The 61181-nt window shown below is 26.1% G+C and overlaps 3 protein-coding genes, 1 long non-coding RNA gene and 1 pseudogene across 6 annotated transcripts; 3 read left to right on the top strand and 2 right to left on the bottom strand.

Moving 5' to 3' along the window:
* The first annotated feature begins 1122 nt into the window (after positions 1–1122).
* LOC112602428 lies at positions 1123–3272 on the top strand. Of its 2 annotated transcripts, XM_025350502.1 has the most exons (3): positions 1123–1148; positions 2378–3011; positions 3096–3272. In XM_025350502.1, the coding sequence occupies exons 2-3, from the start codon at positions 2888–2890 to the stop codon at positions 3260–3262; spliced, it is 291 nt and encodes a 96-aa protein (XP_025206287.1). In that variant the 5' UTR covers positions 1123–1148; positions 2378–2887; the 3' UTR covers positions 3263–3272. The 2 variants fall into 2 exon arrangements, with proteins under 2 accessions (XP_025206287.1, XP_025206286.1); XM_025350501.1 differs by having other exon boundaries at positions 2378–3272.
* On the bottom strand, positions 1391–4367 carry LOC112602426 (annotated as a pseudogene).
* A 4208-nt stretch (positions 4368–8575) lies between these two features.
* Positions 8576–16244, bottom strand: LOC112602414 (glycerol-3-phosphate dehydrogenase, mitochondrial). The gene is made up of 13 exons (XM_025350478.1): positions 16042–16244; positions 11700–11803; positions 11400–11565; positions 11054–11276; positions 10831–10994; positions 10477–10771; positions 10201–10394; positions 9924–10118; positions 9597–9853; positions 9369–9527; positions 9115–9303; positions 8951–9049; positions 8576–8800 (listed from the first exon to the last, which is right to left on the bottom strand). The coding sequence occupies exons 2-13, from the start codon at positions 11793–11795 to the stop codon at positions 8675–8677; spliced, it is 2163 nt and encodes a 720-aa protein (XP_025206263.1). The 5' UTR covers positions 11796–11803; positions 16042–16244; the 3' UTR covers positions 8576–8674.
* An 11581-nt stretch (positions 16245–27825) lies between these two features.
* LOC112602415 lies at positions 27826–30408 on the top strand. The gene is made up of 3 exons (XR_003115107.1): positions 27826–27921; positions 28093–28176; positions 30062–30408. It is a non-coding gene; the product is annotated as an uncharacterized LOC112602415 (long non-coding RNA).
* Positions 30409–36436: 6028 nt separating this feature from the next.
* LOC112602411 (beta-lactamase-like protein 2 homolog) lies at positions 36437–42273 on the top strand. Of its 2 annotated transcripts, XR_003115106.1 has the most exons (8): positions 36437–36667; positions 36749–37028; positions 38729–38898; positions 40078–40189; positions 40292–40490; positions 41067–41195; positions 41277–41459; positions 41702–42273. XR_003115106.1 is itself a non-coding variant. In XM_025350475.1 (7 exons), exons 2-7 carry the CDS (start codon positions 36769–36771, stop codon positions 41394–41396), a joined length of 990 nt encoding a protein of 329 aa, XP_025206260.1. In that variant the 5' UTR covers positions 36437–36667; positions 36749–36768; the 3' UTR covers positions 41397–42273. The 2 variants fall into 2 exon arrangements, 1 of the variants encoding a protein (XP_025206260.1); XM_025350475.1 differs by having other exon boundaries at positions 41277–42273.
* The last annotated feature ends 18908 nt before the right edge of the window (positions 42274–61181 follow it).

The raw sequence follows: 61181 nt of genomic DNA, 5'->3' as shown, positions 1-61181 counted from the left end.
AACATAAACTAATTTTTCGTGCTACTTATTTGGTTCATATGTGAGTGTAAAAAAGTGATTGTTGAATAACTCGCTCAATATTCATTGGATAATATTGAAACCACCACCAAAATACTTGTCATCAATTTTTACATTAGGATTGTCTGTTCAATTTTCATAATATGTATTTTTCCAACGTTTCAAACATAATCTAATTTTTCGTGCTGTATATCTGGTTCATATGTGAGTGTAAAAAAGTGATTGTTGAATAACTCACTCAATATTCATTGGATCATCTTGAAACCATCACCAAAATACTTGTCATCATTTCTTACAATAGGATTGTCTACTTCATATTCATGTTATCTATTTTTCCAGTGTTTGAAACAATAACCAATTTATCGTGCTCTATAACTGGTTCATATGTGAGTGTAAAAAACAGATTGTTGAATAACTCACTCAATATTCATTGGATCATGTTGATACCATCACCAAAAAACTTTTTATCATTTCTTACTATAGGATTGTCTCTTAATATTCATATTTTGTATTTTTCCAGTGTTTGAATCATAATCCAACTTTTCATGCAACATAAATGGCTCATATTTGAATGGGAATAAACGATTGCTAAATGATTCTCTCAATATTCATTGGATCATCTTGAAACCTACACCAAAATATTTGTCATCAATTTTTACTTCTAGAAAAGATTACCTAAGGCCGCGTGCACATTGGAAAGCGTTGTGCGGTGAGCGATGGGCGGTGAGCGACGAGCGTTGAGCGGTGAGCGATGAAGTGTGTACACTAAACAGCACGCGATCAGCGTTGTCTATAATATTTTAGTCACCTGCAGTCATCACCATGGTACTGTGCTCAAAAAGTCGACGTATTTTACTTACCGATAATACATTTTTACGAAATCGCTTTCGAAGTAAAAAACATAGAAGGATTTCAGTTCATGAAATAAACAAAAAACGTAATGTATTTGGCGAGTTTCATCATATTTATAATGAATTAAGAAGAGATAATGAAAGGTTTTTTAAGTTTTTACGTATGTCAAGAGAGACTTTTGACTTTATTTTGTCCAAAGTAAAATTTAAATTAACCAAAAAAACGACAAATTTTAAAAAACCAATTTCTGCAACCGAAAGACTTTATGTGACATTTAGGTAAGTCATAACTCATAATGTATTACGAATGAATGTTTTATTACATTGATAACAACATAGTTTTACAATAGCTTTTTCTCAAACATGGAAATAGAAATTAAAACATAGGAAATTAAAATAGCTGAAGTAAAAAATTAAATAAAAATAAATTTCACAACTCCTTTGGTACTTGAAAAAACGTACTATTATAACTTAAGCATACGCCTTAAAAATAAATAATACAAATTGATTATTTTAATTTTATTAAATTAATTGTAAATATTTTGAGTATAAATATTTGGAGTACTTAAATCTTGCCCTGTGTTTTGTGGAAACTGGTGGTAAGTTTCTTTCTGAGAACTTTCTTGAGACGAAATCGTTTGTGGTGGAATGTACATCATTGCCCTTTCTTTTTCGATTTCTTTATGTTGTAATGTTTGGAAAACTACATTTTGAATATTTGTTCTTAGTTGTAATTTTTCCAAAGCATTTAATTTGTCAAAATAAGGCAACAGACTCATTAAAAAGTGGTACTCGGGATTATTCGTCATAGTTGAGTCCCTTTTTTGCTCTTCCCTAATGAGATCTAGTTTTTGTTGCTCTATTTGCAAAAAAGGATCATAGTCCATGTCTTCAACACGTCGTTTCTTACACCTTTTTTTTCAGAGCGGGTGTTGAAAATTCATTTGAAGAAAAAGAGGCAGGTGTTTCTGGAAGAAGCCCGTCAGTAGTATTTTCTTCGTAATTTCCAATTTCGATAGACTCATCTTCTGAGTCATTTATTTCTGAACAAGTCTCAGAAGTCATAGTAGTAGGAAGATTTCCACTTGTTACACTTGGAATTAGTGTGTCTTTCACAAATAACATTAATTCGAAATATGGCCATTTTGGCTTGTAACTTCTGCCTCCTGCCCCAGACCTTACAACAGGAATTTTTTGAAGCTCTACTCTAAATTTGTCTTTAAGATTCTTCCACTTTGCTTTTACAATTGCACCTAAATTAAAATAACTATTTAAATTAATTGTATATTATTTAATTCAATGACTCAGTTCATAAATTTTTCAATAAACTTTCACGTTGAATACATTTAAGAAGAACAAAATTAAATCTATTTTAATATAATCAATATAGGGTGAAAAGACAGTGATTGAACAGTTTAAAATTTGTGTGCTATTAAAATGTATTATAAATTGGAGATGTACATTTTTTATTTAATTTAATTTAATGCAATTATCTATTTGTTCATTAGATATTTATCTACTGGCCTTTCTTTTCGAAATTTGGCAGTTACACTAAGAATGGGAGCTTCGACAGTAGGTAAAATTGTACACGAGACTTGTAAAATAATCTGGGAAGAATTAGTTGAAGACTTTATGCCTGTTCCGAATCAAGACCAGTTAGTAAAAATTTCAGATGATTTCTATAGACGATGGAAATTTCCTAACTGTATAGGATGTATAGATGGCAAGCATTGTCAAATCAAATGTCCCATAAATAGTGGGGTTCAAGCTATTTCAATTATTTGAAGTATTTTTCATTAGTTCTTCAAGGTGTAGCAGATGCGGATAAAAAATTTATATTTATCGAAGTTGGTTCTAGAGGTAAGAAGAGTGATGGAGGGACGTTCGCAGCATCGACACTTTTTCAACATATACAATCCAATACCTTTTTACCACCCGATAAGGAATTACCCGGAACTACAATTAAATTACCTTACGTGTTCATTGGCGATGAAGCATATCCTTTAAAAACGTTTCTCATGAGACCATTTCCAAGTCGCAATTTGAATGCCTTTAGAGAAAATTATAATAAACGTTTGTTTGCTGCTAGAAAATGCATTGAATGTGCATTTGGTATACTGCGTGCCAAATGGCGAATACTAGGTAAAGATATTGAAGTTAGTTCTGACAAAGCTGTACACATTATTAAGTGCGCTTGTATTTTACATAATGTGGTGCGTGAAAAAGACGGAGATAGTGATCTCGATTATTGTCAAGAAATGTTATACAGTAATGCTCAGGAAAACCAAATTAATAATCTACATGAAACAGGAAATCACGGTGGTGCACGCAGAGGGTCAACAAGAGCACAAGAAATTCGAAATGAATTTGCAAAATTTTTTTTGGACCATTAAACTTAGAAAGCTGGCCACTACATAATAATTTTTACTTTAATTAATTAGTTTATCAGTAAGTAATTCTGTATGAAAATAATGATATGTATACAAATGTTATCATGATATAATGTACACATTTTTAAAGAAAACTTGTTTAGAAATAAAAAACAGATTATTAACCTAACCAAAATTGATCTCCGTAGTTAGTTACACTACAAACAGTTTTAATTTTTCCAAAATATTAAATTACAATGATAATTTGGTTTTTTAATATTCAGGGCTCGGGACTTAATGTACTTAAAAACTTGAAAATATGCATTTACATATGCACGTAAAAATGTCGAAATACCTATGCATTATCGATAAAATATGCAGTATAAACCTATACATCTTAATAATATGCGTTTTCAGAAAAAAATACCAAAATATCCAAGTATAATATGTGTATTTTCCGAACAAATATGCAAAATGCATCAAGTCCCGAGCCCTGTTACTAATCAATAATTGGAATATATTATTATTTTTTTTTTTTTATTAATAGCTTTTAGTATTATACTATAATAGCTCAACAATTATGTTGTTATACATATATAAACATACAGAAAAATATATTATTTTATGTACATATAAACGCAGTATGAGCACGTGCATGATAGTTGGTGTTTGTGTGTAGGATAAAAAACATATAATTATTGAATTTACAACAACAACAATAATATCAGTATACCAAATTCCCATTTAGTTTTAACACACAATAAAAATTTAATCTTAAAATCCATTAACTATATATGTAAATTATCTTGTAAAAAAAGGTTTCGTTGTTTGGATTTGATAAACAAACATCTAAATTTAAGAATATGATCCATCAAAAATATGACCTATCTATTTGGACGGTAAAAATGCAAACTCCTCTATTAAAAACTGACATTACGCTACTGTAGTAATATTAATATATTATTTTACCTGAAAATCCAACTACTTTCCCAATTTCTTCCCACATTTTCTTTGTTATATCCGTTTTTTTATAATCTGGATGCCGATCATTCCACAAAATAGGTTTTGATTGAACTTCGGAAATTAATAGTTCTCGTTGCTCATTTGTAAACTTATTTTTTGAACACATGGTGCTTTTTAAATTAATAATTTTATGCAATTATAAACAGTTGACAACGCTCATAATTCAAGACGTCTTGAAAAATAAACAACGCAACGCGCACAGCGCAGCGCTAAACGCTCAACGCCCAAGGTCAGTGTACACAGATCCGATAAAATTACAGTGTTTGATTTATTTTCGTCAACGCTCATCGCTCACCGCCCATCGCTCACCGCGCAACGCTTTCCAATGTGCACGCGGCCTAAGGCTCAATTTGTTTATTTTTTTTAATGTATTAAATTCATAATAACATTGTTTCTGCTAAATGTACTAGTGTAATAGATATATTCAAATGTAAAATTGTGTATTTTGAATAACGCCCTTAATATACATTGGATCAGTTCGAAACGTACACCAATAGATTTGTCATAAACTCATAACTTATTAACCTAGAATGTTTTACTTAATGTTATTTTTTTTTTTTTTTTAATCGTAAAAACATTTATCATTCTAAATGTACTGGTATACAAATGTTAAATTGTGTTTTCTTAATTACACACTCAATATTCATTGGACTGTCTCAAAACCTACACCAATAGATTTGTCATCCCTTCCTTCTCTAGAATAGTCTACTTAACGTTAATTTTGGTTTTTTCATAGTGTTATTAATTCTTAAAGTTGTCAAGGTACGCAACCGTCACCGGTTCAAAGTACACGCACTGCAGCGACCTGTGTACACTATCACCACCACCAAGTGTAGAGTAGCTATATTGACAGCCCTCTCACCCTCCAACGCTATAAAGGCCTAGGCGTGACAGCAAGACAAATCGCACTGGACGAGTACCGGACCCCGACTCCACGACACTTTTTACACAGATAGGCAACGCGACATTGTCGTCCGTCTCTATGACATATATTTTTTTTCCTCGCTGAAAATAAATATCAATCTTGTTTTTCTTTCTTGAAAACCGTATTTTTTTTTTTAACCAAACGCATTTGGTCGCTCGTCTACCGTCAAATCACCAATAAGACGTGAACGGCTATCCACGGGTTCACACTCTTTTATTAATTCGACACCACAGCAACTGTCGAAGCCGTGTCAAAGTTATATTATATCATTTCAAATGAACGAATATAATTGTCATAAGCAAATGTTAAATTCTGTTTTTTATATAACGCACTCAATGCTCATTGGATCATCTTGAAACGCACACCAAATGATTGTTCGTGTTTTTTCAAACACTGCAAGTATGTTTTCTCTGTTAATTTTGTGTTTTTAAACAGTTTTTTGAAGTCATTAAATAATTTATCTTGCTAAAAATAATCCACAATATACGTCTACAAAACTGAGAGCTGAATACCACACTAAATATTATTCATTAGATCGTTTTGGAAAAAAACCCAATTTTCGTCAATGTTCTTACTCTAGATGTTTACTCTTTTGAATTTTTTTTTTCTTCTATTTGTAGGTTTTTCAATATTTTAATCGGCGTTATCAAAATTGACGTAGCTCTCTTATCTATAATAATTTAAATGATTCATTTGTTATTCATCAGATTGATAGGAAGAAGAAATATTAGTTATATATTTTTTTTCATTTTGTTTTTAGCACTGCGTCGTTGATTATTGTGTTTATATTTCTACAACAATACCTTTTTATAGTATTTTAATCTGCACTCTTGTAATGATATCAAACATTAGTTGTTATTACACAGTTTGAATACTTTTGTTTTTTTTTTGGTGTGTTCAATGTTAAATGTAGGTAATTGTAAATGCTTTTGAAATTAATCCTCTTTACTATAATATGTTTTATGTCGTTGATTTTGTGAATACTTTGTTATTAATTTCGTGAATGTTTGATTGCTCTTATTCAACTGTACAATAAATTCTTGTTTTGTTGTTGCTTAATGTCTTATTAACAAATTTTTTTCATATTTTTTTTTGTTTTAGCAGTGGAATCAAAATGCTTGTTATTTTTACGAATTTTAAACTTGCTATGAATCCATCTTTTTTTCGAGACACGCGATTTTGTTGTGTTCAATTTAATATTGAAAAGGTTCTATGACCGAGATTGAAAGTAAGTTCTTCATTTATTCATGTATGTGTCGTATATGATATTTTAATTGTTAATGAAATAAAAGGTTGTTGAAATTTATTCTTTTCAAATAGTCATAAAGTATATAAAAATTAGGATAGTGTAAAAAATTGATTGACAGAAAGTAGTAAATGCAATAAATTTCAAATTTGATGTAAGGTAATCTGTTTTTGTGTTTAGTTAAAAAAAATGTAAGGATTCTGTATGGCGTAAAATTGGTATAAATTACATCTATGAACTGTATTTGATTTGCATCTAACTGCATATGTGTTTCGGTCATGGTCAATTGAATCTGTATTTTAAGATTTTTATCTTGTGCCAATAGATAGCATTGAGGCGTTCATTGACCATTTCAGCTAATAATTTAATGTCAAGAAACGTGATTTTTGTTAATTTTACTGTATGTTTTCTTTGATAAAATTTATTTTTGTTTATTATTTCAATTTTTTTTAATTTTAGAACTGTTGACTGTATACTGAGGGTTGTCTGTTTAACATATATAATGGTGGAAATACTATTGCTTATATTGATGTTTTTTCGGCCATTAGATATTGTTTTCGAAAAGAACAACAGATTTTATTTATTTATTAAATCTAGTTTCATAAGTGTTAAGAAATTTTTTTACAACAAAGTTTCTATTTATGTGTTAAAGTTTGCATTAGATTAGTTATAGAGCATTCAATGTTCATTGGATCATCTTGAAACCAAAAACAGAAGATTTGCCATCACTTTTCATTCTATGAAAGTTTATTTGATGTTCATTTTGTTTTTTTTTTTAGTGTTTTTAAATAAAATCAATTTTTCATGCTGAATATACTAATATGCTAGTCACTTATAAATGTAAAAATCTGATTGTTGAATAAGTTAGTCAATATTCAACGGATCATCTTGAAACCAATACCCAAAAAATTTGTCTCGTCTTTCTATATACAGAAAAATTAATATCGAGCTCACTATATTTCTTTCAGATTTTATTATAGTTAAAAACCATTTTTATGCTAAATACATTACCAAATATACATTTATAAAACTGAAAACCTAATCATTTACTCTATATTCATTGAATTATCTTAAAACCAAAACCAAAAGACTCATCTTGTCCCTTTATTTAAATATTAATATACATCATGCTCACTTTGTTTTGTTCAATTTTTTAAAATCAAAAAATCTTTTCATGCCAAATATATTGGTCATGTTTAAATGTATAAAACTGATTGTTGAATAACTCACTCAATATTCATCCGATCTTCTTGAAATCAAAACTAAAAGGTTTTTCATCACTTTTTTACTCTAGATGATTACATTTATTGTTAATTTGTTTTCTACAGTTTTCAATACCTCAAACTGTTTTCATAGTAGACATACTGCTGTTATCTAAATAACTGGAATAAATCATTTAATATCCATCATATTATTTTGTAGATACATAACTTGTTTTATATGGTTTTTCAGTGTGCTATTTAGCATAATGACAATGATTATTATGTTTATTGAGTTTTCCATTGTCAAGTAAAAATTGTTTTATCTTATTTTGAAGAGTATTCATAAAGTACTGTCAGTTAAGTGTATTTTTATTTCTATTATAAAATGATATTTTTACATACAAAAAACTTATGAACAAACATAATAGATAATATGTAAACATTTTTCGTTTTAGATAATGGTGAAGATTTTTTGATTTTGGTTTTTAGATGATGCTATGAATATTGAATGTTTTATTAGCAAATTTAAGTAGTTTTATAAGATAAGTGTAGTATTGTTTTTATTATAAAATGTCTTTTTTACATTAAAAACCCCTCTGGAACAAAAGTTTTGAAATTTATGTTAACTTATTAAGATTAAGATAATTACTTGTAGTTTTTTTTGTTTCAAAATTATTAGAAAACATACACATTTCAATAATATCAATATTTTATTATGTGAAGTTGAAAGATCCATTACTTTTATAACTGTTCGCTATAGTTGCATTATTTTTTTCGATCTTGACGAGGTTGACTTATTATTTATGTAGGAAATAGATTTTTTTTTGTAGATTTTTCTATATATTTTATTTAACATTGCGGTCATAGCAGTAATTTTTATTTTTATAAATAGTAACATTTTGTAACAAAACAAAAAATTAAAATTAAAGAAATACTTTGGTTATGGTATAATTCATTATATCTAAAAATTTGTTTGCTGATACTAAAATGAAACCAAAAATAAATTAATAATTTGTGATTTAATTCAATAGAATTTTCATCTAAAATCCACCACCACTTCTTTCCACGCTGATTTTGCTTTGAACTTTATTATGGACTTCTTCTAATTCAGCCATTCTGGCAAAACGAGAATGAGATATATGGCCAGATTTAAGTGCTGACATCATCTAAAATACAATATATATATAATATTATGTAATCACTACTAAAATTTTGTAAAAATCATAGTAAACTTAAAAAAAATATTTATATAAAAGAAGTTAATATTACTAAATTTTAAGTAGTGTTTCAAGGGATTAATATAATAACATGCATACCTGTAAGTATTCATCAAGCTCAACTTGGCCATTCATATTAGTGTCTATTTCTCTTAAAATTTCATGAAGCTCGTCTCCAGTTACATTTTCACCAGTATTCTGTTAAAATGTAAAACATTATTATTTTTATCACAAGAGATAAAATAATTGACACGAATAAATACCTTCATACTCCTACGGATATCATTGATGGAAACATATCCTTTGTGATCATGATCGAGAATCTGGAATCTTTTAACATACATTTTTATTTCTTCCTGTGATAGAGTAATTGGAATTTTGTCTCGAGATGCTCTGTTCACACTCATACCCATTTCAGTGGCCAAAAAATTGTGGGCCATTTCCAATTGTTTCTAAGTAATGTAAAATAATATATCAAGTAATAAATTATAAATTTGTATACCTATAAATATCTAACTTTTTTTTCTTCATCATTCCAATTTAATTCTTCAGCCATAATGTTTACAATAGTTGGGAGTGCTTCTTGAGCAGCTTGCACATTCAGGAATGCCAATCGTAAACGTCTAGCAATCATATCAACAGCTGTAACAGCGTATTCTCTCACTCCATAACGAATCTTTAAAATAAAAATATGTTTATAAAATGATTTTTAAAAAATTGTAGTATAAGTTTAATGTTTTATTACCTCGGCATCAATATACGGAAATTCAGGGTGAATTTTATTACCGATTACTGGCCAGCGTTTGCCAGTGAGGTTAGCTAATTTAGCTACAGCAAATGCTCTGTCACCATATGATGTAGCTAAATGTTGAGCGACTTCACATTCCAAACCAAAATCTTGTACTAATCTGATGTACATTGTTGGTGTCCATCCATGTGATCCTTCTAATTGGAGGCCATCTGTTTGACATTGAGGTTTTGTTGGTTTTAATTCTGGAACAGCTGCAAAAACAAAACAATCATAAATTACATAAGGATAATAATAATTTATGGGTAGAAAAATCTAATCAACCTTTTATTGCAGCATCAATAGTTTCCTGAGCCATAGATCTGTATGTAGTCCATTTTCCTCCAGCAATTGTTACTAAATTAGATTTGCTAACATGCACAATATGATTACGAGCTAATGACTGAGTGTCACCTTTGTTTGGATCAGATACTAATGGGCGAATACCACCCCACGCACTTAAAACATCACCTCGGCGTACTAAAACCAGTTTATAAACATTTAACATAATATAAAAAAATAATTTAAGTTTTAATTTTAAAAACTTAATTTAATAACATACCTTCAACATCAGAGTTGAGATAATTTTTTATTTCGTTCAATATGAATGAAATTTCTTCTTCTGTAGGTGTAGGATGATAAGTTACATCACATGGGCTGTCTGTGGTACCTGATAATGTATGTTTTTGCCATGGTAAAAAGAATATAACACGGCCATCAGACGTTTCAGGATCCAAAAGTCCCATTTGTTCAGGACTATTAATATGAGAATAATGAAAATTCATAAAATTAATTAATTATTTAATCAAAATTATACATCAGAATTAATAAAAACAACCTGTAATAACCAGGTAATACAATGTGTACACCTTTACTAGGAGTACATATTTCTTTGGTATTGCTATCATCCATTTTTCGTACAGAATCAGTGAAAGGTCCAGCAGCATTTATAATACACTTAGCTTTAACATCCCATTCATTTCCAGTTAGTTCATCTCGGAGGTGTGCACCACAAATTTTTCCATTCTCATCTTTAAGGATCTTTATTGCTTTTACATGATTTGCTACTGTTGCACCATAACGAGTTGCAGTTAGCGCTAAAGCAAGGCACATTCTAGCATCGTCTTGTTGACCTAAGATATAACAAGTTAATAAAACAACTAAAAAAATTAAATAATTTCATTTTCATTACCATCGTGATATACAATAGCTCCAACCAATTTATTTTTTTTAAGCATAGGAAATATTTCTAATGCTTCATTTTTGGATAAATAATAAGAACTTTTAACTGTTTTTGAACCTGCTACAAGATCATATGCTTTAATACCAATCCAGTAGTAAGGAACTTTCCACCACCTATATTAACATAAAAAATAGAGAAAACATATGTATTAAATATAAGAATTAGAACATACTCATAAACAGGTAACATGATTGGTATGGCATGGGTTAAATGAGGAGCCGTCTTAAGCATTGATGAACGTTCATGCAATGCTTCTTTGACCATTTTATATTGTTCCAAATCTAAATTAAGTATTGCTTTTTGCAAATAACGTACACCACCATGAATAAGTTTTGTACTGCGACTTGATGTACCAGATGCAAAATCGTCTAACTCGACCAGTGCAGTTTTTAAACCTTAAAATCATTATTTAAAGATTTAACAATTTAATTAGAATACAAAATTATTTACTACATTAAAATTTAAACAAGATAACTAATATTAAAATGGGTCTAATATTTTTACATTAAATAGTTTACCTCGTGTAACTGAGTCTATAGCACAGCCAGCCCCAGTAGCACCACCTCCAATGATTAGGACATCAAATTCTTCTGAATGTAGAGATTGAATTTGAGTGCTTCTTGGAGGTAATGTTCGTAGTCTTCCAGTTTTTTTACCCCCTTCTGCTTGCACTGTTTGTAATTGCTTCAATCAAAAATGAATAAATTTCATTATATGTATCATAAATAATGACATAACAATAATTTAAAATTATATACATAATATGGATGCTTTATTAAACAACTAAAACAATAATAGTATAAAAAAGTAATACATACTGTTGGATTTTCTCCAGTCAATAACCATGTAGTGAAATATGCTCCAGCACTAACTGAAGCACCACCAACGATTAAATTATAGAGTTTCGACGTCATTATGTAACCTAAGACATAATAAAAAATTTAATTTAAATTATATAATATAAGTAATTATTTTAAGCTATTTGGTAATTGAAGTAAAGATTAAAACATTGAGTAGGGAATAACAGACTATAAAATAAATTCAGTCGAGGAAAACTATTTGATTAGCCCTCAACCAAATAACTAATATTTTGCATTAAAATAAAACATGATATGATATTAAATTCAAAAATAATATATATATATATATTTATACATACACATAATTTTTCATCTCATAAATAACTTTTATTTTTAATTATAACAATAATGTCTTCAACATCAATAATAACCAATATATTTTTCTCTATAGTTAAAAACAAAAATGCCTTTTACCAGGAAAAGTTCCAATATTCTGATGATACATTCTACTATTATGGATAAGTAACTAACAACAATTTCACTAATTTCAGTATAATTGCAAAGATTTTTTTACCTAATTTGAATTCCCTACAGTGAACAGATTTTAGGATAAAACATTGAATGTGATACCTAAAGTAAAGGTTAACACATGATTAAAATAAATAAATACTTATTTAAATAATGTTATAGTTGATTTAACTTATGAAATATTAATTTGATATCAATCAATTTAAAATAAACTTGTTAGAAAATAGTGAATATTCATTAGGTATTACACAAATAATAGTATATTAAAAACTACATAATCTTTATAAGATTAAATTTTTATTAGTATTTTGAAAATTTAATTTAAACAAATAAATGGTTTTAATCAAATTTTCAAATTAAATAAACAAAAACAAAAATTGTTATTTAAAATTCTGAAGCAGATTTACTAATTGGAATTAGGCCAGAGACTTTTTTAGCAGACCTTTAGATTAACTGCCAAAAGTCAAATCATGTTATGTATAATATACTAATACTTATACATATATATATTTAATAAATTTTAAATATAAAACTTCTTACATAAATAATATCAGGAACCTAATATATTTATTGTGTCAATGTGACATTGAATGATATTGAACTTGTTTTTAAATTTCAAATATTTTAAAAATCACAAAAGAAACAAAATTATTACATTTAATATTTAAAGATATAATTGAAGATTAACATAAATAATTTACATTTTTAAAACCTAATTAAATAAATTGTGACTTCTGGTTAAATAAATTAAAATACACTATTCATAAGTATTTAGTTAGATGACATTCTTAGTTAATATCTTTCATTAAATAATTTGTTTGTTTTATAATTCTGCTTAATGACCCAATAAGTTAATGTTCATTTGTTTATTAGTTAACTATGGATCAATTTCTTATTTATTTAAATACTCCAGAAGTGTTTGAAATTATTTTAACATATTTAATAATAATCTGAAAGATTATCATTTTAATATTGCAATAAGGAATCAATATAAAACCATTTAAGAAGATAAATTATAATTTAACAATTATTACAAGAAGATAACAAATTTATTTATAATAATAGGTATACATAAATTAAAAATAAGTATTTATATTTAACTAGTACCTAATTATCAGAGTAATTATGCTCATTTATAAATGAAATAATATTATCACATAATTTAACCACAAACTGTAATTAAAACAATTTGTCAATCACTAAAAAAAATAGAATAAATTAATATTGATGTAATGAAATTATATAACTCGTTATTTGTTTTAAGTGTGTTGAACACATATTTTTAATATCTATAAAACAATGTTATATACCTAGATAATTAATGTAAATTAGAAATTAAAATGTAAGAGCACATTATTTGTAACATTATTTTAATGTTTTTGATGTCACATATAACATTTACTACTGACTAGACTTACCTATTACTAAATATACAACAACAATATTTAATCAAAATTAAGTATGGTCAGTGTGGATTAGTAAATTAGTTGAACTAAAAGCCAGAATAAACTATTTTAAAGTATTCTTTTTTAAATATCAATAAAGTTATATTATTTTATTTTACTAAAATAATACCTATTTATTATTTATCTATTAATTGTGTTCTTATTACTTTTTTCCATATAATTATTAATGATTTTTATTATTTAAAAACAATATTTTCCAGTATTTAAAATTTAGACTATTCTTAATGTATTAATTGTGTGACATGTACTGAATTTAATTAAAATATAAATTAATATTAAGCCTGAAACAATATATAATTTTATTGGAATGTCTTTTGTCATTCTAAGAACATAGTAATTAGCTACATGAACATGCTATAGAATATCTACTTATGTAAAAATAATATTTTTCTAACAACCTACAAAAAAAAAAAAGCATTGTTCAAATTTAAAATATTTGTACCATATTAGTATTTAAATAAATTAACACTAATTACTTATGTGTAATTTTTATATTATTGGGTATAATTAGATATGTTACAAGTAGATTTAGTCACAGGTTTTAGAGGTGTATAATATAATATATTAAAGTTCTTTTAAAAGTTAGAAAATCCTCTATAATGTACACTTATTATATATTTTATCTGTATACAAAATTTTTAATTCAACAATTAAATATTGCTGCTATAAAAATAGTTATAATTACAGTTAAATATTTTATAAGAAAGTAACAAGATATTTGCTGTGTTATCAAAATTAATTTTAGATTTTTTATGGAATGTGTTAAGTTTCGATATTGCAATAATAAATGTAGCTATTCTCATACAAAGGAAATAATTCCAAAATAACTATGCCTATAGATTAAATATTAATTAAACATTAATAGAAAATAATTTTCAAAAATTGAAATACATTATATTGTACAATTTAATGATAATGATTTGGAATTAAATAGAACAATATTAGAGGTATACAAAAACGAGTAGGTTATTAATTAATGTTACATAATTAAGTATCTATAATATTTTTTTACTTGACAACTATTATCCTCTTTGATGTTAATAGCAAATAAGTTATAAGAGTATAATAAAATATAATGCATATACCTATATAATATGTAGTTATATAAGTACATACATTTTTAAATAAATATTTCGTTCTATATTTATTATAACAGATAATTAATGTCCCTGTATGTAGTAGGTGCCTACTTGTCGATTTAATTAAATCAATACAAGTATTTTGAGTGGTGTATACAAAAAGGACAGGTACCTGGAGATAATGGCTGATTTTGTGAGATTATGCAACCAAGGTCGTTTTTAAGCAACAACTAGGATAAAAACATGGAAAACAAAACAGGTATGCAGGCAGTAGGTATTACCTCGTCGTGCGGTCTGCAGTAAATATAGAAAAATAACGAAATTTGATCAGACTGGTCGGACTCGCGTCCTTTACGGATATGAATTGTTTTATAGATAATATTATTACAACGGACAAAAATCTGACGAAAACTGTATACACTCGTATTGATCAATTGTTATTTGTTCATCTACAGTCTCGACATCGTGATATTTTAGAAACGATAGTAAATATTATTTATTTAAGCAATCAGTATTAGGAGGTATAGGTACCTAACGATCACTGCGCGGCAGCGGCGATGGTAATTACAACGCGACGAACAAGAGAACACGACTAGTGAAACGACGACGGCTGTAAGTCACGCGAAACACTCAAAGAGGCGCCTGCAGTAACCGCTATCACTGACCACCGCGGGCCGGATAAACGCGACCCGGTGACTATGAAAAGAAAAAAGTCGAGATATGGTAATCCGCGTAAATAATGGTTTATCGTTCGTTATCTCGGTCGGTCCGAGATAACAAACGACGACGGCATTTTTGGAGGGGAACGGACGCGTCGTCGCGTCACGCGCCACACACGAGTGCGCGCGGCGGCGGCCCGTGATCGACGTTATCATTGCCCGCGCTCGTGCGATGACGACCGACAGGGCGGACGGGTTATCAAATTTTATTCGAAATCACCGAAACGAGCGTTAATAATTATTGCCATCGCCTCGAGATGATGGCAATATTATTATTGTTCGATAATGTAGTCTACATATTATTATATTTTTACATAATATTTATGTCGTCGAGCGCTCTCGTCCGATATCGATCGTCGCGAGGTCAATGTCGGCGGAGGTCGCGGCGTGGGCGTTTGCAGGGCGGGCGGGGAGGACCCAGATTCGTACGCGAAAACGTCGCACGCAAAACGTATAATATCAGGTAATAATAATGACGAAAAGTGATATTGTTATATTATTATTTTACGATATTAGTATACTACGTTCGGCCGTTCGGCGGCAGCGGCGATGTGAGGTAGGTACTCACCCCGTTGGTGCCAGTGTCGCTCATTCAGCGAGGAATAGTCAGACGGTGATCGGTGGTGGTCGGCACTCGACTGGCGGCGGTGGCCGAGTTTTTAAAAATAAACGACCGACGGGAAGCGACGGCGCGACGATTGTGTCCGCGGTCGGCGGTAGAACGCGAAAAAAAAAAATTGTTAAAATGATTTTATATTTTTTTCGTCGCTCGTTCCCCACCGCTCGCATTCGTGACCGATGTCCTCTGCTGTGGCGGCAGCTTTAACGTGACATTGGGGACTCCCCACGCCCGCGGATTGTAGGCGAAAAAATTTACATCAGACTCGCGGCAGCGGCAGCGGCGCAAGCGCGCTAATACCTGGGCACTGAGTCGATGTATTATTATTATTATTATTATTATTGTTGTATGTGGTTTATTTTTTGTGTGATTTTATTATTAGGTATATAACGTTTGCAAGCTCGGCCGACTGCCAGCAGTAGTCTTGCATGATGTAAGTATAGGTACTCGAGTAAAAGTATTCAAATACTTTTTGAGTAGGTACTCTGCAAACATATACGTGTTTTAAATGCTTTTGAAAAAAAAATAGGTAATTAGCTAGTAAAGTATTTTAAATAATTTCTATAAATATCTCTTTGCCAATTAAAATTACACAATAAGTCATTTTCAAATTGTTTTTCTTTTTAGTTGATACGTTTTATATTTGTAATTAAATCGTGTAAAATGAAGAAAAAAGAGAGAAAGTTATCGCTCTGCTGTAATACAGTTAGTATAGGTGTCAATAATTACTAGTAGATATAGTGTACATATCGTCATTAAGTATGTCACTGTGATGTATGTTGTGTTAAACTTGAATTCAATTATATGATTCACCATCGCATACTTTTACGAAAAATGATTCTGATCGGAAATGGTTCGTCAGCTTTTATTATTAAAAGTTTATTTTGTGATATATCTATAGGCTAGTTGACACTCACTGTGTTCGGTCACATTGAAAAAATGTATAGTGTGGGTAGTTTATGTAGTGTTTTAGCGATAATAATAAAATTGAATATGAAAGTTTGCGCTATTTCAGATAGAAAAAAATGCTATGAATATTATAAATGTATGAATTTCTAACTACAAAATTAGTAAATTTCTACAATTTTTTCGAAATTCCTTAAAATTCTAACAATAGATGCTCATAAAAAATATTGTGATTATATATGTTTAATTGATGTTTATCGTTTGAACTTTATCGTATAAATTTACAAATTAAATCCTAAAGAATATTATTTATTACACTCAAGTAGGTACTAAATTCAGTAAACTGTCGATATATAAGAAATAAGAATGATAGTTTTATGCATATTAGAATAAAATAATATGATTTTAATAATAATAATAATAATTATTATTATTAATGCATTTCTAGATCCTGCGCTGTGGAATGCGTGTAATGCGTTTGCGATACTTAACTCGTTTATATAAATTATACTTAATGAAAAACTCAAATACTTGAAAAAGTAAACAGGTGAGTAGGTAGTCATTTTTAGTTACACAAAATTATACGATGCTTAATGCTCTAAAAAATTAATAAAAATCCGGTAAAGTTAATTTAATTAAAATAAATACTTATGTAAAAAAAATTGAATGTATTTATACATTTATTTTTAATGTATCTGCAGGATTCAAATTTAAATACTTTTAATAAAATTATTTGTATCTGTGATTGAATGCTCATTTTTTAAAAGTAATTTTTACAAGATTGACGTCAATATAGTATAAATTATATGTATTTTTAAAAAGTTTATGTGTGTAATTACTGTATTATAATATTAAAATAAGTAGTATAATACCTAATAGGTACTATCGGAGACGTAGATAGGATATCGGCACCTTATAAAGGCATTTACAAATTTTTCTCCATCTATCATCCATTTACACAATATTATATCAAGAAAATAATAATATAAATCACACAGTATTTTTTTATAATTAGGTATAGTATCGATATACGAATGTTTATTTCTGTTACATACTTTTATTTGCATAGTTTCGATAGTGTACCTCATCATTGAGTTGGTTACTAATCACTATAATAAACGAGTTAAATTTTAGTTCAATGACAAATCATTGTAGGTATACGTAAAACTAATTCTGAGCAAAAAAGACCGACGTGGATCGGTTCTAATTATAATTTACATTCTATATTCTATATTTGCCTATCTAATTTATGTTAATTAAAATGCATTAATTGAAGTACCATTTATAATGGTGTGTGAATAGGTTCAAGATATAAATCATAGAATTATAATAAATATATTATTAAATAGTTAATAAAGTTGCATATTGGTTTAATTATTTTAAAAATAACGGTGTGTATAAAAAAATCATTTTATAGGATTTATATTTTTTTAAGTAACAATAATGAGAAATTAATAAATAAGTAATTTCAGCATTTGGAGAAAAATATGGTGATGACAGAATTTGATACTAGAAAGGGTATTTAATATGCTAGAGTATCAGATTTTGACAAAACGTGTAAAATACTGAAATAAGAAAACTGTTAATAACATATTAACATATACCTGGGGCCGGACTGGGCAGGTGGGATACCGGGAGTTTCCCAGTGGGCCGCTTATACTCATAGGGATTTTTTTTTAGGTTTATCGGTTAAGGCATAATCGACACGGTTTGAAGAGCTCAAACCTTAGCAAATTGCTTAGTATGTATTAATGTGTATTCTGGAGTCTAAAAATATGTAGGTATTTTAAATAAAAATGATAACATTTCTTTGTAGTAGTTTCTACTAACCAATTTTTAATTTTTTTAATTTTTAATAATAATTTTAAGTGCTTTAATTCTCGAAATAATATACTATCATTTTATATAAAAATATATGTTTTTTTAAGGTTTTTTTTATAGGTACTCCTAATTGGGTCGATTTTTTTTTATTTTGCCGGTAGACATTTTTGACCCAGTCTTGCCCTGCATATATCTAACGTTTATTGGTAAAATGTCACCTTGTAAGGCGAAAAAAAACTACGTTACAGGTATCTGTTATAAATCATAATAATCATAGCAAAGCTTATATTTTTATAATAATAATATAATATTACTGTTTCATAATATCTTAAGATATTGTATCTGTGGCCGATGCCCCCTACTGTCGTTAGCACCCCCTAAATTTTAGGGCCTAAAAACATCTTCTGGAACTATACTCAAATTACTAATTTTAACAATTTAAAGATATATATTTAAATTATATTTTTTCATAAAGTATTTTTAATAGGTACTTTTGAGTATAACATATTAAATAAATGAAAAATTATCAATGATTGATTATTTTACCAAATGGTATAATATGTAAGTATATAGCTTCTTATAATATAATCTACCGTGTGATTGTAATAATTATTGGTGATAATTTATATATAATTTCATAAAATACATAATATTTAATTATAGAAATGATAATTGTATCTGTATGTATTATTATAACGTAAATAGGATAAAAAATAAAATAAATACGATTCAATACCAAAACAAATATTGTAATAGGTACTTCATTGAATATTTTAAATAAAAGTAGGTACTTAATTTAGTATTATAAAACAGTGTTATTTAAATACTCCAGTAAGTAATGATGGCTGAGACAATGAAAATTAATCCAATAAAAATATTTTTTACATTTGATATTTTAAGTAGGTATAATTAAATTCCCATAAGAGAGATTCCATGGATTATATTATTACTTATTAGCATTATAAATGTAAGTTATATAATGCGATAAAAATAAGAATTGTGGCTTGGCGTGGCGCGTTGGCTGCTTCCAGTTGCGGAATGCCACTGGGAGCAAGTAACGGCCACAGCTACTGGCTCTCGGATGGGTGACCATTCGGGATCACAGTGGTTAAAAACCTTGCCACACATACACGTGTTTGCTATCAACCGTATCAATCGTAAAAAAAAAAAAAAATACAACCTACCGAACCAACCTTACTTAAAAAACCCAATGGCCTTAGAAGCCGCGGGTCAACTAAATAAAAAAAAAAAAAAAAAAAAATAAGAATTATATAATTATTTTATTTAGATGTCTATTATCTGATATAATATTTTATGATTAAATTGTATTATTTCGTTTGTATAGTGTTTATAATTCGAATACCTATACAATTTCTATATTTTTAATTCGTTGGTAACTTTAAATACCTAAAGATACTTAAATATTTTATGAGCTTACTTAATGCCATATATGGCAAAACTAAGATTATTATTTTGGGCGAGGTTAGGCAATCAAGAAATATATTTTTATTATAAAATTGTAAATTATGAGCTGAGCGATGGATGTTTTGTTTTTACGATGATGTGTATGGTTTTTGTTTATCAGTAATTTTGTTATATCTAACATACAATAAGTAGACAATTGCTTGAAATTTGAATCTTGTGGTGGAAAATTGTACATAGACTGGTACGTTAAACAAAATTTACTCCAGAAAAATAAAAAAAAGTATATTTATTATTTATGCAAGACCTGAAATTTTTAACAAATATTTGCTTTTGCGTTTTATATAGTTAGTAAAATCCTTAAGTGCTATAGATATTTAAAATTGTTCACTTCATCTAATTAATTTGATTTGGGTATATAAATAACTAAACTTTGTAAACTAAAATGTTTGTAATTCAAAAATTTGAAAAATTGAATACATCATCGTTTCTCATAAGTTAATTCTTATCGAATTGAAAAAACATCAAAAATACAGACACGATTGTTTTATATGTGTTATTAGTTCTAATACATTAAAATCACGATTATTTGCAAATTATTTTATAGTTGAAAATTTATAACAATCATAACAATTATAATTTAAATACTTAATTTTTTTAGTTGTAATTCAACAAGCGATAACAAGCAATTAAATTAGCTTTTATTAACAGGCAAAAACTCGCGAAATTTTGTTTCATTTTGTATCAAATGACTACTTATTTTTATTAAAATTTTAAAGTATCCTTCAGCTTTTCTATTTAGAAAAAATTCATAAACATTTTCTCTCTTTTTTTATTGTACATTGATTAATACTTCATTAATAATTCATCGTCATCTTGCTCTGTGTAATGGAGTTAGATTATTTTATTGAAATTCATAATAAATATCAAATTTAACGTAATAAAACATAAGCTCTCATTGCACGAAAACTACTATGATATTGGATAACTGGATACTGAATGTGACGGTTTTTTAGGCGTTACGGAGATTGGTCTCGGCGACTAGTCGCGCCTGAGAAACCTACACACATCAATAATAGTCGTTGAGACCAAACGCCGCAACATGTCACGCCTTGGAAATCGTACGTTTAGTTATGGACTTATATATATATATTTTTTGAGTATTCAAAGTTCGAATGGCAATGACATTGGGTATTCAAACGTATAATAACGATTTATTCTCAAACATTTTTTATTTTATTAACATCTATTCAAAAAATACTTTTTACGATTATGTGTAATATTATTATTTTCCGTATACAATAAAATATTCAAAATATTTAACTAATTTCAATCTGTTCTTCTATACGTAATATTTATTTATAATTTTTATGTTATATATATTTATATATATTATTTATTAGGTATAAAGTAAAAATCATGAAAATATGCAAGGAATTTTTTTTATTTATTTAAAATTCACTTTGTAAACAACTTATACCTAGTATTTAATTACTTAAATACTTGAAAATTTTTTTTTTTAATATGCAATACATTTAGAATTTCGTAAAAATATACAAAAATATGTAATAACTATAAAATATGCAAAAATAAATTAAACAAATTTTCACCATTAGATTCAAATTATTCTGATTCGTAAAGATAACTGACAAAAATCCAAAAAAGAAAAAATATGCGATTGCATAGAGATACGCGCTCTAAACTTATAAGTTAATAACAAGCAACAGCTTTAGTAATATTATAATTTAAAATAATATAATAATAAAATAATTTAGTAGTATACTAATATATAATAATATATTGGATTTATTACTTATATATTACTTGAAATCGTAACAATAAAGAGTAAAATTTTATGTACTCTATTTGATATTGTTATTCCTTCCATTGATCTATAATTCTATACGATTATTGATAAAAGAAATAAAATAATGATATTTTTTCGTTAAGATAACTTATGTTGTAACTTATTCTGTTAAGTACGTAATATAATTTATATTATGTACTTAACATTATAATTTTAATTGTAAGTTTGTATTTCGACTTATTGCTTATGCAATATTAGGTGATAATGGTATTTTAATGCGATGAATTTCATATGTTTTTCATATATGCAGCGATAAATTAATGATACATTTTTAAATAGGTAGCATACATAAAAATATGAACGTTTTGAATGACAATTAATTTCATCAAGTTTTCTTTTAGGATGGGTCGTTGGCTCTATGTAGCGACGCAAGGTACAAAACTATTTATTTTTTTTTTTAATAAACAATTAAATTGCTTTTTTTTAAATATAAGTAATTACAATATGATGATTAAAATATAGTATGAAGGTTATACCTGCGTTTAATTGTAACACCCTGAATGTCATATTGTCGTCTGTAATAATAATTAATAATATATCTATCTACATTATTGTTATATTTTACTATGTATAAGTATTATAGTACTATATACACAGCAGATAAAACATTATTGACAATGAGTATATCATTTTCATTATATAATCGCGTATGATAATTATTATTGACGATCTACCGCCGTATACTTATCTTTGATATTAATGTATTATTTCAAAATCATATTCATTGGTCGTCTGCTGGACGATGCGATTATCATAATATTAATATATCATAAAAACATAAGTAATAGGTAACCAAAGCTGCTTAAACTGCATGTATACACTATACGTTATAAGCGATATATATACAGTCATACGTACAGATATATTCGTATAATTAATAAATAAAATGTAAAATATATGCATGGACAGGTTTTCTATTCATTCACTAGAACGGGCCTCACGCGGCGGCGGTTTCCTCCCGTCATTCTCGAATTTCTCGATCGTCAGCGTGCACGCGGTGGTTCGATGTAGTATCTGTTGTTTCACGTGTCTGACGCGTGGTGTAGTCGTCGAGTGGGAAAGGTAGTGAACAATTAGAAAAAAATATGAAAAAAAAAATAAATACCATAATTGGCGAATCCGATGGCCGTGGCCTTGAGCCTATACAACGTTAAAATAATTATTGTCAGGTCGTGCCATGCCGCCGCCGTCAATAATATATTATTTTAATAAACTCATTACTTGTTCATAATCCGTTCGTTTATCGTATATTATTTTATTTACGTGCGATTCACATAACACGTGCACAGAACACGGAATAAACGTTATGTTTATATTATTATATTTTTACAATTTCTATTTTTTTTGATTTCGTATGCATATTTTTTACGATCACCTATCACCTCGTCCCTAGAGAGATATGTAAACACTTTTTTTGCGATTTTTCCCCATTTAAAGTTCAATTCCAATCATTAAAATTAGTTATGCAAAATACAGTTAATATATGTATAACTATGTAAATATTACTAGGATATATAGTAGAATATTAATTCTTATTATAACGACTTACATTCGAATAATAATTTAAATCCTAATTTAAAGTAATGAAATTTTAGATTTTGAGTATATCTATCTATAAGCAATGCATGTATTGATTTTACAATGATGTACTGTATTTTTCTACACTCAGAATCATTTTTAATCGTATAAGTTGATTTATCGTTGAATTCAAATTTAACAATTTCATTATAGTAACCTATAATCAAGGTACATATGACGCTTGACGCATAAACAAATACAATAAAACGTTTACCTACTAGTAATAATATATTAATCTTTGAAATTATAACATAATATTTTTTATATAAGTGCCAAATCTATAAATACAAACATCCATGAATCAACTTATCATAAAACTATATAATTTTATCCTGAAAAATAGGACATTTTATCTTACCTTATTGGCTTATTGATTAACTTGAAATTTCATAATATATTGGATTAAATTAAGTAATACATTATTTGTAATACAATAATAGAAGCTCCACATTAATTGTTTTCGCCGACCGCACTGCACCAAAACTAACCACTGTTAATATACTTATGAACTACATGTCTACATGCAGAGTACAGGACATGCTTATAAACATGTTCGCAACTAAGTGGGAGCTTGGTGGGGATAACTACTAATCCCTCCCTCCCAAACATTGTTTTACCACCCTCGAATTAATATTAAATACTGTTTTTCACGAAAAATTGTTTCTTTAATCTTAAATTAAGAAAAAAATTAACATTGAAAAAGTAAATACTACGTAATAAAACTTTTCCTTGTTATTTTCAATATTGAAAGATATGTTATTAATTTATAAAATGACGTAATATAAATGTTTAAGTAAAAAATTCTAGTAAAATGTGATGGTTGCTAATCGTGAAAGCTGTTATCATGATTCATGATACGAGAGTGTCATATTATATCATTGTCATACGCCTATCAAGTATCAACTAGTACAAAACTAGTTTATTGTTGTATTATGAGTTATAATATTTAACACGATGTTGATTATATTGTAACCTAATTTGCCACAGCAAAATATCGTTTTTTATTGAAATAAAAAGTAAATTATTAGAAATCATAGGACCTGACAAAGAATCAAACTTAAAAGTAATACATTTTTTTAAAAATGTCCAAATTATTTAATTTAATTTTACACAATAATATTTTAGTATATATATATAAAAAAAAAATGTAAAATATAATCTACACGCTAATAATATTTGTTGTTGATGCTTTATTTTGTTTAATAAATAAATTACCTAAGGTTGTTATGCCAATATGCCAATAACTGTTGTTAGAGAGTGAAGGCTTTAGCTCCAAATATTTTATTTTAATTAATAAATGAATAGAGAAATATTTAAGTCCCTTCTTAAAAAAAAAGAATTGGTCAATTTGTCCTAATTCACTATAAATATTTGTCGATGTATAGGTAAATCATGTTTTCTTAAAAGTTTTAATCACGTATAGGTAATTGTTACTAAAACGTTGAATTTATGTGTAAATATTGTGAACAGTAAATATCAAAATGTTTTAAACAGTGAAAACAATAATATAAAATGTTTAATTTTTTAAAATAATATTTATTTATCTTATGATTAAAGTTCAGAATTGAAAATTCGAATATGAAAAACAATATAAATAATATAATCAAATATATTTATATTTATGTATATAAACTACTACAATATTTAAAAATAATTTTTTTCTTTGAACCTTGAATGGTTTTCATTTAAATTTTTTTTAAGTCCTATAATGAAAACTTATGAGAAATCTTGTATTAAAAAATTGTTTTGGATAATTAGGTATAAATGAATAACATTTTTGAAATTTCTAAATACAAAATAATTTGTAAAGGTGTAACGATATACATGTTACTGACGCCTCATTTATGCTGCACTCTGGGATTTTTGCTTAGGTCAGAAGAACACAGGAACGTAGAATACGAGTATATGCAAATCATTGAAATAGCTAGTCAGACGAGTTTGGTTTGTGAGATAGAGACAATAGTCATCTCTGTATTTTTAAGTGATATTTTTAATTTGATTTACTATAGGTAAAATAACCTATATACCTATTACTTTATAGATAAATCGTAATTTATTCAATTGCTTCAACTCGTACTCCGCTACACCTGTGATCTTCAAATACTACCCTCAAGAACAGGGTTACTTAGGTGATAGTGTATTATGTAATTATATTAATATTGAGTCATTTAAATAAACCTTGTAATACGTTGCTAAACATTGTTTCTATTGTGTTACTTATGAGCGCAGGTCATAAGTTTCTAGGACCTGTAAAATATAACTTAGAAAACTTTATTTGTATCAGTTCAACAACCCGGTCCTTAAGACCGGTTCGTGTAGTGGGAATAGCTAACCAACTACTCTTTAACTGGATAGAATTAGATATAAATATCGACAGCCACTTTGTTTTATTAAACGGGTAGGTGTGTTACAAAGGTTAGTACTCGTAATTTGGACGAATTTTTCCAAAATTTAAACATTAAACACTTACAATATGAAAATCGTGCATATGTATTTTAAATACTTTTTAATTTCTTTAAGGTAAACTTTTATGGGATCCTATATTAAATTATGAAACTTTATAACCAAATATAAAACTTTTTATCAACATTTAAAAAAAATTAAAAAATTAAAAATACTTATGAATTGATTTAAGTTTGTTTACATTTGTTGACATTTTCATTGAGTATTTATAAAAAATGATAATTTAAGTAATAATGAAAAATTTCTACGATAAATATTTTTTGAAAAATATTAAGTAATAAATAATACATAATAATTATATTTGAAAATTTCGGCTTTATATGGTTATTTATTTTTGGGTTATACAAGGGCATCTAGATTTATGTATCGATAGTAATAATATTATAATTGTACTTGTATGAAATTATTATTTAATCAAACGAATATCACATTCTTATTCATTTCGCACAAAATTTGGGTTCTATATTTCTACAATCCAAACACATTTTAAATATTTTAAATTTCCAGTCTTACGCTCTGTGACTATACGGTAAAAATATATATAGTTTTTTTTTTTTTTATATGGTATACTTATACCATATAAAGAAGTATACATATAGTCGAAGATTAAATAATATTCAATATGAGAATTTTATATATTACTTATCTCCGAAACATTTATTATTTTTTTACCGTGTAATACTGAATAGATTTATAATCAAAAAGTACATAATATGACATGTGTAATTATGTTCAGATTTTTTTTAAATTTTAGGTGTTTACGATTTGTGAGATAGGGATCATACAAAAAGTTCTCCTTAATACGACGATCTTGGATCATTTGATATTCGACAGAATATGGATAAAATATTACAATTTATTCATTTATAAATTTGGCCCGAAAATTACATTCGAAACCCTATAGTCGCGTAGGTCTGTTTGATATTTTTCAAAGTCGTTTAGGTGTAGATACGTGCATACTCGTACATCATGCTGCGTTAACGTGTTGACATAGGTCACAAAAGTATTGCACAAAATATATAGCTACCTGCCTGTCTAGAATAATATTAATTATAAAAAAATCATTAAGTCATAGGAATTATAACAGAAATATAACAGAACAGATATGAATTCGATTAAATTATAATGAATAAATATATAACTGCTATGAGCACGCCATGTTTCACGTGATGGCCATCATGGTAAAAATTGGTGAAGTAATTAATCATTTTTGTAACACTGAATTACATTGTTAGTATATTAATTAATAGTGGTCTAATTAGTATTATATAATACTTAAAATTCGGCCTTACGAGTTTATCAAAACGTTCGGTACCTACATGTTATGAACATCGATAAACGTTTTGATTTTTTTATCAACACTGTTGGACGAATAGAAATTATCATATTATCATTTATTATTTACTAGGCATATATCAAGAAATATGATTACTACACTATTATTATTGATTAACATCTATTATGGACTGCGATCTGTGTTAAAGGGCAAAAAAATAAATACTATAAATATAGATAACATAGAAAATTAAATTAAAGGAATATGCGCCTATTTCTACAGTGTTTTGTTCATTTTCAATATAAAAAATATATATTTATCACATAAAATTAAAAACTATATGACCTTCCGTTGGCGTTCTTGTCTTAGTGGAGAAGAGGTATTGAGAAAAAATATTTTTCATGTTTTTTTTTTATAACTGATACTTTATTTGTTTTGGAAATATTTTTCATGCGCTTTATGCCTTTATCTATAAGTGGCAAATCATGATTATAAAGTATGTATTTTTTAATGGTTGATAATTTTTGATTCATTATATTTTTCCCTATTTTAGATTTTGATAACGCTACGTTATTATTTTATAATTATGTACAAAATTGTAGGATTATAATTTGTAGTGTAGAAATATATTATACTGCATAACACGTTTTATTGATGGTTATTTCAGATGTCACCGTTGTTGTTTGTGACGGTTTGGAGTGCCAGCTAAAAAAAGGAAATGGTTTGACAGAGAAAATAGTAATTGTGGAAAGTAAGACATTTTTTTCTTAGAAATATAATAACAATACTATTATTGTAAGAAAATAACGTGCGTATTATACCTAAATTGAATAATTACAATTTCATCATTCCATTTTGTACTTTTGAGACTCGAATTACATAATAAAGATAAGTGGTTAATCCAATATTGAATCTGTAGTCGTCCATAGTCTGGGTTGTATAATCAGTGCTTAAGATATACCTAATACGTATATAGTACCTGTCATATCCAAGTGGTTATATTATTACATATTTACATAGTGTATTAATTTTTTTTTTATTATTGGGTAATTCCAAAAATATTGTCTAGGAGCGTCTTAAATTAAAATTATCCGGAATTGAATTGGTATATTCACGCCGAAAATAACGGTAAGTTATCAATATTGGATAAAAATCCCTAACGGATAGGCGTATTTATGCTTACCAAGCTTTCTTAAAAAAACTTATTGATGGCTCAATTGATTGTCGAAAATTATTAAGTCAAATAAATTTTAAGATTCCAAGCTTTTAATCATGTTTAGGATGATACCCGGCCACTTTTGAATATTAGTTAGAATTGTACCTATTAATGTTTTCCTTTTGACATATTTTTTTCTTAAATATCTATGTATTATTATATCTTGATATGTTTTTGTCTGTATAATTATCTGTACTTCGACTACGGCCCGTTCTGCAATAAAATAAAATAAAAATAATATTACAATATAATATTAATTGTTATAAATTATATATTTATATATACTATTAATTATTATAATAGTTAAATTTAATATTAGTCATTTAATAAATGTAATGTTGTTTGCAAAAATTAATTCAAACAGATAATTTTTTTTTTGTTTTGAGGTTTTTATCAATTTCCACTAAGCTTTCATATCTATCTCGGTCTAGAGAGTTTACCAATTCTATTAATTCGTCAAAATATATTTTACTTCACTCTATTAATCCATCACTGTCTAAGTATTTTACAAGGTCATTTCCGGGTGATTTATAACCTAGCCAAACATAATCATTGAATTCAAATTTAACAAATATATTATTATGACACTCAATACTTTCTGTACAGCAAAGCAGTTACCTATTTGCCCCCTTTTTATAAACTGCTTTAAACAATTAAAATGTATTTGAATAACTATTTAAACATATTTTTTTTGTATATATAAAATAATAGCCATAATAATGTAATACAAAATTAATTATAAACTAGTAAAGTTAGCTAGAGATTTTAACAACGACCTTGCAAGTGCTTACTGTAAGTTCAGAGTTTAGACTTAATCTAGTAAACGAGTCTTAATCTTAGTAACGATTAACGACGAAAAGAATGAATATGTGTGAAAATTATATGTATTCAAATTTTACTATACGACTTGTACCACAAAGGCTCCTGCGGGGGGTGGCGGTTGGCCTTAAATGGTGATGACAAAAGAAAATATATACTCGGGAAGATAATACCCAAAGATTTATCTCGATAACAACTATAATAATATGGTGACCTGTAAAAGGGACGGGTGACCAAAAATAATAAATATAATAATACGAACAAGAACTTGTTTTTTTCGCACCGTCGTGCTACAATAGTATATAATATAAATATTAAGATAATAAATTAGTAATAATAATAATAATAGTAACAAATTAGGGCGCCCAATTAATATGACAAAAATCGATATACAAAAAAACAAAACAAATGATAATAATAACAATAATAATAATTATGGATATCACCTATATCGACGACTTGGATCTTGAGCAACGTGATCGCATGAATTCTCCGCTGCAAGGAACACCGGTATGGATTATAGTGATTATACTGTACACTACCAACTCACGAACTTTACGCCCAAATAATAATAGGTGGCTATATATATATTATATTTTAGTGTCTGCACGGCAAGAGCGGCGGATACAACGACGGCATACACGTTATAAAAGAATAAGGGTGCAATGATACAAAATTTAACGACACACACGGGCCGAGAGTTTACGGCAACGTCTCGACGATGTCGTACGAGACCAGCGAACGAGAGTAAGTTAACAGCGGTGGTCAAAGTCAAAGGCGCCGATGCCACATATACAAGAGAGGAGGAGGGCGACGATAAAGTCAGCGAGCTTATCGCACACAAACAGTAATTATTTAGTATATCTTGAACACGACTAATATTTAATATTAAAAAATGACCATAGATTCCTTCTAGTTAAGTTTGGTTTCAGAATATTTAGCTATTTCTCTGACAACGATATGTACCGTTATTTTTACCATTCTCCATATTATATTTAAATAAATAGGCATTTATTTCTGTTATGATCTATATCAAAATTAGTAGTAGAATTAGTTTGACAATTATTGAACTTAATTTGTTTATGGTAGTTTAAAATTGTTCACACCAAATACTAAATAGAGGAATTGTGTAAAAAACACAACTGCAATCTCAAATATCATATATAACTGTTAAGCTATTAAATTTATTGTTATTCAAAAATATATTTGTGTATAGTTTTTTAAATCAAATAATATAAAAAGTAAATCTTATCTTTTTTTTTTATTATTACAATAACACGTCAATAATTATATTATGTTACACAATATTATAAAATTTACTTATGATTTAAGGAAATATATAATTTGTAATTTATGTCTTAAGTTATTACATCAGTTGATTAATTTTTATCTTAAATAATTTAGTAATCGATTTGTGGTGGCCAATGTTACGATTAATTACGTATTTATTTTATTTTAATTATACGGACTGAGCCTTTTAAGACATACAAAACTTGAAATAACAAATAATATACAATTATAATAACTTATAGGCAATTTAGAAATTATACACAATTAGATTAATAAAAATCTTTAAAGATAGAATTAACTCGATGATCTGATCGTAGTTTTGTACTTGCAGCTATTGCAGGCCGTCGATATATTAGACACCTAAAAGGTTTGTTAGCCATATATTTCGTGTTGACATGGAATGGCAATGCATAGAAGAGGCAGTGAAACGAGATGGAATTTATTAATAGATTAGAGAGACTCAAGAGAGTAAGGCTCATAAATTAATGTTATTTTTGATAACCTTGCAAGGAATTTAATGCTAGTGATATAATGACACTCAATTGAGGAAGACAAACCAAGATATTTCACTGGTCTTTTTTATATAAGCATGCCTTCACACAAATTTCGCTGAATAGGATATTAAAACATAAATTATAAAATATTAATTAATAATCGACTAATAATTGATATAGGTATCTAACCGAAAAAATATTTAAACTTTTTAATAACTTTTTACTATTATTATTTACTATTAATTAAAAAAAAAATAATAACTATCTTTGTCACATGACGTCTACATCACATAAATCATATATCGTATAATACGATATAGTATGACATTATTGACATTAAAATACAAAAAATACGATGCACGAAAATTCAATAGAAATTAGAAGCTTTAAATAATTGCAATGAAAACGTTTTTCCAAATATATTTACAGAGTTTTAATCATATTTGCTATTTTACCGATAACAACACCTACCGGCTACCAATGATAGGTCCTTTTTAACTTTTCGATGTATGAAATCATATTTACGTGTATCCTATGATTAGGCAATGATCAATATGCATAATAGTGTCAACATGAAATATAGATAATACGTGAACTAAAATATGTTAAAAGTTGTCGTAGGTATCTTAATAATATTAATGTAAAAAATAAGTTTAGGTATTACTTCCTTTTATAAATATATTTTTTTATTATATAGGAGGTGCCTATTTTAATATAAATTAGTTTTGAAAATATAAATATTAGTGTTGACAAATAAAATAGTTTATTTTATTTTATTATTTTTCATCATATTTATTTTCCCTTGGAAATTTCTGGCAACACTTTTTTATATAATTGTGGCAAATACTGTCCGACCATCCAAGAATCGGAACCATATACATTTCACGAACTTGGTTTTTCGTATGGAACTGGTATACGGTATAAAGATTTGATATACGTTATACGTATAATATTAAAATTATGTAAAGGCTCTTCCGGAAAATATACTTATGTTTATTGCAAAATTTGTGTAATAATATTTAATCATAGAGTAATACGTTCTGTAGCAATTTGCGGCTCTATGCGGTTAGAATAAACACTAAAGTACATAGATTTCTATATTTTATTAGTTATTTCAATAAATAAAGAGTTCTTAACTATATGGGTAACGCTAATGTTTGTGTCTATGAATTTTGTTTTCATCATATTCTCAGTTGATAAGGTAATACGGATTTGTAAATAATATAATTTTCCAATTATATTATAATTTAAAATTTGAACATTTTATTTTATTTATACTACATTCTACAAAATTACGGTTATAAAATATGACTATTCTGTAAATAATATATTTCGTAAATGTTAATCCTCTAAAAGTCACTTTTCTAAACTTGCATATTTACATCAATACCCATTTTGATCTGATAATCTGTAATCATTAACTATAAATAATCGTGTTTTTACGAAGGTGCCAACAGCAAACAGCTTATTAAAAATCATTTTAGCAATAATTTGATGTCAAAACTATTAAGTTTTTATTAAAATATTTGCCTCTATCACTAAATTAATTTTTTATTGGCTTAGTGTTTCCGGTTCTTCTGATAATACATTTTTAATACAAATCTTTTTTCGGATCGTTTTTATGATGAACAAACGTCTTATGTATTGTATCAATAAATAGTCGTAAACAGTTTGCTCTCGATAAAAATATTAAAAATATTAATAATAATATATATTTATAATAAAAATATATGTCTCTGTTATTTTGGTACCTACCTAGATTACCTAAATAGTAAAATTAATAAACACTAAAACTAAGACAATCTAAATATTGATCATGGGTAATGGGTATTTATAAAATTAATTACGTCAGTAGTGCATTATAACTTAAATATTGTTATAAAACCAATAAATTAGTTTGATGATATGAAAGACAAAGATTTGTTTTTTAAATACAAGTCGGTAAGTAATAATATTTTTTTAATAGTTTTAAACACATTAAAACTTTTAAATATGTTTTAATATAAAACTTTAAACATTTTAAAGTTAAAAACTTAAAACAAATGATCATCAAACAACGAAAAAAATCAAAATTTTCTTATGCGAATAATTAATAAAACAATCTCAAAAGTCCCCGTCGAACGTGACGTTTAGGCAATTAAATGAACAGTGAATAATAATCAGGTAAAAAAGTCAGGAGAAAAAAGGTCAGTTTTTATTTATTTAAAAAAGTTAAAATATTAACTGTCGTCATGAAAAAATTGTATTTAGATTATTTAAAATAAAAATCAATTATTACAGTTTTTATTTAGATCTTGTTCTAATATTGTAACCATTTTTTTTCCCTAAAAATTGTTCAAATATTATTGAATTATATTGCAAGTTTTGACTTCTGTAAAAATGTGCAAGCTGTCAGTTGTTTCAAAAATTATAATTCTTTTGGCAGTTGTTGATTTATTATCTACCAATAAAAGTTGTTGTCCTTTAACTATAGCCCAGTCACTTGAATGAAACATAGAGTTTAAAACATTTTCAGCTTTTTTACTTGGTCCACGATATAAAATATTAAAAAAATATTGGTTAAAGTATTTGTTTTCTATAAAAAATGTAAGATTATTATTAGTTCTTTGATTTCTAATTTATCGTTCTTTAACACTATCTTTGAATTGAAACAATAGAGTATCGGATGGTAATTTTACCGGTAGCTTGCGCAAATATTTGACTAGGTTTGTCATAGCTAAGTTAAAATTAATTTTTTTAAAGTGTTCAATAATTAGTATTTTAGTTTATTGTTTTAAGCATGGTGTGTACAATTTGAACTACATAATTTGTTAACTCCAACGATGAAGACAGTATTCCTGGGGAATTATATTTGGTTTTCTACTACACTTTTACCATTTTGTTTTTTTTTTTTTTGTACTTTGATATACAAAGAATATAAATAATCGTCCACAATTATTTTTGTGCTCTTTTCATTAAGCTGTTGAAACTTGATATTAGTACCATTTTTTTTTTTTTTTGACGTTAAACAAGCTAAAACGTAAATTATAAAGGTATTAATTAACTAACAAAATGTTGAACTATACTGAAAAAATAACAACTATTTAGTCTCATATATCTATAATTTAAAATATTAATTTTTATTAATTACATCGGATATATGTACGACTATACGAGTGAAACTCAACAAGCTAGACAATAAGGATAAAAATAATAGTATTTGATTAGAAAAATCGAGCTATATTCTAAGTCCAAAAAATATTTGTGACATGTAACAATAACGGATAACCTTGAGTTTGATTGAAATAAAAAAATAAACATCGTTTCTGTTAGTAGTTATGTTCATTGTGCTTAAAGAACTGTGTGTTTCTTGCGTGCTTTTAGGTATATTTGAATAGAGTTCTCTACAAGCACGATAAATGTTGTCTTTACATCTCTCTATTCTAAAATGATTAGTAATTAAAAAAAAAAACACACATATTTCGAAAACACTTCCAACGTTGAACATTATTTATTCATCTCGAAACATTTTGTGGAAATGAAATTTAAATCCATGCTTAATAATAATTTTTTCCCTTTTTCGCTTGATATATGTATTCCATACTTAAATTATTTTATTTGAAATTATATTTAAATGTAATACATTCTAACACAACAAAATACTTAAAATAAAATTATTAAAAACGGACACTATTTTAGTCTTGACACGTGCCGGTCTACACCAAGGCATCTATATTCTAAAATTGTAAGCAAGTTATGACAGCAGACGGTTATATCTAAAATATATTGTCTCAAAACAATTTTAAACGTCATTTAAATTTAAATTAAAATTTTTTTTTTATTTCGAATGTTGAATACCATGTCAAATAATAATAAAATATAAAATTAATACATTAAACCTTTAAAAATATTATCCTTTGTTTATAATTTTTGTAATAATATGTGTTTTTGCTCTAATATTACTCAAAAACATCAATAAAATGATTCTGTGCAAATGTGTTTTGTTAATGTTATGGGTGGGCCAGAAAGGGAAAACAAACAGTGCGAAAACATCCTCTTAAGATAAAATATTACCACGGACGCAATTCGAGATTTCTACTTTGAAGTTATTTACCCAGATTTTTTCAAGGACTTTATAGCAGTGACTACTAGACCAGCTAGCATAGGCGCAATTTGGATTAAATTTATGGGGGTGCTAAATTATGTTGACCAAAATGACCTGTGGGTGACTTCCTCCACACCACTTTCTTACAGCACCATTCATACATTTTCATTATGCTACCTAATTATTTATTAATAATTTATAATAAAATAAAATATTAATAAAGAAAATAAAACACAAATTTTAAATATAACTTACAAGTAATTACATTTTTTATTTTGATTCAAATAATTGAAAAAAAATTAAAGATATACGTCTTTGAGACGTACTAAAATTATTTATTACTTCATTTTTATCAATTTTAAAGCTTAGATCTCTATCAATATTAATTGACTGTTTTTCATTTACCAAATAGTCGAAAGACGTTTCGGCGTAATTGTTATCGACTTATCGATAATCGTTTTATAAAATCTTTTTGTGTAATCAATACATAATAATTTATTAATCATAATTCATAATATAAACAATAAATTGTCAATAATATTTTCTATATTATTCTGATCACTGATCGGTATGTTTTATTATTATTGTTATGAAGATGAAATGTTCTAAAATCAAATTTATCCTAGTGTCTATGACATGATATCATAATTCATAATTTATAATCAATAAAAATTCAATGAAGTTATTAAAAATTTGGGGGAGCTAATATGAAATTTGAGGGTGCTAAGCACCTCAAATTGCACCTATGCCAGGTAATTTACCACGTCTTAATTTAATCAATCGTCTTATTGCGGCCGACCGCGGATAAATCCGATACCTACACTAGATGCATTCAAAGATTACTATTATATTGTATTATAACATACGAAAGCAGTGCTTGAATAGTTGAAACCAATTTTAAAAGAATATTGTCAAATGTCAAGTATTCGAGCCGTAAACCAATAGCCATTAATAATATTAATTTACAACGTTATATATACATATATATTATGTAATGATATTATATTATTACTATCACGAGTCGAGATAACGTTATCTTGGTTCAATAATTTTATGACTCTTTATCACACTGTCAAATTCTTTAATCATAATTCATAATAATTAATGATTATAGGTAAAAAGTGAAAACACTAAAAATGTATACTTTTTTTTTTATATGCAATTAATAACTATTCAATCATGCTTAAAAAACGTGTGTCATAAAATTAAATTACCCGTAGCATGACATAGTAAACCGATATTACTGCACTTACAGCCAATATTGGTCGACAATCACCGCTCGTAACCTATAGGTCAAGTTGAAGGTGTAACACAACTACCTACTGGTTTACATCGATAGGTAACGGCTTTGAATTTTTGATTACTATTATTATTTTATTGTTATGATGATAACTGTGTTCTCGATGCATTCATTCCATAGTCCATAATCGCAGTCGGTCAATGTTCACTATTACACGATCATTTGAATGGAGGTTGCCCGTGTCTGTGTTGTCGTTTGTTCGTCATCACAGACATCCCTCGACACAGTTGCCCATTAGTAGACTCAGCAGCACAAAACCTCGGGCCCGTTCAAGGATGTCGTTGCCTCATTTGCCCACTGTCAGTAGTATCTCGCCCAGAGTGCTACGGGTATTGGGATGCAATCCTAGTTTCATGACATTACAGGGTACAAATACTTATGTGATTGGCACGGGTGAGCGGTATGTTATACATAGTGCTATTAAAATATTTTAAGTTTAGATGATTTGTCTGAACAGGAAAAATTTGGCTGCAGTTTATATATTTTTTTTTTTTTTTGGTTATTGTAGCTATTTAATCTATATTTCATTTATAAATATTTAAAAAAATCACTTAATTTATGAGAATAATACATCTCTGTTTTATGTTCCTTGGGTTTTGATATTTATTTAAAATGTTTAGCCTCTTTGAATTTTTAATAGTGTTAGAGTAAAAATATAAAATAGTTAGTACAATACTAGGACATTTGCTACTGAAAATTGTAATGCATATTTATATTATTATATCTTACATTAAGACTGATTTTGCACTCTAATATTTATGTTATTAAAATGACAACACAAATTTAATGAATGATATTTGAGGTTGAAATTAAAAATGCATTTAGGTTTTAATTTCTTGTTAAAAACATATATTATATTTTAGTTACATTTTACTTTTACACATTTGTAAATATTTAGGATATAGGCTTCTAGTTATCAGTAAAATAATCTATAAGTGTAATTAGTACAATTCTTGCTGTGCCATGGTAATAAATAATAACTAAAGTCAAGTATGTTTTTTTTTTTAAATATTTAAAAATATGCATTATAAAATGTGGAAAAAACATACAATTTTAAATACAAAAACTAAATTTTTAGTTATAAAATCTTATAAATATAAACTATTAAATTAATGTTTTTCAAATATATAATATAAAAGAATGATTTGGTGCTTAAAATTTTCAAAAATGAAAGATCTTTTGTTAGATTAAAAGTTATGTTTAACATTACATTTTTTAATATTTGTATTTTTAAATTTTCCAACTTTCGTTCTTGTCGCTCTAATTTGACGTAAAGCATCTGTCAACTGCTGACCGGTGTTTCTTTGATAAGCACTAAGGCCAAGGTCTTCTTTAATGATGCGTGACATGGTTCTTGGTGGAATTTTTATTTTTCTAGCCATGATTTTTTGCTTGCAAAGTGGATTTCTGCGAATCCTCTGTGTGACAGCTTTGACTGCTGCATTTGTTCTTATTTCACGTGGATGTCCACTTTTTGGCTTGTCATCTATAGTGTTGAACTCTTTGAACCGTTTTATGGTCTGATAAACAAATTTTTTCGTTATTTTTAACAGTTTCAAAAAGTTAAAAATCTCTAATGGTGTTTTATTACACTTAAATAACACAATAACAGCAATACAATTTTCTTTAATACCCCATTCCATGTTTAATACGTGATGTGAACAATCGTACTAACCAAAAATACTAAATATGACAATTGTTGAAAATTATATTCATAAACAAAGTCATTAGTGTTATTGTAAAATATTAATAGAACAACTTATAAATAGGGACAGAACTTATGGTACGACTAGGTATATTACCTTTTAATAGTTGAAATATTTAATGATATACATTTTATTGTAAGCAATAGCATTAAACAATAATCAGAAATAGCACAAAAACATACTTATGCTTATGAATCTAGCCCTAGTAATTATTATTAAGAATCTAATATCATATAATAAAAAAAATATATAAAAAAAATAAAAATTAAAGTTTTTGTTATTATAGTTAAATATATACATTTTTGATTTTTATAATAATCATTGTGTAAATTATTAATATTCAAATTTAAACTTATATTTTTATTTGATTTATTGATATAATATTTTATTATAGGCGTATATTAATTGATACAGGAGAGCCAAACTTTCCGGAATACATAAAAAATCTTCAAGAAACAATGATGAAGTATAATTTTCAAATTGATCATATTATAATATCACATTGGCACTCGGATCATATTGGCGGAGTAAATAATGTGTTGGATATGATCACTAATAAAAGTGGTAATATATTAATATATATCTTATGTATATGATTTTATTAAAATAGATTAAATTACATTTTGATGAATCTGTTGCAAGTATTAGCATGTTAACTTATTAAAAATTCTTTTTTAGAAATATAATGTAAAATGTTATAGGAATTTCAAGCTAAGTAACCATAAACTATGTATGTAAGCTTCTCGTATTGTTATGCGATTATATTTTTGTATGATTATTATTATGCCAATAACAAATAGAATTTAGTACTTTTATCATATTTCAACTATCTAATTAGAACTATAGCATATAGACTTTTAACTATTCATCTAAGTCTACAAATTTATATTTGGTAGGTATTAAAAAAAAAACTATTTTATTATTAATTACTGTTAAAATTATAAAAAAAATAAAAATTTATACTCGTAATTAAGTTCAGAAAATATGTCAGTAAATAATAAATGATTTTGTTTATAATTTGAATGAATTTTCATAGCCATTATTTACAATTTGTACATTTAAAATTATAATATATATATTAATTTTAAAACAAAACTTGGTATACATGTCATATGCTATCTTTCTTAATAAAAATTATCTAAAATTTCCCCATTTTATTTTCAATACATTATCAACTAGTGTTACAATTATATTTATATATACCTAATCGTCTAGTATGTTTTTGGTGCTTGTAAAACATAAAAATAAAATGTAATATAAGATTATGTAGAACAACAAACTTACCTGAAAGGTCATTGCAGAAAGAATGGTAGGGTTCAGTCCATCTTAGTAATGTGTTTAGAAAATTTTTAATAGACATAAAAGACACATTTGTATAAGAAGATTATAATTTCAATAATAACTGTAAAACTACAAGCTCCAATAAAAATGTTTTGGTAAATTAAGAATACATTTTTTTTTTTGCATAGATAACATATGATAAATATACAAAAAACTTTTAATTAATATTTTAATACTTTTCAAAATTTTTTTGTAAACATTTATTATTATTATTTTTTAAACATTTTTTCTTATTAAATTCTAATAAATTATGATCATTTTTAAAACTCGCTTCAATATCCATTTTGAACTTGTAACATCTATATTAATAATTATGAATGGGTTATATATTTATATTATATTAAAATAAAATAATATATTTTTGATAAGAATATAAATTAATACTAACAAATTATATTTTAGAATGTAAAGTTTGGAAGTTCAATCCAAAAATAGGTAAAAAGCGAGATTACAACTTTCCACTTCATTTTGTTGAAGATAAACAAAAGTTTCATGTTGAAGGTGCTACTTTAACGTAACTATTTAATTATCTTTCCTTGTTATTATTGAATAAAAATTATATTTTTACAATATAATATTTATTATATTGTATTAAATAATATTTAATAATTTTTAGAATTCATCACACACCTGGACATACAACTGATCATATAGTTATGTTTTTGGAAGAAGATAGGGCATTGTTCTCTGCTGATTGTGTGCTTGGAGAGGGAACTACTGTATTTGAAGATCTAACAGAATATTTAAAATCATTACAATTGATTATAGACCTAAACCCAACAGTTATATTTCCTGGTCACGGTTCTGTTATAAAAGTAATTAACATATATAGTGATTTTTAAATATTAAATGTTAAGTTACTTATTATTGAGAATTCCTAACTTTGTGCATTTGAAAATTTCTTAGGGAGTTACTTACTTCAATGCAAATTTGTTTTTTTGTATATACAACTTAAATCTAAAATTGCATGTTGCATTTTTTGTATATTTTATCAAATTAAAGTGATTTTGTAAACTTAATGATTTTATGCATATAAAATTTTTTTTTAATGAAAAAAAATAATTGTTAAAGAAATTTATTATTGTTTTATGAGCCTTTGTTCACTTCTATGGTAATCTGTATGATACTGTTATTATACTATCAATTTAATTTTTTTTCCAATATAACTGCATTTTTTGTAAAAAAAAAAAAAAAATAATTGTACATTTAAGATTTTTTTATTACATTAAGTTCCAAGCCATAATTACTACATTGAATTTTTGTTTAAATCGTGTCTTCATTTTATTTAACTACAAATATATTTTGTTTAGGTAATGCATGTTTTTTTTTTAAATTGTTTATAGTTATTTTATGACATAAATTGAAAGACTTAAAAAGTGTATATTTTATAGGATCCAATTGTTCGAGTAAATAATTACATTAAGTATCGGTTAGAAAGAGAAATGGAGTTATATAACTTAATTACTAAAAGTCCATCTGGCTCATTGTCTGAAGAAGATATTGTAAATGAAATGTATAAGGTAAATTTCCAAACTCATTATTATATTTTTAATGTAATATGAATCTATCGTATTATTGTTAAATATATTATTTTTTTTCAGGTTATTCCAAATGATTATAAGAAAATAGCTATGTATGTTGTAAAAAATCATCTTGTTAAATTAGAAAAGGATGGAAAAGTGGTTCTAATTGCTGACAAATGGAGAATCAAAGAACAATGAGACGTGTGATAGAATATTTTTTAAATTTAAATTGTTAAAAATTGAAGTGTGTTTTATTTTTGTGTAAGTAATATTAAACTGGTAAATTAAAAATTTGTATAATGGTTAAAACTAGAGATAAGAATTACATGGATTAAAAATGCATAAAATATGATGTATGAATTAATGTGTGTCTTGTTAATATGCCATTTTAAAAATAATCAAAGAAATTAATACAATACAAAGAACATTCATACTTTAAAAACATACAGTATAAAAAATTAAAAATCAAATATGTGGATAACATGTACATAATATTATTACAGATTATTATATCCTTAACAAATATGTCCACCAAATTTTAACAGAATATTGTGGAATGCAGCAACACCATGGATAAAAAAACAAAAATGTATTTTCAAAATGCAACGAATTACTATTATATAGCATATTATGCTGTTCTTAAAATTTCTACTAGCTATTCCAATTTCAACCAAACATATGAATAGAACCACTGAAAATAAAAAAAATAGACGATTGAGTACGAGATGTTTGCAACTCACTTTTTGCCTCATGCAATTTTAAAATAATGACAATTTTATTTATATATTTGGCTTCATCATAATTTTTAATTACAGTTAAAACTCGATTTACCGTCAGTTTCTGTTATCCGTCATCGGTCACCGTCTAAAAAAAAATTAACGATGCGATTGCGATAAAATCGTTATGGTACCTAACGCGGCGACTATCATGCGTATAAAAATAGTTTATAATATCAATGCAATAAATGCGATAAATGTGATAATTTGCAATGAAGATGACGGATTATTTTGTTTAATATTTTTTAGAATGGTATTCTTTAAGTTATTACATATTACATATTATTTACATATTAGTATTTATTATTTATTAGTACATATTTATTATTTATTACTTATTATTATTTTATAACTATTATATTTATTTTTTTCTGAAAATTACGTTGTAAAATACATATATACGTTTATTGAAAAATTGTTTTGTATTATTGTATTTCTGTTAACCGTCTATTCGATTAACCGTCATTGTCCCGGTCCCGACATTGACGGTTAATCGAGTTTCTACTGTATTAGTATACTATTTTTATTATATCGGATTAATTTTCAAAGTAATTTATTCATAAATTTGTATCAATTTATATTTATATACTAGTGTTATTTATATTTATATTTGCCTTGAATTATTTCTCTCAAAAATTTAAAATTATGTTTGTAAATGTATGATTTAATCTGATCACATTGTAAGTAGCTCAAAGTCAGATTTTCTTATTAGTGTCACTAATTTTGTATTAGTGATTTAAAAAAATCAAAAAATGTTAACCTAATGATTTTGATACATAATAGTAGGTATAGGAAAAATTAAGTAATTTTATTATAATTTTATATTAGTAAAGTTGAGTAATATTTTGGTAGAATTTATTGTGTTATACATTATACTTAATTTGGCTCATTTTATAATGTATCATAACTATTTTTAATAGACATTTTTGTGATGTGAAGTTACAGTAGTAGACAAAATTGGCTATTACAGTGCTTACAATAAATGTATGTGATGTGGTTATATAGACTGAAATCATAAACCTTAAATTAGTTCAAGTCTATAATTGAAGTTTAATACAGACTTAGAACATATTATAATATCTATGTAGTTTGATAATAAACTGTGTGAAATATGATGTTGTTGATACAAATTTCTAAAATAAGTACTAATATTGCATTATAGAAGTTTGTGGTTGTAGATGACATTATTTTGATCTTTTTATACCTATTAAACATTGTTGGGTAATAATGGATATACTTCTTGTATGATCAAGGATTTTAGATAGTTATTATCACAAAGCAATGACATTAGTTATCAAATCACATTTTAAAATTAAATTAATTTTGCAACAATTGAATGGCAATAATTGTCTCCTAAATTTACTCTTACTTATGATATTGATGGTACTGACTCAGAATAAATTATTATTATTTATTCTGTGGTACTGATTAGTGATTATGTGTAAGATATATTTTTTAATAATTAGAATGTTTTATTAGCTTTAAGTTAGATACATATTATGTAGGTACTCCATGTATACTTAAGTTTATAGGTATTTGATAGATGAAGGTAATACCATAAAATGCATAGGTATATATTATATAAAATTTATATCATAATTCATTTAACACGATATGTAGTCCAAGTGTATACGAGAATTGAGTCACTCATGCAATCATATCTAGTAAACAGTAAACCCAAAATAATATTATTAAATTATTTTAATATATAGGTTACCATATTATTATGATTAATATATTATAGCGTAAGTACATTAAAATTAGATATTATTTTAACATTAAGCATAATATATTAAAGGTTAAAATGTGCTGTTTCTGCTAATAGATGCACATTATTTTCAGTAGTTTATCTATTTAAGATTAACACAATAGTCCATATTTATTTTATTGTTGAAATTACGCTACAATATGTTATTGCTAGGATTTGTATGAATCGGGACGAGTAACAAATAATATTATGCACAAGAGCACAAGGTAGTTACCATACTACGCTGGTCTACTGGCTATTATCCTAGTTTGTAAGATTATGGCTTGTCATGGATTTTGTCACAGCCACATCGTCGCAAGTAGGTATCTTCTTAGTAATTCTCAGTTCTAGTAAATTTACAACACTTGGCTATTTTTATTCTATGTTCTTAGTTCTTATGTTAAATAATTAATAAATCGTTCTTTACGTATTGCCATTTAAATTACAAGTGTTCTGTTAATTACCTACTTTTTTCAATAATGTCTCAAGCTCATTAGAAACTTGCTGTATCGTTTAAATAATTAATGAATGGTCACAAGTCACAGCAGTGTTTTACATAACGATCAGTACACGTATTATGCAGTATGTTCATTGTAATTTTTATACTTTGCACTTTGAGCTATATAAAACTAGTTGTATAACAAAATATCATCATGGAAAAAATTAAAAAATTAAAATTTAAACAACAAAGATTTTTGACACGATTAAGTAGCTATATAAATAAGTAGGTAATAGTAAACTGAAAAAGTAGTTCACAGAACATTTTAAAAAGTCTTTGCAAAAGTTCGATAGATGGCGCTACAAGTATATTTATATTTATTTATTTTCCGAAAGCAAGAGTTGAGTCGCTCGACAAATGTTAAGACAGGACGACTAGTCGACAGAATATTATTCGATCTTCATGAATTATTAACAGTATGACGTTTGGTTCCCAGTGTATATTGAACTTTGGTTCCCTAACATTTTAAACTATAATTATTATTAGTATTATTTTATACCTATTATAAATCAATTCGATAATGGTCAACACGACAACACTTAATTATTTCTTGGTCAATAGTTACCTACCTACTTATTTATTTACTTAATTATTTAGTTATTTTTATAATTGTTTTTATTTTTTTATTTTAAGCATTCGTTACTTTGCTATCAATTATTATTCGCCACTAATCACTACTGTGAACCATTGCACAAGGTTATTTTGTGATCACACAGTTATTACAATTTTACTTTGTTTATTATAGAAACAATAACTATAAACTACATTTTTTGCTATATTACATATTTCAAAAAGCCGTGGGAAAACAATTCTTTAATTAATGAATTCCAAGATTCCAAAATCCTATGACAAATAATTTCAAAGAATCAATTAATATCCTATCTTAATATTTATAAAAGACAAGATTTTCTGAAAGTTTATATATTTTTGTTAAGGATGGAATGCTGTCGAAAATTTGTTTTAGATTTACTAGACATATTATCTGACTTCATTAGGGAAAAAAAAATGGAAAAATGTGAAATACGATCAACAATGTATTTAGGTTTAGTACTGCACTTATCAAATCGATATCGGTGTATCTCGTTTGTGAACGAACAAATTTGATTGAAATAAGCAATTAATTTTTAATATAGTGAAGTGAATGGCTTCGTAGAAAATAATTTAAAAAAACACAATAACAAGCAAACAATTTGCGCCACAGGTTCAACACATGAATTTATTTTTCATTGTTAAATTTTCCATAGACATGAGTTGGATCCATTATTACGAATTATTAGGTTTTCAAAGCTGTCAATCAACTCAGTTAAATTAAAAATACCGGAAAATTAACTTAAAAGGAAAATATGACTTATAAATGCAAAAACTGACTTAAAAAATTAAAAAGTTAAAAAATGTAAAAAACTGCAAAGTAAAAGTTTCATAAATGGATTTGTTGCTACATAATTCAAATTATGTTCTTACAAAGTTACGTTTCACAATCATCAAAAAAAAAATTATTTTCCTACAAATTTACAGCTCTAGTTATAATGTTGACGAAAAATCGAAATCTAAATTCGAATCTAGTAATTTTGAAGATTAGCTGATGCCTATAAGACTATATTTCACATTTCACACTGTGCCAAAATGTGTTAAGTTTGAATTAAACAAACATAAGATAAATTACTAACTAATATAATTAGGTATAAATGGATGATAGATATAAAATAATAATAATCTGACTCCGTCCTGAATAAAATACTACGGCGCTCGTTGTATTTCGGTTTAAGCGTAGGTACGTAAACGTCGTAAACTAGACTACACATAGATAGTGTTAATGTTACCTACTTGATTTTATGGACAAACTCTCAATTGATATGGATAAACCTCTTGTAATGCTTTTGGATAAGGTGTTAAATGTAGTTCGTTTGTAAAACACTTTTCTGAAATTCACGAAAAAATCGGTTTATGTAAGTATACTCTCAGAGTTCAGACGAAAAAAATTGAGCAACAAAATATGTAAACAACTTTTATTATGGTTAAGTAAATAGTGTTTCCGTAATAAAATTTAAAAAAAAGTCACTGTAAAAACTGGAAATTGTGTCTACAAAATTATGTTTAATACTTCACTGAAAAAACTATTCAACCGTGAAAATCTAATTCAAATTTATTTTTTAGTTTTGAGGTAAAAGAGTGACAATGTGAAAAGTAACTGTTTTATAATTTACTAGCTGATTTACTCAATTTTGCCTTGGTAAAAAATTGACAATTAATATAAAATACAGTATTCATTGTTCATCGGGTCATTGACCTAGTTTACGAACGTGACGACGTTTTCAGTGTTACTCATTTTGTGGAAAAATTCTATTGATTTGAGAAATACGGCTGCGCGCCTGCGCTGCAGTCGGGTTGAAATCGGTTTATTCGTGGAAACGTAAAACTTTTACGTATATTATGAATTTTACTATACGTGATGAAATTTTCAAAACTTATGGTTGTTTATAAGTCATAACATAAGTTATTTATACGTATTTAAAGTTTTGATGAGTAAAGCGGAGTGGTAGTAAGATATTCCTATATATGTCGTAATAGCGTGAACCAACTTCGTTCAACTAAAATTTAATTACCCTTACCTTTAACTAATCAACTATTGAAATGTTGGCAATTATCAAATTTAAAGGTAACAACAGTTACTGCGTTATGTCGAAGGTGTTTTTTTCGATATTTTATTTTTAAAGCGAATTATATGAACTTCTTAAATCATAATATTTTACAAGCCTTGACTTATCTAAAACTATAAATTAGGTGTGTAATAAACTTCTAAAGCAAATATAATGTAGAAGATGTTGATAGGTACTTTTAAATTTAGTACTCAGTTGGGATAAATTTACTATATATACGTATAACATCGTGAAAAATAACAAAGTCGTAAACTATAGTTTGCACACGGTAACCGTTGCTATGTTACGCACTTAGATGGAGGGAAAAAGTGAGGGTGTCACGCCCTCCAAAAATTAATCAATACAGTATTTCACCGCTGGTATTCCACGGTTGCCAACGAAATAGAGCGCGTATATCAACGTCCAACAGTTATTTCGGTTTGATGACGGACCTTCTAGGAGAGGATGGTAATGGCGGTGATTTTTTTTTGGAAAATCAATACTACTGCCACTCTTTTGCTATGTACAAACCGAGGATAGGTCATACATATATATATATTTTATAAAAGAAGTATAATATTTTAACGACGAAGCAACTGCGGACGAGAAATGAGTTTATGATATTACGTATAACTCATTCAATTATTTCATAATACATTGATGTCTTAAGTCTTTTTTAATTCAAAATAAATATTTATTCATTTTATTATAAATCTTTTAATTTTTTTAATCAATGATTTTGTTTAATATTATAAAGTTGTTTTTTACGCAAGCTAAACACCTGACAGATAGATTTACCCACGAAAATTGTAGAATAGTTTTATTTGTTTTTGCTGAACGTTTTTTTCCCTTAATAAAAAAAAAATATCGTCTAATTTGTGTATTAAAACTATTGGCATTTTATAAAAAAAAAAAACTCGTCGGTTAGTCAATGGTATTTGAAATGTTTGAATTGAAAAATACATATTTTCAAACGATGCGATGCATATGATGAAATTATGAAAGTAGCAATTTTCATCTAAAATATGAGTTATATTGTTCCTATATTGTTCATCCCTCCTAAAAAAAAAAAAAATAAAAAATCTAAAACATTTACCTCTATTATCAGAATTAGAATTTTTATTTTAAATAGCTGTATTAGCTATCTAAGAGCATTGACTGGAGATAAACGAAACTGTAATGAACTAATGAGCAATCTATTTATGGCGGAATAAACAAATATGCGGTAATGATTTTAATGTTATTAATAGCGGGAAGTCTCCTAAAATAACCGATTCAATCTATTATCTAAACATTATTTAAATCATCAAAATCAATCGAGTACCTATTTTTTGATTCTATAAGATTCAGTCATAGGTACACTTGGTTTTTTATAGTATATAATAGCTGTTATATTTGTATCCTTAAATACTCTTATGATCCGTCTGGGATCCCAAATATTATCTGTGCGAAATTCGGCTCCAATTCATTAAACGGTAACTATGACAAACATATTTTAATATTTGCATATGCGCCATTTAGATACAAACCGACTAATAATATATGTGTTGGTCGACTATCTATTATATCTGTCTATAATTTTCGTATCATTTCAGTTGAAATTGTCTCGATTGTTTTTTGTTGAAATCCGTTTAGTATTTTTTGTATACACATTTTAAACACACACTTGGGCTCTTATGCATAATAATTATTAGCTGTAATTCAATTTTAAATTGATATAGAATTAGCTATTCAGTCTAAATGACGAAATATAGTACAATACGGATAACAATATCCAACCATAATGACTATTTTATTATCCTTCAAATTAGAGCGTTGATAATTTATTATTTTATAATAACTATAAATAATAAATATATGTGATTAACATATCTTAATATCGCATTGATAAAATATTTTACGGTAACGTTCTGTATTATTTCAACTCGCGTGAGCTTTTATTTTCGTGTGTTTTTTTATCTTGTATGTGGTAATGTGGTGTACTTGAACTTTTGCGGGTTTTTTTCTTACTGACTACCTTATTTTATCTTATCCTTTAAATGTATTTGAAATTTCATCAGATTTGCTTACTTTAATAATATATTTTATTTTATTTGTAGATAATGACCTTGGAATAACTTTATTTTTATAATATAAAAAATTTAGAATTTGTCATGCAAAAAGATATCACTACATTATCATTACAATAGCATATATCTATTAATATAGGAAAATGAGAAAAGGACAATATAAGGTGTGACGGATATAATATGTATATTATTTTTTTAAAGCGTACGTTGACTCTATTCGAATACAATAAATTTAACAACGATGACTCGTACTGTTCGACTTAACCTAACTTAACTTCATCATTATAGATCTAGGGTTTATTCTGTACGTCATGCGAATATTACGAATGTAGTATGTTTACGTGAATTGGAGATTTTTACTACAACAAAATAAATATTATTTCAAATCTATATTATCATAGCTGCGTAGTAATTTTTATAACTGTTGGTTTTAAACACATTGTTTCTGCACGATCATAATAATTGTTTCAGTAAATATAATTTTAATATAATTTTATTGACGAAATGGATGATTTGGATTTGTTAGAAAATCTTGCTCTGAAGAATTATATATTAATGAAAAAGATGCCGTCAAATACCCTAGAAAAGTATAAACTGATAAAAACTTTTTTAATGGTAAGTTATTATAATATATATTTCATTTTTTAGTATCACAATGTAAATACTTTGAAAACTATTCGTAGGTATAGAAAATATAAACTTAATTGAATATTTTAAAAAGAAGTTTATCATGATATATTAATGATTATTAAATGATTCAATGAGACGAGACATTACTATGATATCTCCTTTCATGGAACCTCTAGTAACATCAAGAGACTTAGCTATTGAACGAAAAGTTTGATTATATTATTAATATTTAAAACATACATAAACTACAATATTCACAATAACTGAATAACTCATATTTTTATAAGCTAGGTTTTAACTGATATTCGATTTTTTGCGCCAGGAAGCTATCAAAACGATATAAATGTAAGTGGATATTTAGCATAAGTCAGACTCAAGTCAGCAGTAGACAGCTTTTTGATGAACATGTCTACTTTCCAAGAAGTTTGATGAATTAAATATTATGCGAAGAGGGTAGATGTGTTTAATAATTATTATAATATATAATGTTGTTAATACACTATATCTATTAATAATAAGCTAAATGTCTCTACTTAATAGGTATTTTTTTATTCAAGTAATTAGATATCGTTATATGCATATTGTATATAAAATTAAAAAAAATATTATTTCATTATGATATCATAAATATTATTCTAGATTCAATGAAAAGTTTGGTTTCAAGACGTAGTTGCAGGAGTTCTTGATTGCATTGACACTGCAATGGAGGGATTGTTTTAAGCAATAATATATTTAAATGAATTATGATGATAGTATCAAACACATAAATAAGGGAATTTATTGTACAATGCTGGCGGTAATATAACCCCTTATCTCCCTCTGTACCCCTAAAGTGGCACGTCATTGTAAGTAAGAATACTACCGTAATTGGTATTTAAGAGCGCACGGCTATACGATGTTCATGTAGGTACGGGAATACGGATATATGTGTCATAATATAATTATGTTATATACGTATAAATATAAAATTTATACGAAAATTAAACATATGGCCAAAGGTTCGTAGATCTAATTTTTTTTTGACTGTACAAAATACCAAATGACGTTCTTATATGGATATTATGGATACGAACGATAGTATACACTGACAATATACATCGGTATGTCGTACAAAATAGTCCCCTGACCGGAGTTTCATATTTTCACATTCATGTAAAAGCTTAAGGTACCTTGATACAATATAGCTACATGGTTTTTTTTTTTTTTATCAAATCGTTTTTTATTAATTTACATTCTATACTTTGGTGTACAATAAGTAAATCGTTTGATCATAATATATGTAATATAATAAGAACGACGATAGATGGGAAAGATGTTTCACATTAGAAACGTCTATACACGAGTAGCAAATGTGTATTATTTGAGTTTGAGCTTAATATATAAATTAGAAATTTAAGAGATCTCTAGGCCAGTTACATTTGAGGCATCTGGCTGAATTTCCTGAAAGACTGTTGGAAAAAAGTTGAACAATGAGGCTGTTAGTGTGGTATTTCGTTTTGGAGTGGAAGCGTGAGTAATATATGACAGCTGTTTGATTATTAGTTAGGATTTTTAGATCATTATGCAAAGACACATTTGTAACGTATTTGGGGGAATTGGCAATAATTCATAAGCAAATAGTTTGGAATGCTTGTAATGCTTGCATTGTTCTGATGTTGGCTGGTTTGCCGAACCCCAGAGTGTAATTCCATAGGAACCAAATTGGTTGCAGTTTAGGCTTTTATAAAAAATTATGCGGTTAGAGATGTTACAGAGCTACATGGTTAGAAAAAAATAATAATAATAACTGACATTGTTTTTAATATTATATTTCAACTCTAATGCTCGCACAAAAAGTTAATATTGTTTCAATTTTATCTATATCATGGCGTAGTAGACGCACTTCATTTGTATACGATATTGCATAAGTAAGTAGTAGTAATAGTTATGTACATATCAAAATACGACGAGGCGAACAGACATATTATAATTTATATTCTCTAATCTTAACGACTTTCTTCTTTGTTGAGTGTTTTTATTTTAAATAATAATAGATAGGTAAGGTACTCATCGGTAAAATTTCAGGGAATTATTTTCGCTGGGCGTTGACAAAAAATAATAACTTAATACGTCGGCACCGTTCCAATAAATTTCGAGTGTCACGTAGGCTGGTCGGTAGAAACGTGTGTTTGTATATTATAAGTATGTAATACATTGGAATGGATATTTTAAACAATTCAATAATAACAAAGGACTAATACGATACGTTTAATCAAGTTGTCTGCAGATAATATCGATATCACAATGAGGGCGTGCAATTGACGTGATGCGTATTAATAACGTTTTTGGAATAATAACATCACAATAATATAATGTCAATGCACCATCTGATTATAATGTCTAGAGACGGATTCAGTGTTTGGAAGGGGGGAGGGCTAAATATTTTTTAATATTATAATTTAAAAAATTAAATCTAAAACCAAAGATAATAATACTATTGATTAAGTGCAACGTGCATAATATACAGACCATGTACAATAACGTATTTGAGCGCCTTAGAAGTGTGCCGAGATAAATCTATTGATCGAGTTAATTTTATATGTATATATAAAAATATATGCTTCACGCATTATATGAATTGGCGTGCCGCAAAAATTTTGTAAAAGAAGAAGTGTGCTACATTGTTAAATAGGTTAAAAACCACTGTATTAAACGAAAATAAATATCATAATGATTCATTAACTATGTAATATAATAGATTTCTTACTATAATAACATTACCTGTATAAATAATAAGTTTAGGTATTAAGAAGTTTACTCTACTTATATTTTATTATTGTACAGTTAACGGGTCGTCTGGATTATGGAATATTTACACGAGACCCATGCCTCAAAATCAAAATAATAATAATATTTGTTATTGCGTCTTTATGCCTTATAATGCCAAAGTGATACTTCACAAAGATAGTTATAACTTACCGCATGTCATAATGATAGTTTGACGTGAATATCGGCATTCTGAAGATTGTATATAAGATCGTAATAGTCCGGCCAAAGTGCTCTCAGCAGAAACTATCAACTAGTCAACTTTAAGGGACGGCCAGTTTTTAAATTTTAATGAATTTTTTTAAAATTATTTCGAAATTTTGTACCTAGTTAAAAATTCATAATATTTTTGTTGTTCATGCCTAGAGCCTAACAACTTAGTACAAGGTTTTATTTTTAATATAATTGTTTAACAAGAGTTATAAATGTTTTAGTACTGTTGTGATTCGACAATTATTTTTTCTGAGCGCTTGAGCTTAAATTTCATTATAAATTTAATATTTTACGCATAAAATCATATTTTTAGTTTTTTTTTTTTTAATTTAATATTAATTGTGAAATTTATTGAAATATAAAATTATTATTTAAGTAAATAACCATTTTCTATACTCAATACCAATTTTAAAATAGTAGGATAAATATAAAAAATTTTATATTTTAATTTTTAATTTTTATAAATAATGATAAAAATCGTTTTGTTTAGATACAAATAATATATAGGTATACATTTTCTTTAGGTACGTTTAAAATTCAAATTTTTATTAAATCCATTAAAATTACAACCATAATTTGTAAATAATTTTACTACAAATGATAAATATTTTAAATTAAATAACACATTTTTTTGACTCATAGTACTATTACGACCGCTGACAGTCGTGGGTTTCTATCAAGATTCCTTCGGCTTAGCCAGAAGTTTTTTGATACACTATGGATGGATGATCATTTTTTGTTCGTATTTTTTTTTTAATTTTTACAAATTATTTTTTTAAGTAAAAATCATGTGTATTTGATATAATCATCAGTTTTTCTAGTCTAGACTACAATATATACTTGCATGCAAGGTTGTTTTCAAAACTGAAGGTTTCTTTACTATAACTCATAGCTTATTTCGTTGTTGTAATATTACTGCTGAAGTTAACACTATTTTATCAAACAAAAACTTTTAAACATAGTTTTAAAAAAGATAGGTAAGTAAATACCGCTCAGTTATACATTAGGTGTCAATTAAGACACTATTCTGGGTGTATAAAATTTGAATTCAATGATGTATTATTCTATATGAAAAAGGATTCTGAGTGGAGACGGTCTATCAGCTAACATCACTAATAAGTATATTTTTTGATATAATATTTATTTTATTTTTAGTATTATAATAGATTGATATAAATTTTATCAAAAATATTGCTTTTTTATTTTATTATTAATATTTAGTTATTATAATAATACATATTTATATCATATTATATAAACTTAAATAATTAATGTAATAACATCTTTCTATAAATACCGTAAAACCGTAAAAATAGATTCATAGTATAAATAAATAATAATATTTTAAAATAAATTAAAAATGTCGTTGCGCATAGAGTAAAGTTAATAATAATATAATATATTATGTAGATTCTATATTCTATAAGTTACCTTGAATTATGTTTTTAAATTATAAAAAAAATAATTAAAATCTTTATTTATCGTTTAAATAAGTAATTTCGTTCGATGTTAAACTTAAAATGTCTATAAAATATAATTATCTTTATACAATTTAAAATTTTATGGTTTCATTTCTTGTATTTGATATTCAAAGCTTAAATATTAAAATAAAAATTTTCATGCATTTTTAACTAAAAACAGTTTGCATTATTTTTTGCATTTTTAATGAATAATATATTTGTATTTATAATGTTTTTAAAAAGATATGAAAACATCTGTGTAGGATCTTGTAATAAATTTTCAAAAATTTTGACCTAGTGAAGATTTTTTTTATTAATAACTAAAAAAAACAATACATTTTTCTCATATCTATAAATAGCTTAAAAAGAGTTTAAATATTTTGAAAATTTTATAATTTGATGAAAATTTAAATTATCTATTATTTTTTTTTCTTTTTGAAATACAACAAAATATTGAAAATTGTTTCAATAAGAAAATTAATATTTCACATGTGAATATGAAATGTCGTAAAAATTTGAACTTGAAATACTCATAAAGTCATAAACATCGTTTTATGATGGACGTTATTTTTTTGTATACATTATTAAATCTTAGGTATTAAAATAATAATTTTTATGAATTTCTAATTACAAAATAATTTGTATATTTTTAAGATTTTTATGAATATTAAATTGAAATGTTTATGAAAAAAATATTGTGGCTATGTATTTTCAATATTTTTAATTAAAAAATTAGTGACTTATGAAGTTGCTTTCTATTAAATTTTCAATAATTTATTGCTAATAAATTATTTTTAATTGAAAAAATTAAAAAAAAAAAAGTTGAAAATTTTTCATCCTTATAAATAGTTTAAAAAGAATCGAAATATTCAAAAATAATTATTATAAATAGAAAATGATAAAATAACCATTTTGTGAATATTTTAAGTGTCTACAACAATTTGTTCTCAAGTTACAAAAAAAAAAAAATCAATTTGCGTAAAATTTCCTATTTTTCTTTATTTTTTTTTTTGTTTTTCCGATTATAAAAAATCGTATTGGGAACATTTTACTTTTGACCCTTAAAGTATTAACTAGATATATGTTACTTTTAAATATTTTCCTCATTTTTACTACCTCAAAAGTTGATGAAGGATAGATAAAAAAACACACATCATCGTTCCATTCAAAATTTAACAGGAGGCAAGTACCGGTAATGGCTCTGCTGTGTACTTTGGAACTGTCTATTTTGTATTTCATTGTAATGGGAGTGTTCAATTTAAATTTAATGTTATAATTTAAATTGTCGTGTATTATCAATTCTGAATTAATTATATACATCATACCTATAATATTTTGTATTACTTCCTAGGTAGTTGTCGTTAATTTAAGTTAATATCAATAAACAGTAGAGAAACTAGTTTGAAATGAGTTTAAATATTTCAAAATTTCAAAACAATTAATTTGTGTATAATGAAATATGTTATGCCGTTATGGTGAAATATTTTAAATCTATAAGATTACTTTTTGAATTAAAACAAAATAACTAAAATAGTTTCTTAAATTATATTTTTGAAATTGATAGTTTATTAATATTTATTTTTAACTTTAAAATAATCTGAAAATGTTCGTAATTTCGAAAGATTCATTCAATATTTAAATTTAAAATTCGTATAATAAATAAACTGCACCTTTATATTTTGAGTAATTTTCTAGTAGAGAAAAGTATGTGAAATTTTTTATTAAATTTTCAAGTAAAAACTTATCATGAACATTTTTATCAACACTTTAAAAAATAAAACAAATAGATAGTTTTAAATGCCTATAAATAGCATAAAATTATCTAAATATTTTGAAAAATTTCATAATAGAAAATGGTATTTTAATAATAGTTTAATTGTAATTGCGTAATATTTCATGATTTTATAGTTAATACTTTTCAAATTACAAAAATATAACAAAAATAGTTTAAGGTGAAATCGTTAATTTATATAAAAATATTCAATGTCGATAAACTTTGAACTTTGGTGAGTCGAAAAAACATATTAACTTATGCTCAACTTTTTTTTTTTTAATTTTTAGTAGAAAATACATGTTAATTATTCTTTATTTTATTATCAAATTTATTAGAGCGTTAAAATTAAACAATTTATAAGTTTTAACTACAATTTTATGTTTAGCTTTTACCTTCTACATTAATTCGTATAGTTAGTCCCTGTTTTCGCATTGTAATGATATTTATAATCGCGTCAATATTTATGAAACGAAAGTTAAAGATTAAGAAACTTCAAAAAACAGTCACAGTTCACTGCAATGCCATAATTCATAATTGTTAGACGTTGTTGACGTGAAACCACTGACACTATACACCTCGACCTGTCAAATATAGTAAAAATCATCACTCTGAAGATTATTTTTATGTATTAAAAATGTATATTTATTTAATTGCTTTTTCTTGTAAGACGGGTTATATATTGTAAGAAAAAAAAATTAAAAAATTAATCATATTTTTAATTATTATAAAACTTAGTAAGTATTAATATAATCTGCATGTAACCAATAGTAATAATTTATATAAACGCAAAAATGTTCGATTTTTGTAAGTCAAAACGAAATTCATGTGTGAACTATCTCAAATATACCTAAGTTGAAAAGCGAGAAACTAAAAATACTTACCGAGTATTAATTTAATTTATATTGAAAGTTTTTGATATTTGTTGAACTTGTATTTGTTACGGTAACGCTGTTTCATTCGATAACACGAAATTATTATAGCCATACATTTTTTGTCAGAAGCGCGTGTAGATGTTTACACATCAAAAAAAATTTAATATAATTTTTGTATTTTTCTGATTTTGATTAAATTCATAATAATAGAAAAATAAAAAGCTAATAGCAAAAAATATTGTGTTTTTGTATTTTCAATATAATTTTGTATTGAATTCCCTTACATTTTTCTTTTTTTTATAATTTAAAAAAAAATAAATACATATGTTTATAAATAGCATAAAATGAGCCAAAATATTTTGAAATTAATCATGACGTCTAGAAAATGCTAATATTAATATTTAGTGATAAATTAAAGTATTTTGATTGAAAATTATAATAAATATTATATTACATAGGTAATTTTTATTGTATCGTAAATATAATAAAACAAAATCGATTTTTTGTTTTATTAAATTATTTTTAAATATATCAAATAGGTAATTAAATTATGAAAATAATTATTTAATCGCAAGCAAAATAAGTTTTTTTTTAAACTGTTAAACTTTTTTTAAAATTGGATAGCTTCTTATATTTTTCTTATACCAGATCAGCAGAACTGCGTTCACATCAATTCATTATAATAAATATCAAAAACCAATCTACAAACGCGAATTGTTCAATTATACTCCGAAGTCAAAATTGAAATTAATTTATTAGAGCTTTGTTGTAGTTGAGTTTTGCATTTTAATTTAAACATCAAACAATATACGCGTGCAGCGTATTAAAGTTATTAGTTATTAGTGTTATTACCGTGGATATATTATTTTACAGACATGTAATAATTAAATCGATTCGTCGTGTGTGTAATTGGGCGGCACGCTACCACACCGTCTTGATACGTACCGATAAATTATTATTTGTATTATTGTAATGTAAATATTACAATAATAAACACTAGGTAATCATTATAAGCTATAACTTAAAACAATGTTAATTGAAAAGTATATTATACAGGTAAATATTACATTGCAGCACAATGGAGAATAATAAAATTGCGCCTAATGGGCATCTCACTTGACCTATATTTCCAGTAAATTGAACAATGACAATTTCATTACGATTAGTATTATAAAGCACAGCACGTCAAACATTATTAGTTTTTATGAATATGCCTATTATATGTAATATGTTTATTATATTCGTGAAGTACCTATAGTTTTCTTCAATTTTTAAGTTTTATGTAATAGATATTTTGGTAATAAAAATAGTGAATTGAATATGCCTTCATACTGAGCTTAATAAATTAACTATTTAATATCTACACTCAGTAGCTTAAGTAGGGTTAATTTTAAGTGGTTGCAATAGATAGTAATTAGTAAGTAGTAACACACATACACATATATATATATATGAACAAATAACACTTGCGCCAATATTCGTATTTTATAATTTAAATAATATTAATATTGTGTAAAATTAATTTATCGATAAAAGTTAATATGGCTATATAGGTACATTATTTTTATTATTTGTTATTAAGTCATAGGTACCTATCTCATATATTTGGTTAATAATAAATATTAACTTGTATAAATTTAAAAAAATGCATAGGTAGTGTCAGAAGAGTACAGGGTACACCGTCTATATTCTGTATCTTATTTTAAGGAAAATCGTATATATTATTAAAGCTGTTGCTGATTCTTCATTTCAGTTATTTGGTAGGTGTGCTAAATTAACGGCAAGCAAAAATTAAATATTAATTAGGCCAATACATATGTACCTATAGATTGCAGAACAAATAACTATAAAAATATCGTTCTCTTCACTTTAATTGCAACTTATTAATATTTTAAAACAAACAAATTGTACAAAAACAGGTGTGATTTCATTGACTAACTACTTTAAATGTTAAAATATACTTCAATAAATTTATTGGTCTATTTTATAAATGAAATATTAATTGCTGGTTTTACTCATAAATTTATAAGCTAATGGCAGAAATGAAATACATCAACAACAATACAAATAACAATTTATGTGTTAAGAAATAGTATATTAAATATTAAAATAAGAAGTAATTTTTTTTTGTAAAATAATCATTTTTGTGAATTAATTGTACATATTTATATAAATTATATAGTGCATCGGTGTATGTAACATAGGATAACTTAAAATTTTGGTCTACATTTGTATATCCTGCATCAATACTGCAAATTACGTCCTTTTAGGGTGGTAGTAAATGAAATTAACGTGTTAAAAATAGATTCAGTATTTTCTTATTTACTAGTTGCAAATTTTGATTATTGCATTAATGGGTGGTAGATTAATTATCCCTACGGTGATTGAGCACACTTTCGATTTTATTAAATATTTACGAGAATAATACATTCGATCTTTTTGTAAATTTTAAATACTTAGTAAATAATGAAATAAAAATATTCAATTTGTCAAGATCCGTGAAGTATCTCTGTAATGAATGTGAGTTGTGTAACCAATTTGAATCCAAATGATTTTGAGTAGCGGTAGTGTTAGACTCTATATTATATACATTTTTAATATCAAGGATATTTTAACTATTGGTAATTTAGTATAGTTTAAACTATTTTTTTCAAACAAGTAATAACTATTATAAGTCAATACTGTAGAACTATTTGTTAATGGATTTGTGGGGTGAGGTATATAAAAAGTATAACTTTAATCAGGATATTTTAAAAATATCTATAGTGAATAAAAAGTAAAATTAGTTTTTTAGAAGCGTTGCAGCAGTCACATTTTTAAAAATAACCACGGATAATTGAATTTTTACCAAATATTTGTATTATTATTTTCTATGCAAGTTATAAAAATATTTTAACTTTTTTTTAAGCTATAAGTATAAGATATTTTTGATTTTTTTTAGTTTTTTTATATTTAATGATTAACTGAGTCAAAATTCTTTTAAAAATTTGATGCAAGATCTTACATAAGTTTTTCTTATATCTGGGCCAAAATATTTAAAATACAGATATAAGATATTATTAAACCATAAACCTATTTATACAATTAAAAGGTTAGTCGGTATTCATATAGATGTACATGGCTTGAATTTCAGGGGCGACTAAAATACTTTTGGGTTCTTTTTTAATATTTTTCCTTGAATTTAATATTAGTTTCTAAAATAAAGTTTATTTTTATTTATGTAACATTTAACTATTACCTATATCACAATAAATGTTTCCTCATAAATTTAATTTATTTTAAAAAACTACTACATATTTTAGAAAAATTATACTTTATTTTAGTAATATTTTAGTTACTTAGTTTTTTATTTTAGTCTTCATGTTCTTGGATTTCAATTTTAGAACAATAAATAAAAAATATCGGAAGAGTGCCTCCTCCCTCTGTGCGCTAGACTTAAGTGGTATTGAATCAAAAATGTATAACAATATTATAATATGGTATAAATATATATTGTTAAAATAAATAAAAACTAATAATATAATAACTGCGATGTTTTGCATTAAATCAACTTATATCATAATTAGTCGACACCTATTATACAGGGAAATGATACTCACTTGTCTATCCTTTTTTTTTTTTATATTGAATTTTCTTAATAACTTTGGAAGCAATGTCCATTAATAGCGTATTTAGGAATATGACATCCCAGATACTTAATGAAGTAGTGCTTTTTCATTAATTCTACATAGACAGAATTATAAGGTGTAAGACGATGTAGTTTTCCATAATACCCGATAGAAATTTATCATATTTTAATGCCCTTAAACGAGACTTATCATGAATTTGTTTACAAAACTTTGTTATTTGGCACTTTGAACCCTTAGTAGTGGATTCTTTTTATAAGACTAGAAATTTTATTTTGGCTGTCAGGGAAATTTCCTCCTAAGATCTCCCTAAATACACTATAATACTATAGGTTGGTATTATATAGAATTAATAATAATAATAATAGATACTAGAATCACAGAAAACAATTTTCATTTGGTTTGAATGTTAAAATTTTAAACTGTGTTGCACCTATAAATCATTTGATTTTAAAAAGTTAATGGTAAAATTTAAAAGGATAATAACAATATTTATATATAAATAAAAGGTAATGTATCATATGTTTTTTTTTATAAAATAAATTTTAAGTTGATTTGTGTTATGGATTTCTATATTTTTTTTTTTTTGCAAATATTTTTAGTAACTGCTCACTTTTTAATCGATTAAATAGAAAATGTGTCGATTAAGTATATTTTATTATAATGTTTAATGCGCATTGGGTTTATTATATTGTATAAAATATTTATATTAGAGATAAGCGGTAGATACCGTTTTAGGTGGTTATCATTCACACTTCAATTTTGTAAAAATTATTTAATTGCCGTGATTAGAATATTATTGAAACATTTTTAAAAATCAATAATACTTTAGTCTATATTAATCGTAATAATTCATATTGTTATTACTATATTTCT

Source organism: Melanaphis sacchari, unplaced genomic scaffold, assembly GCF_002803265.2.
Source record: "Melanaphis sacchari strain LSU unplaced genomic scaffold, SCAv2.0 Contig88_pilon_pilon, whole genome shotgun sequence".
Classification (NCBI taxonomy): domain Eukaryota; kingdom Metazoa; phylum Arthropoda; class Insecta; order Hemiptera; family Aphididae; genus Melanaphis; species Melanaphis sacchari.
Note: the sequence above shows the minus strand (reverse complement) of the source record. Positions and strands in the feature narration are given on the sequence as shown.

What these genes read in the sequence shown, in the direction of transcription:
- LOC112602428 (XM_025350501.1), top strand. Translation starts at nt 2,888, where the DNA reads ATGAGACCATTTCCAAGTCGCAATTTGAATGCCTTTAGAGAAAATTAT.
- LOC112602414 (XM_025350478.1), bottom strand. Translation starts at nt 11,795, where the DNA reads ATGACGTCGAAACTCTATAATTTAATCGTTGGTGGTGCTTCAGTTAGT. An exon ending in TTCCGTATATTGATGCCGAG is followed by an intron (nt 9,528 to 9,596) that starts GTAATAAAACAT and finishes TTTATTTTAAAG; the next exon opens with ATTCGTTATGGAGTGAGAGA. An exon ending in GGAATGATGAAGAAAAAAAA is followed by an intron (nt 9,304 to 9,368) that starts GTTAGATATTTA and finishes TACATTACTTAG; the next exon opens with AAACAATTGGAAATGGCCCA.
- LOC112602411 (XM_025350475.1), top strand. Translation starts at nt 36,769, where the DNA reads ATGTTCACTATTACACGATCATTTGAATGGAGGTTGCCCGTGTCTGTG. An exon ending in TATGATCACTAATAAAAGTG is followed by an intron (nt 38,899 to 40,077) that starts GTAATATATTAA and finishes ATTATATTTTAG; the next exon opens with AATGTAAAGTTTGGAAGTTC. An exon ending in TTGTAAATGAAATGTATAAG is followed by an intron (nt 41,196 to 41,276) that starts GTAAATTTCCAA and finishes ATTTTTTTTCAG; the next exon opens with GTTATTCCAAATGATTATAA.